Genomic DNA, 69292 nt, shown 5'->3' with positions numbered 1-69292 from the left:
TTAAACAGCTTGAAGGCGATGGACTTCTTAGTCTCAAAGGCGAGAAATGGGCTCACCACCGAAAGATAATCACCCCAACATTCCACATGGAAAATCTCAAAGTAAAGTCACTAAATTTCAGTTTCTCGATCGTAATTTCGAAATGGGTTTTGCTGAAAATCCCAAATTTCGTCAAATCCGTTACTCAAATTCCCATTTCCTTCTCTTTCTTTCTTCTGGGTACGTAGCTGCTGATCCCCGTGGTGGTGAAGAGCGTGACGGATATGCTCGACGAGCTGTCGGGGAACTTGTCGGAATCCGGAGAGATCGAGATCGATGTCTACGAGTGGTTTCAGATTCTGACTGAAGACGTGATAACAAGAACAGCTTTCGGAAGTAGCTACGAAGATGGACGGGCGATTTTCAGGTTACAATCTCAACAGATGCTTCTTTGTGCAGAAGCTTTCCAGAAAGTGTTCATCCCTGGCTTCAGGTAAACCCCAAATTCTCACATTTAAAAGACAAATCCCACGAGAATCGGAACACAACTGATTTTTGCTGTGGGTAGGTTTTTTCCGACGAAGAGGAACATAAAATCGTGGAAGATAGACAAGGAGATAAAGAAGTCGCTGGTGAAACTGATAGAGCGGCGGAGGGCGAGCTCCTCCTGCTCCGGCGGCGGAGATGCGGCGGCGAAGGATTTGTTGGGTTTGATGATAGAGGCGTCGAAGTCGTCGGCGAACGTGACGGTGAAGGACATAGTGGAGGAGTGCAAGAGCTTCTTCTTCGCCGGAAAACAGACAACGTCGAACTTGCTGACGTGGACGACCATCCTGCTGGCGATGCACCCAGAGTGGCAAGCCAAGGCACGTGACGAGGTCCTCAGGGTGTGCGGCTCACGTGATATCCCCACCAAAGACGACGTCGTTAAGCTCAAGACGGTGCGTTTTTTTCCCTTCTCCCTCCCTCTACTTTTTTTCCCTTTTTTATATCCTTTTTAAAAAATACGTTTTACGAATAAATTAAAAAAAATCCTAAAACATACGCATTTAAAATAACTTTCTTTGGTTGATATGGTAAACCCGAAGGGCAAAACGGTAAATTCACAATTGAAAAATGTTCCCAAACTCTTGTAGCTAAGCATGATCATCAACGAGTCGCTACGGCTATATCCACCGATAGTGGCAACGATCAGAAGGGCGAGAGCTGACGTGGAACTCGGAGGGTATAAGATCCCCAGCGGCACGGAACTCCTAGTTCCGATCCTAGCCGTCCATCACGATCAAGCCATCTGGGGCAACGATGCCAACGAATTCAATCCGGCTCGGTTCACGGATGGCGTGGTCCGGGCCGCTAAGCACCCGGTAGGGTTCATACCGTTCGGACTCGGGGTCCGAACTTGTATCGGACAAAACCTAGCTCTACTTCAGACGAAGCTTATGCTCGCGATCATGATCCAACGGTTCACATTTCATCTTTCCCCGAATTACCAACACGCACCAACGGTCCTGATGTTGCTATACCCTCAACATGGCGCACCGATTATATTCCGTAGATTGGACGGTCAAGATTAACGGCTGTGATTTCAAACAACGTGTTCCGACGCTCTAGATTATCGTGAAAAAAATCAACGGCCCTGATTTCGTCATGCGGGTCCAAGATTTGTAAAGGGGGCGGCCAAGAAATTCCCTTTGAGGCGTTGCAAAAAAAAAAAAAAGAGTTGAAAAGAGTATGCTAACAAGTTAATTAGGTTAAATTTTTACTGTTTTGGTTTCCACTTTGTGTGTATGTAACGTATATGTGCATAATTTTCACACCATTCTGCAAATGTTTTTACCTTAAAGAGTATTCGATCAATTTTTGTGCTAATCATTTGGAAGAATGAGTGTCAAATATCAAATAATGGTGGGGAAATTGAAATAGTAATTCGAAAATTCACATATTTTTGGTCCAACTATATTTTCCAAAACTACTGAGAAAACTCGAAAAAACTCGGATGAATATTTTTTTCCAAATAGAGATCCAGACCTAGATTAAGAAGCAATTTTGCTTCTTTATTTACAAATTCGAGCCAATAAATCTTGGATGAAATTTGTGTTTCAAATTATTTCTGTTTTTTTTTTCATATTGGCTTTAATATGTGTTATGCACGACCAATTCGCAGTGATACCGGTGGTTAGGGTTTTACCGGTAAGCTGAGATAGAAAACCCGGACGGTTAGGGTGATTAAGTATGATTCACTCGTTTAGTTTTCTTTATAATCCCGAAATTCACCAGATCATCGGACTAATCACATCTCCCAAAAAAACGGAAAAATACGTATAGATCTCACTCTCCAAATAGAGATTGAAACCTAGATTGGAAAAGAGCTTTTCTCGACCCATTACCGGTTGAACCATATCTGATATTGAGTTACGATACGGGAGAGTAAAATACATTATAATTCTCTTTAACAAAAAAAAATTACATTACGAGTCTTCTAATAGTTACATATAACAATATTTATATTTTTGTATTATATATGCACATATTTGTGTATACTATGTGATGTGTATGTATGTATATAACAATGTATAGCTCAACCTTGTGAGAAAGACGTTAAAAAACATGGGAAATGAGGGAAGTGGGTGTCTTTCAAGGTGCAAGAAAAAGCTAAAAACATCCATCAAACATGCACGGATTAATTAACTATAACTCTTAGCCTTTATTATTATTTTGTACTATTTAATTATGAAGTGTTTTTCATCGGTAATTCGTATGGGTTTCATAGTAACAATAATTAATAAAAACAAAAATATTAATAATAATATTAATAATGTGAACCAGTTCATGTTGTGAAGCTCGATGGAGCTTTTTCTGTTAGGTTTCTAAGTAACTTCGTGCCAAAGTTCTTTGCATAATCTCAAGACATTGTTTTGTGGATCATTTCCACTGCTGTCTGTCTAATCACCCACTTCTCTAATTTCTTTTTTTTTTTTAATTAAAAATTAATTACATAATATTAGAGTAAATTAGTTATTTTGTAAGTATATATATATGTGTGTGTATGTATATGCTAAGGAATTGAATCAATTCAATCGAGAATCTATAGTGGTTGGAACGATTTTGTGTGAGTTAATTTAGCCTTAGGGTTTGGAAAAATTGATTTAACTAATAAAAGATTTTTTAAATGTGTAAATTTATATCTCCGATAAAATAAAATGTGAACAATGACACTGATAATTAACCAGAAAAAAAAAAGAGAGTAAAAGAATTGGCAAAATAGTTGAATCGGCTTCATTCCTACTAGAGCTCCAAATTTAGCAATTACCCATAAAATTAAATTGTGCATGATTCGTTTTCCATATACTTTTTGTAAGAGATAAAAAATTAGATGAATAAAAAATATTGAGAATTAGTAAAAAAAAACAAAAAGTAATTGGTTAAATTATTTTAAGAGATAAAAAAATACCCATAAAGTTTTATTTTTATATTTTATATTAAATTATTATGAATTTTTCTTCGTTTATTTATATTGTAATATGAACTTTCAAAATTTTCGATGATTTTTTTTCAATCTCTATCAACACATAATAAATAATCAAAAAAAAAAAGAGAACGATGGAAACTAAAATTCGGTAGTAAATTTAATATATTTATATTGATGGGGACTTCATAACGAAAAATATGATTTTGGGTGGACCATATTACAAATTATATAATATGATAGAATCAGAAGCTTCAAGAAGGCAACATCATTAATTGTACGCGATATGGGAGCTTGGGACGAGAAGCTTCATGCGAAGAGCAAATTTATTGTCCATTACGAATTTAAAATAGAAACAGCTGTGAGATTAATGCAAGCCTGTAATTCAACTTTTATTTTTATTTTTTTATGAAATGTGAATAATCTGTAATTCAACTTCTTAAATAAAAAGCGGTCCACTACGAATTGGAAATATTTTATGCTCGGCAATTGGGAAGGAAATTTTCTGTATTTGCTGGTAGAAAAAATTAGATTCAACTTAAAACCGAGGAATGTTCGGTTTATTTTTTTTAATTTAATTTTTTAATCAGTTTAATTATTTTAAAATCGGAGTTTAGTTTATTTTTCTGGAGAAATTTTGTTTTATTTTTTAGTATGGATTGGATTTTAGTTAATTCATTTCAGATTTCTAATATGTGATCATAAAAAAGGTTGCTGCAGCTATTTAATTTGGTAGAGAATTATATAGTTTTATATTGATCTGGATCATGTTTATTTATAATTGAAACAATTGAAAAAACATGTATTCTGTGAAAAACTACTTAAAATTTTCATTGGTGCATTTTAAATCGTATTATATCAAAAATATCATCAATTTGCTATTTTTACTTCAAGATATACCATTCTCCAATTGTGACCATGTGACTAGAAATTTAATTTTGGTCACATTGGTCATAACATTAAATTTATAATTTTTTTATCAAATGATTAATGAGATATATAACATATGAACATAATGAATGGGTGTGATCATCATAAATTTAATATTGTGATCAAAATGACCAAGATTAAATTTTTGATCATATAGATCAAAAGATCACAGTTGGAGAATGGTATATCTTGAAGTCAAAATAGTAAAGGAAGGATATTTTTGATAATGCCCCCTTTGTATATATAAAAACTAGATGATGAATACTCTTACAAAGAGGAGTGCACATTGTAAAATATAAAGAAATAAATGAAAGATGATTTAGAAAATTTAAAGGATAATTTATTGGTTAATATTTAGTTTTTTTTATTCTTAGATAAAAACCAAGTTTATTTCTCAACGTATTGTATAGGGAATATTTCGTTCGGATTTTTTTATTTTCTTTATTTGACTTAAATCAGTCAGATGTTAAATAATATTATATTCCAATTTCGATTTTTCAAAATTCCATTTATCTGTTCCAAATATTATGACACTAGAGTTAAAATTCAATATTCTACAATTTTATGAATATTCTTAAGACATTAGATATTATTTGTCTTCTATTGCATTTGTCAATTATATTCTATTAATTATTATTTAATGGGTGCCTTAACTCTCTCTCTCTCTCTCTCTCTCTCTGTGGTTGCCTTAAGTCTTTAATATATTTTTGTTTCCGAATTTTAGAAATTGAATCCCAAACATTCTTTAGAGATAAAAGGATGCAATATCTCATAGGAAAATGGAATAAATAGATAAAAAAAAAAGAGAGAGCTTTGGTAATTTAAATTTATTTATTGGGGTTTTCAAGAAATCAAAACCCAAGAAGAAGTTTCCTTTGTAATAAGGAGAGATCAACAGCCTCCCAAAACAACATGTATGAAAGAAAATGACAAAAATGGACTCAAATTAGATAATTTTATATAATCAATATATAATATGTAATTAAAATATAATCAATTATAATACACATATATATTGTTGTTATTATTTATTTCGTTGCTAAAACAGAAAAGTGAAGAAAACAGTTTGCAGACACCAAAGATAAATTGTTCTTTTAAGGCAAAGTTGCACTGTAACCCAGAATGCAAAATGCCTCTTTAATCAAAAGCTAATAATACTTTTACAATATAAATCTTCATGGGAATTATATATATATATATATATAAATATGCTAATTACCCTTCAAATGTAAATTTTGGAGAATGCTTCCAATCGTTTTAATATCAAATACAGTTTAAGATAAAATGTTATTCTCAGATTTTAGAGAATTGTTCCAACCACAGACAGTCGATTATATTTACATTTAATGTAAATATGTTTCGATAAGTATATGTCACATTGTTATTTATAATGAAATTTTGTTTGAAATGTTAACAAATTCCATTGTACTCAATTCATATGCTTTTCTCAAATTTTTTCTATATCAACTTGTTCGAAAGATATTTATAGGCAAAGTTATTGGGTTGCAATAAATTTATTATTTAGGAAAATCTTCTTTGTCGTCTTCCAAAAAAAAATAAATCAAGACGAGGGGAAGAAAACATTTATTTTTTCTTTTTTTCGGTTTTAACTTTTTGGGATCTTCTCATGCACAGTCGAAAACACAACTTTCTATGGTCCCCATGCTCCATTATACGCACACATACATTTATATATGCGATAATATATATCTATATATATATGTGTGTGTGTGTGTGTGTGGTTTATACAAATTTAAGTGTGTAGCTTTTCTATTTAAATAAAATATCAAAGCATGCCATGAAGGCATGTGAGCTCCCATCCTATTAGATAGCAAACTTAATTTAAATATACTTAATTACCTTTTTGTTACCAATAAAGAATTTTCTAATTTTTTTTTGTAGTTATTTGCTTTAACGATTTGTAAGAGTAATCTAAGGGTTTCGTTTTTCTTAGTAGGATGTTAGTATGGGAATTGTTAGTTGCCGACGGCCATAGAATTAAAAAATTGGCCTAATTCTACATATAAGAGAGTAAATTCTGATATTTGAAAAATAATAATTAAGATGTGAATACAAATTTACAGGGAATCTCATTTTTTTGTGTGATGATATTCTTGCTCATGGTTATAACTAAAATATTATTGATCTACAATCTTTTTTTTCTTATCTTTCGGGTGCATACCGGATAAATTTTCACTCTCGTACAATAGTCTGCAAACTATACGATAGATTTAAATCATTACAAGTTATTTATAACTAACAGAGTCGCATATGAGAAGATAAGAGGATTCGAACCCCTAACTTTTTTTTTTGATAATCCAGAAGTTCACCGGGCCTTTGGCCCAACTACATCTTCCAGAGGATCGGGGTAGTCCATGTGAAAACCCGTCCTCAACCAGGAATCGAACCGCCAATCTCTGAGTGCCTAGGTGTTGACCACTCGCCCACAAACTGTTGGGTCGAACCCCTAACTTTGAAGTTAAACGATCTAATACTCAACTAATTCATTTGGAATTTACCCTCCCTTGTGAACTAACTTGTTATGTGCTTCACATTGGTTGTGAGATATAAGATATGGTTTAAAGGAGGAGATTATTACAATCTTAATTTGTTTGTTCAGGTAATTTTGGCAAGAAATAAATATGTTCCATTATGTATATTTAATATTATCTTCTTCCTTTTTTTTTTTATGGTAGAGCGCTAATATTGTATTGATTCTGATATCGTCATTCCATATACTTTTCTGTTCTTTATAATTGTTGTAAAAAAACACATTACAAAACCACCATACATATATATATATATATATATATTGTTTTTTTTTTGGGTATGATATTATGATATTGTTATATGTAATTGCGTGATGAAGCATTGGTATTTTCATCGAGTGTGTATTGATTGTATATTAATAAAGATGCCGACATGACATTTAACGTAACACGGACATGCTTATTTTTTAAAATTCTCATTAGTAGTTTAATTATCTAACAGTTAATATATTTAAAAAACAATCTGTAATTTGGGTGAACCAGTTCAGCTTTAATTGGGGCCTAATTATATAACTACGACCTAATCTAATCACATGCATGAATGCAAAACACGAAACAATAATTAATGTGACCAAAGTTGATATAAAAGAAGAGAAAAACAATTAAAAATTAAAATAAAACAAATTTGGCAATAATTAAGAGACATGTATGATAACGTAGGGTTGTCTCCTTCACTTCGCTACACAGTAAACCCTAAAATTCTATGTGGACCTAAAAACCTTTATAAAGGACTACATGCTTAGCTCTTGTACTCTCTTAATTCGCTTTTTTTTTTTTAAATGCAAACACTCCACCACACACAACTATTTTTCTTAATTACATAAATTTTATGTTTTTTATAATACGAAAATTCATATCTTTATCCCAATTATATCTCCCAAAGAATCGGAGATGTCCGATTGAATGACTCTCTCCACAGTTGAATTTAAACTTATGATAAAGTACTTCCTCAAAAGTATAAATAATGTTTTAGATTTTTGTTATGTTCTAAATATCGGGATTAGAACCCAATTCGGCTATATTTTAGATTTGAATTTGGTTATTGTTACATTTTTTTCTACAAACTATATTAATTTTATTTTTATGTTTGTTTTCGACGTGGTTCGGATTTTGTTCAGATTCACATCGGGTTTGCGTATCAACTAAAAACCTAATTTTTATAGAAACTTTCGTTCGTTTTTCGCGGTTATATTTGGGTTTGGTTTATATTTGATTCATTTGAATTTAAAATATCCATACTCAAATCGGTTTTTAAAAATTAGATTGGTTAGGGTATAGTTCCATATTATTCGGTTTAGTTCGATTTTTTTCAAACTCCTACTCCTACTTCCTCCAATTCATGTCGATAGTGTTATTTTAGGTTTTGAATTCGTTTGGAAATTTTCTTTCCATAAATCTAATGGTAAATTCTAAATCTGTCCTATCGATTGGTATCGTTTTCTAAATATCAAATGATAACATTCTAAGAAAAGAATATATATAATTGGAATGTTTACAGTATTGATCTCACACTCTAACACATTATATGCCAGATGGAAATGGTGAAACTTTCATTTTAGAGAAACGCAAATCAACCCCTTACAGACAGAAATCAAACTATTACAACAAACCGGACCAAACCGTTCTAAACCGGTCTCACGCACTCAAAGATGCAACACGATAACACATTTATGCAAACTTGTTATAACACACTAGTTTGCCCTAACTTCTGTATTTTGTTTTTTGTGAAGCTAACCTCTGTATTTTGGCAAACTCTTCTATATCAAAATTCGTCGACGACAATCTTCTTACCCCTTCTTCTTCCTAGTAGCGGACCTAGAAAAAATTCGTAATTAGGGGCAAACTTAATTTTACTATATAAAAAAACATAATTTTATTGTGGGACATGTAACGATTTTATCAAAAATCTTATAAATTTTATTAAGAAATCAAAGTTATGGGGGCATATCAAAATTGGGTATCATCTTCTGATTTCCTTCGGTCAAACTTCCCCCAAAAAAAAAAAAAAAAAAAAAAGATGTGCAATCGAAAGGATTCTATCAAACCCTTAATTACAGAGACATGATGCAATCCATTCAAATAGAATCTCCGTGACTTGCAGGTACACTCGTGGCATTAACACATAGACGGCAATCTCACCAAGAAAGTTTTCAGAATTTGTACATGTGTATACATATTGGTCTGGAATTTTAATGAATTTAAAGTAATAACTTAGGTGTAATTACGTTTTGCATGTATGTGCCTAGCCGCTTCTAGCTTCACAATACAATAACAATTTCGAAACTCTTAATAATTCGACGATTATTGCTGAAGAGATGCCGAGCCAATCATGTGCACGTATACGATAGATTTTGTTTGTTACTCTTTAAGATACAAATCAATGGTATTTTATAATTTCTTTACTTTCTTAATGTGAGTGAAATCTTTATGTTATGATATAATATAAATGTTTCGGAAATTATATTAATATAAATAGCTCAATATATCATGGTGCACTGTTAAATTTTTTTTTTTTTTTAAAAAAGGTCATGATAGATTTTTATAAGCTCCAAAAAGCTTATTATCGGGCTTATAAATTGTTGAAAGCAAATTATATATAAAATCGACAAAAATAGAATTTGGACAGAAATAAAAAGTACTCTGAAATTCTCTCTTTTGTTACAGTTGCAGAAACACAAAACAAAATACAGACAGAAGACAAAGTTGCAGAATCATAACCCCTTTTGGTAAAGAACTTGTGACTGAATATTTGATTATGCGACTGAAATCACTCTATGAAGTACTTCTTCCTGAAGGATGAAACCTGGTTCCCAGAAGGCGGTTTAATTTCGCAGCCGAGCTCTACCTCCATTAACCGATGATTTTCCTTTGAGCGTGTCATTATCAACGATACACTCAGACCATCGCCTTCCCCAACGTTAACTGTCGGATTCAAGACAAAAACCTGCGAAAAACGGGGATCGGAATTGAAACTCATCCCATACCGCAAATGTAATTGAAAGTTGAAACTGAATCAATCGTGTATCACACCTGTTGTCCCCAGTGAGTGCAATAATCATCGCTAGGAGCTGTGGTTAACTCGACTTCTCGCAATGCTGGATCCTCCTTCCTTCCCTACATTCTCAAAGTGACGAGATCAACCATTAGACTTTTGTTCGAGATGGCTTTTCGGGTTTCGGTTTGGTATTTGTCGGGTTCGGTTCGGTAAAATTGTACCAAACTAGAACTGAATGTTAATCTTTTCGGGTCAGAACTTTTTTTGTTATGTGAACACCAAACAAGATCCGAAGCTTGATATTCACACATACATTCTTACATAAGGGTACATTATTCAGGTTTCGGTTCGGTACTTCTCGGGTTTGGTTCGGCTCGGTATTTATCGAGTTTGGTTGAGGAACTGTTTACTCTGTTCTACAAAAATTATACCAAATTATATTCGGTTCAGTTCGATTTCGGTTCGGAACTAAATTCCTGAACTGAACCCCTAGTTTTCATGAGATTTTACAGGTGTGAGGATATCGTTTCAAAAGTTACCGTGAAAGTCTTACCCGAAAATGAACATCGAACCAACCACCAAAGCCGCAGAGCCTCGTATTCTGAACGCTAACGGTTGACAGGACGTTCGACCTGACTTCGGCAATATCACTAACCGTAGCTGTCAAACAGTCTATTTCCTTAACAATGGTAGGGGTCCCAATCAGTTGTTGTGGACTCAGGTTATTCCAGATAGCTGTCTGTGAGAAGAACAAAAAGGATATTCAACATGTTATATCAGTGCAAGGTTCTAAGTAATTTCATCAAACCGCAAAGCATACAAGATAATTTATAATAACGCAAAGATAATAGGGATGGTTTAGACGTTTTACTACAACGAACTATAACCTTGGTTGAAAAAAGCGCGAGGCGTACCGAGGCGCTAAAGGTCCAAAATCACGAGGCGCGAGGCGCGAGGCGAAGGCGCACGCCTCATGTATTTGAGGCGCTTCTATTTTTTATAACAATATATATATATATACTATATAAACATAGATTATATAGTTTAGTTAGTATAATATACATTTATATATATAAATATAATCTAAATTTATAATAACATAAATAAAATTTAAAAATAGAATGGTAGATAAATATTATTAACAAATAACAATAATATTGTTTGAATTTTATTTTTAAACTTTTTATAAATTTAGTTTTATATAATTTGTAAGAATATACATTTAAAATTATTAACTATTATAAATTTTAATTATAATTAATTTTATCAATCTATAATTAATAATTGATAATATAATAATAATAATATAGATAAAAATAAATAGATTGAAAATATTTAATATATCTCATATAATATTATTAATGTATAAGAAATATTAGGTATCCATCTTATCATTTGTCAGAGACAATCAAACAAATTGTCTCCCACTAATCTTCTTCTCTGTCCATCTCTCTCATTTTTTTTTTATATTTTTCTATCTTGTCTTCTAGTTCTTCACGTTTCCTCTGTCTCTCTCTATTCTCTATCTATCTCTGAACCTTGAGAAAGTTCACGAACCATTCGTGTAACAAGAGAGAGAGTGACCAGTTCTTTGTTTTTCTTCTATTTTTGTTGTTGTTCTTTTTCTATCGCCTGAATAGCAGGAGGCGCACGCCTCCGCCTCCGGCCGATGCACGCCGGAGGCGCGCCTCTGGCCGCCTCCTGCAAATCGCCTCGCCTTTGGGTACAGATGCGATTTTTCTGGCGCAACAGCGCCTCCAGCGCCTAGGCGCGCCCCAGGCGCGCTTTTTTAAACTAAGACTATAACGCTGCATCTCCTGAAGTTACAGCTCGTTGAGTAATACATTTCAGACGAAAACATAGTCCTTAGAAGTCTTTAGAGTATTATTTTTGTCACTTCAGGCAACTTATTACAAAGTACTTAATCAATCGCAGCACCAAAAATAGTCGAACATACCTGTAAGTAATACTTTTCTTGCTCATGAGAGTAGTGTTTTGTTAGTACACTCATATCAACACCATAGTAGTTCTTGATCTCATCCGAAAAGTTATGCCAATCATCCATCTCTGCATCATAATCACACTTTTTACGATCTGCCTGCGCAGATACAATCGGTGCCAACCACATGCGGGCATGACTAGGATACCTGTTGAATTCAAACAGCAAGATTGTATTTAACAGCCAAGGAGACAACATCATATTTTTATCGCTGCAGAACACGCAAGCATAAAGTCGAGGAATAAGGATATTCAGAATATTGTGTGCATTGTGCAATGAAGACGTTAAGAAAATAGCTAAAAGAGTAAATGCACCAAAGCACTTACATGACACCTGTTGGCTTGAGCCACCGGTCACGAGCACAGATCACGGAATCAAACATGGACTCTCGCAGAAGGAAGTATCCCATCCACTCCGAGATAATCACATCAACTGCACATCGAATTGATTACAGAGACATCAGTGTGAAACCCAAAATCAAAGTGCTAATCTTACAACTAATTGTAAGACTCTTACACAGAGCACATCAAGCTTAACTAAGCTGCTAAATATCCCAAGTTACAACCAATAAAAATGGCATTTCCATGTAAGCATGAAATACATTTTCATTCTCGTTTGCAAAGGAAATAAAACAAGAAACCGAATGCCCTGCACTAACCTTTCTCTGGCAATGTAATATCCTCCATTGATCCTTCTATAACTTCCACAACGTGGTCAAGATTGTTGGCTTTGACAAGGGCACGAGCATGATCAGCCATCTTAGTCGCTTCGACAGCATAAACCTTCCTTGCTCCAGCTTGGGCCGACCAAATCGCAAGAATTCCACTCCCTGTCCCCACATCCAAGACAGTCTTCAACGCAAACATACACGACAAGTCAGTCAAAACATCACCAAGGAACAATTCGATACGCATGCATAAGCTAGGCCAAAAGCAAAAACATATGGGTAAACGCCTAGGGTCGGCCAATTTGCTTAATCTGAATAGTCCCCAAGCAAATAATGATACACAAAATGTATTAACGGTAAAACTCGAATCACTCACTGATCATTGAGCTTCAACAAAATGGAAATCGATTTGTTACATTCACCCAAAACAAGCTTACACATCCTAATCTTCTCTAGTAGCAGCTACTAATTCGGTAGTATAACAAGTAAAACCCGAAACCAACACATTACATACATAGACACACCCAAACCCATGTATAAACACACGGGCACATTTATGTACAAGCATTTTGAACTTCACCTATATACACACAAATACAAAACATACACAAAACATGTATATGTAAGAATACTGTGAACTTTACCTTGCCGGAGAAGTGATGCTTGTTCTCGAAGACGGCGTTGTAGTATGCGTCCATGCGAACTCGATCGGAGAGCATGTCCTTCTGGTGGTAGAGAAACCCATAGGTGCAGAAGTATTGAGCGAAATCGACGTCCTTGTCCACCGCCGCCGAGGATCCTCCTCCTCCGCGTCTGGCCATGGCGCCGTCGTGGTCGGAGGTCCTCATGTTGCCTCAGATGGAGAGAGGGAGGTGTGTGTGAATATTAGGGCAAAAATGGCTTTAGAAGCGGCGGGGTTTGGGGTTTTGGCTTCCGCATGCCACGTCATCACTTGGAATTTCGAAAGCCACTGTTTGGTTTATTCCGGTCGGGTTAGGGAGACCGGTTCGTAGGCTCTCTTCCGTGGTATACTTCATGTATAAGTAAAAGCACAAATACTTGAAAACAATGAACAGTTTTTATAATTAGTTAAATAATTATATTTATGTATTTGTTTAAATGCTAATATGAATGACTAAATCTTGTTTCATATGGCTAAGAAAATTATGATCTAGGTTTATTCCGGTTTTGGAGATCGGTCCGGTCCATGTATTATCCAAAACTTGAATAATTTTATGATATATTCATATATTTGCGAGTAAATTGATTGAATAAAATTTTGCAATCCGAAAAGAAATCTCAAAGGTCTCGAAAATTCCCAAAACGGTAACCGTAACACAAATGCTACAAATTAGATAGTGCTATTTTTATTTTTACTTGTTATAAAACAATGAGTTTCCAGTTACATAAAAATATAATGATTGAACCATTATATGTAACAATGTTTTAAGATTTTTTTTAACTTCACTACTATGTCACTCTTCTTATTCTCATGTGTAAAATTAATTCATATAAATTTATTTTAGTTTTCTATTAATACACCACTATCTTAATAATTAAACAATTTACTTCATGTTTCATTTCTTATATTTTTTACAACAAAAATATCGCATTTAAAAAAACTAAATATTTTACATGTAAAAACGAATCTAAACTTGAAAGATTTTAAAATGAATTTCTAAATTGATATAAAAACTAAATGATTATAATTTTTATTTCACATACTGAAAAATAAATTGATATTTTGTATTAAATAGTTAAAAAAAATTACAAAATTTGATAGAAAGATATTCAAATATAGTCTATATGAAACATATTATTAAATATAATTTTATAACAATAAATTATGTCGCCATCTATATAAAAATATATATAATATAGCTGTTTTAATCTTTAATCGAATAAAAAAAAATGCATTTTTGTATCTAATTGACTAATAATTATCTTTCAGTATATTTTTAATCACATTACAAGTTTACATCATAATTCCAAGTCTGCAACTCGAAACAGTCATAATAATAAAAAAAAAACTTATTTTTTTACCCTTGAACAAACCTTCCATACATATATTTCTTAACAAAAATCACCTTTTTACATGGACGGAAAAAGTCATGTTTTGCCATCTAAGTTTATTAGAATATATGATTATGGTTAAATATTGGTTTAATTGATTTTGGTTTGGTTTAGTTGGTTAGGGTTTGTATGGTGTTTCTTTCTTCTCTCCCTTTGTATTTAAGGCACCATGTTTCCATTTTTTGTTTTTGTAATAAACATGGTGATTTAACAGCCAATACAAAATCTTGATTTTTTTTACCAAAAAAATTTAATTTTCAAATTAACAAAAAAAAAACAGAATTTGATTTATTTAGATATAATAATAAAAAATTAAAATTCCCTTAGAAACAACTTTAATGGAAAGCCTATCTATATACAAAATAAATATATGTTATTGGATAATCGGGAAATTATTTGGTTAATTGTATCGGGATTAATCTACATTTCTAGATCTTGGTAAACTAACACACGAATCTACACTGTCGAAGCCGACACGTGTCAGGATCTGAGAGAGGGACGCTGATGCACCCATGGTTTTGGGAGACAAAACCTTTGCACCGAGACACTGGATTTACACCGACCCACTCTGATTTTATTTTCTTTCCGATTTATTTTTAAAAAAAATGTAATTTATGTAATTTAATTAAAATATAAAACGGGGAATCGCACAAAATTTCATGGTTTTCGGGTGAGTGGTTAAGTTCGTGAAAAAAGTGAACGAGATTTTGGACAGATCTCAAGGCCCGTTGATTTTGTCCTGATATTACCAACTTGCCCTTTTAAAACTATGTTCACTTCAATATATTGCAAGTATTTTTTTTCTATTTTAGTTAAATTCGAAATGTAATTTTATGAGAAAATTAAAAATACTAAAGAATCTTTTCAATCCAATCTTAAGGTTTTTGGGAGCAGAAAACATTTTCTACACGTTTGAAAATTATGAATTATTTGTAAGTAATTTTATGTAAAATACCATTAATATTAACTATGAATCATTTATAAGTAATTTATGTTGAAACTATAATTAGAGACAGATCCACCATTAATAATATATTGGGGTATTTTTTTTAATCTTTTGAACATAATATATTTTATATTAATAAGTAATTTATATAAGGTACCATTAACAAAAGTAATTGGTATAATTTGGTAGATATACAAGGTTTTTTTTTAATTTAAATGGGGCTTCTATAAGCCTAATGAAATGTCTTAACAAATTAAATAAAAGGCTAAGGGGACAAAAGTGATGACCGTTTTTCTTGGTAGGAAATTAATGACTATTATTCGTATTGTGAATATTTATTTCTAGATTTCCTTGAACTTGTGAAACTCCCATAATTGTTGTAGTCTTTATCACTAATAAGTAATAACAAATATAATACAAACAATTGGTTGTAGTTGGGGCTGAAAATGTTTATAAAACAGTCGCTCTTAATTTAACTAGTTTTTCCACGTTTTGATCATGCATGAATTGAAACATTCATAGAGAATATATGTATATATCGTAACATCATTTTTATATTCAGTTTATCGATGTTTTGTCCTCATTCACAAATTGATCGAAAATAATGAATCGAAAATGTAGATATATTTTATTGATAGAAATAACTCAATCAATTTTATTAAATTATCGTTAATCATATTATATAACTTTCGAATCTTTCTCATTCTTTTATACGTTTATCTTATTTCGTGTCTCTCCCGTCTATCTGTCTCATTCTTTTTATATTTATTTATTTTATCATAAAACTTACACCAAATCAATTTCTATATTGAATTTGATTAGAACATTTTTATATGTTATAAGAAAACCCTCGAAAAAACCGTCATTTTTTCAAAAAGATTCAAATAAGTCTTTTAATTTAAAAAATATCCAAAAACTCTTAATTACTTCTAAATATCTATTTAAAACCACATCCTCAAAAAATAATATATCAAATATAATATAAATTTTTTATAAAAGATACATTAAAAACCTCAATTAAATAAATAAATAACAAGTTTAAACGTCCAAGCTTTTTCAACTAGGAAATGGCATAAATAAACAGAGGGGTAAAATAGGAAATAAAAAAAGGCAGGAGTGAAACAAGCGACTCTGACGTTAGAATTTCAAAGCAAAACCATCAACTCTTCACTCCCTTTTTATCTGTTTCCATTTCCCTATAAATGCAACCTCTCACGAGCAACAACAGCAGCAGCACCACCACCATCCGCAATCCGAAAGATTTCCGATAATTATAAAATTATAATATATTTTCTTCCGAATTAAAGAAAACAAAAAATGGAGAAAAATGTGTCTGCTCAATCCCCTTTGGAGAGGAACACCGTGGCTGCTCTTGACCATAACCTCGCCATCGCTAAACGTTGTGCTCAAGGTTCTTGTTTTTTTTCCTCCCTATGTAATATATAATTAATTATCTGTGTATACATATATATATATTTATATATATATATATATTACGATTTTATGTATTTATTTTTATTATGTGTTTGGTCCGAGCAGAGGGAGTTCTCGCTGGAGCAAAGGCAGCCATTGTGGCCGGCTTTGCCGCTGCTGTTCCTACCGTAAGTTTCTTTTTCTTTTTTTGTTTTAAAGTTTTTTTTTTTTGCATTTTCAAATGCTAATATTGTTATTATTGTTATAATAATAATAATAGTAGTAGTAGTAGTAGTAATAATAATAATAGATTTCTCATAAATAACCAACCGGTTCGGTATAAAACTAAATTTAAAATTTCGTTATTGTTTAAAATAAGATTAAAGTGAGATATTATAAAATGCAGATGGCTAGTGTGAGGATGCTACCATGGGCAAGAGCTAATCTCAATCACACTGCCCAGGCTCTCATCATCTCAACCGGTACACTCAAACCGAAAATAACCGGATTTGTTTTTTCTAAACCAGAACCGATTAACTTAAAACCAATTTCGATAATTATTAACATTCAATAATTATTTTTGCAGCTGCGGGAGCAGCATATTTCATTGTCGCGGACAAGACAGTGCTGAAGACGGCAAGGAAGAACTCGTTCAAGCAAGTCCAAGAAATGGATCACTTCTAAACTTTGTAATCTTGCTAATGATGGGTTTTGCTTTTAATTGTATGTCTTAATCTATAATTAATTACTATCTTAAGATGCAATTAAGATAATTCATAATCGTAAGATCGTGTAATGAATGACAATAGAATCCAGTGGGTTTTAATCTCGAAGTGATATATGTTAAAATTACAAATCAAATAGTAAAAGAATGATAAATGTTTGCTATAATATTTTCTGGGGAAAAAATTACTTTTCTTTTTTGTGTTTCAACTTTCTTTCTCTAATAAGGCATTTTATAATCACAACTAAAAATATTTTGGGAATCAGAAAATTTTATCAATGAAATAGCGATCAAAAATTGAAATAATAAAACAAGATTCAAGCTATATCCATCAAATTTTATTAGAACAGACTTCAAATGTTTTAAATTAATTATTGAATGCGAATATAAAAATCGAAACATAAAATATCATATGTTTTTTTAGTGGGTCAATGAATTTAAGTATATCACTTTTTTGACGGTTTGATTTGTAATTTTCCTGCAAATGGCGAACGTCTCTCTGTTGCTGCAGAATGGCAGCTTCTCTTCAATAGATATCATAGGAAGCCAAAAATTTAACCAACTTGGTTAACTTAACCGGTGAAAAGAGAACGTAAAGTTGGGAAACGGGCCAAGTTCGAGGTTAAAGTTGGGGAAGGGAGTATAACTACAATCACATGTTTTGTTCCCGACCATTGGATTATTCTAAGGCTCGGCCCACGACGCCCGATTATCCAAAAAAAAAAGAAGCCAAAAATTTGTGATTCGTCCAACTCTGTGATGAATCTAGGATGTAAAATGGGCCAACTCGACAAAGATCGGTCCAAAAAAACTTACCCGAATCGTGATCGTTTACAACCTCGGTTGAAATCGCATAATATCCTTCTTCGTTCAGTGATTGAAATCCGATTACGAGAATTGGAAACACAATTTCAGGATCCAAATACCCTCTCGAAGAATTTGGTAAATCTCTTGTTTCGACATATTTTCTCTCGTATATCCGTCACGTAATGAGAGAATTCTATTCCATAGAAGTATAGACGTTATATCAAAGGGTCACAACTAATCCCAATAGTCATGTACCGTACACAGCCATTTATAGAGCGTCATAATCATCAACGAGTCAGAAAAATCTTAACTCGTTCCACATCGCTTTACCTCGCGACCCAAATAAAAAAATAAAAAAAATATCCTTTTGAAATAAAACAAAAATTTTCCGACTCATGACGGACTGGTTCTAAAGACCGTTTTTTTCGGGTTCGAATTTTTTTGAGCCCAAATCGGTAAAATATGGGTTGATCGGTGAACTAGACTCATTTTGACATGCATTGTCCAGAATGGTACCCTTTGTGGTTGTGTCATCACCCAATTGGCAAGCATGATGGTCGGATTGTTGTTGTTGTCTGCATGGGGACAAAAGGATATTACTGCTATTCATTACAGTTGCGACGCCAACCTTGAAAACCGGCTTTTGTGACATTATCCTCTTGGGATGCTTTCTTCTCTCTGGTATGCAGGGCCATATAGTGGACATATACTTGATTCAATCTGTACTGTCATTGCTATATTATGTTGCTCTATCGGGGATGATGGTTCGGCATTTCTACGATGTACCCGTTATTCTGAATCCGATTCCACAATGCGACGCAGTAGCATGGAGTTCCTGCAAAGAGTAGATGATTCTACTGTGTCAATCTTTGGATCATGTTGTTCAGACAGATCTCTGGCTTTCGCCTGTCCGTTTCATCCTTTAGCCGACAACTCATTCCGTCAGTCTTCTATTTTCGTTAACCGGAATGTTATACAGGTTACCGTCCAGTTGGCATGCGTAGACGCAAATGAGAAAGCAGAAGCTCAAAGATACATTCCCAAACCCTCAGATCCTCGGGAAATAGCCGAGGTATGTTATACAATGTATAACTCGATTAGGGTTTCTCAGTTTCTGTTTTCGCTTGTAAAAGAACTGATATCAAATTAGCAAAACCTACCCGTGATCATGTAGGACCGTACGAGAAACCATGAGACGATAGTTTCCTCTTCACGTTTTCGTATCTCTCAGGCTTGCGCTCAGATTGGTTTACGGCGGAGTTTCACATTGCAGCAACAACAACAACTACAACTAAGCAGAGAGAGTGAGATAAATCTTAAAGATAGCTTACTAAATCAAAGAATTTCGGCTCTTCATTTGATCAAAACGAATAACAAAACTGTAGTAATTACCTTGTTCATCAAAAATTCGATGTGCACTCTGAGGGAGACTTCCAAACCATTATCCATCAGGTTCAAAGACAATGGCAAAAGAACATGAAATAAGATCTTTGAGAGAGCTACGGACCGATGTGACGGGATCAGTTCTCGACAGGTTTCGTTGGAGTTTGACCCACGGGAAGGTCGTCGATCCAATCAGCATAGATTCGGTTAATTTTCTTGGGATTGCTCCACTTGAACAGGCACTTCTTCCTCCGAGCTTCTTCGTTCGGGCTGGAAGAAGAAGCTGCTGTCACTTGTGCAGTTGCTTTCGCTGCCAATGCATTGTTACCCGTCATTGTATGTAGTTTACTCGCATACCTAACTTCGCCTTCCACCCTTCCGACCGTGGTATGAAGCTCTGTGAATCCATAACAGCAGATGTTACTTAAACAAACAAACCCGAAAAATCTCCTTTATAGATTAGACAATATCATTCTCAATATCCACATATCACTACTGAGTGATACATAAAACGAGATTCGACACTAATACCGAGGAAAACAAGATCATACCACAAGACTCATAGCTAGAGATTCAATCAATGAGACAGAGAACAACACAGGTTACCAAAGAGACTTGACAATTGGAGACCAAAACCAAGTTATGATCAAACAGCAAAAACCCACCTGCTTGACCATGAGCAAAGTGACATTTATCACCAAAAGGGCAGTGACCCGTCATCTCAAACTTCATACACAATCTCGTCTTCCAATACACAGTCTTCGAATTCGAATTTGAATTCGAATTTGCGTTGCTCGATGGAACGGGAGGCGGAACTGGTATCAGCATTGGTCCACCATGGATGAGGGCTTCAATTTGACTAGCAGAAGAACACACATTGCCCACTAATGCATCAGAACCGCCATTACCAATGCTTATGCTAATCGCAGAGCTCTCCCTCAACTTGGACGAATCGTCCCTATACTTAGCCAAATCCTCATGAAGAAAATTGCATCTATCTCCATATGGGCACTCCTCTCCACAACAAAAACTCCTACAAAGCTTCATTCTCTGGATGATCTTTTGATCCTCATCCCAAGAATTCGTGTCGCCGACAACAACAGACAAAGTGTGTCGCTCTCGATCGCGATCACGTTCTTCGATCGCTGTCGCTCCGACAAGTTCTTGCCAATTCGACGGAGGTTGTCTCAGGTCCTCGATTCCATGAGCGAAGTTGCAGCCTTCTCCATTTCTACAGGCGCCGAGTCTGAATCTGGCGCACATTCTCGTCTTGTAGAAGATGTTCGCAGTGCCTTTGTTCGCCGGCGGCGCCATCGCCATCGCCGTCGTTCTTGAATTCATTTGCCGGTAAAAATGGAGAAGTGTGTTTTCTTGCGGCGGGTTTAGGAACCCTGAAACCTAATTGTTCAGAAAATGACCCTTTTCTTTTCTGTATTCCTCCTCTCTTCACTAGTAATGGTAATAAGGGAGGTTATTTTGGTTGAGTTCGATTATTTTTTAGATCTCATAATTTAGTTTTTAAAAATCATAATTAATCCGTGGTTATATTCGAGTCCGTTTAATTCGATTTATTTTTTTTAATTCGATTCTATTTCAATATTTTTTAAAATGGTCATTTTCTACCTTTTTTAGTTTTTGAAATAAATAAACTTCATTTTTTTTATATTCAAACATTTTCCTAATAATTGATCTTTTATATTCAAGCATGTCTAAAATAAATAAACATTCATACCAAAAAAAATAATAATAAACATCCATATTTTATATCTATCTAAAGGTAAAAAAATAAACAAATGTCAATTTTTTTCCTGTGATTGATTTTTTATATTCCAACGTTTTCCCCCCTATGATTCATCTTTTATATTCAAACATGTTTAAAATAAAATAAACAAAAGTTCAGCTTCTTATATCTAGCTAAATGTTAATTTTTTTTTTCCTATGATTGGTCTTTTATATTCAAACAATTTTTTATCTTGTAATATTTTTCAATATCATCCATACTTAATATAAAATATGTTAGATTTTTTAATATTGTGTGAACTGATTAATTATTGTCATGTAAACTAAACATTTTTATTCTACGTAAACAAATTATTTGGGGAAACTGCTCATTATCTATACCACTTGTGACAACCCAGAGTACCGTAGGAGGGCGGGGAGTGATCGCCGGTGCAGAGGCACGGACAAGGGGCGGCTCCTGACGAACTTCTGGGTAGGGGGTACAGGGATGAATCGAACACATCGGAATGAGAGAGATCCGAGGGTTGTATAGGTATGGGACTATACGGTCTAAGATAACATAAAAGAATTAGTTGAGCTACTCATAGCAACAAGGTGCACCTACCTTTTTGGTTGACTATCCCGAGAGAACTCCAAAGTTAAACGTGCTGACTCTGGAGCAATTTCAGGATGGGTGACCTACTGGGAAGTGTCTCGGTATGCGTGCGAGTGAGGACAAAACACGCTGAAAGGTCTCGGGTTGCTGTGTGAGGGCAGTTTCGACAATTCGTAGCGGCCTCGGTCGTTATACCACTTATACAGACGATCACTTTCCAACCTCATCTATCTCGAGATGTCACAAATAATGTTTCCTAAAAAAAAATTATTCGATATTTGAAATTGTCGTTATAGCTTTCCAAAGGATAGGAAATATGAGTATTGAACAGACACAATCAATAGTTAGGGGGCAAAATTAGAAATTCCAAAACATTGAGGGGAGAACTTGAAAAATGCGAGGTGGCATACATACATACATACATACATACATGCCACTGCCAAATACTCGATAAAAATGAAAAGTTAGAAAGCTTATGGCTTATGGACAGCATGGCATCATAAAAGAGGCATCAGGTTCTCACCTCTATTATTATTTATAATGGTCCTTCCTTAGTATTATCTCTCATAAACTCTTTTTGTCTCTCGAAATTCTTTTAGATGAACTTTACACTACACGAAACACGATTGAATTGGTCCAAAGGGCTTAACATATTGTTCGTATTTATTTATTTATTTATTATGTCTTTTTTATAAAATATAAAATCGTATTAACCCAAAACTTAAAAAAAAAAAATAGTATGTATAGAAATCGGGGAAAAAAAAGGGTAATTGAATCCAATGGTGGTGTAACAAGTAACCAAAGTAACTATCATTATCACATATATCTATTTTCCCAAGTTTTCCATCAAGACAACAACAATTAGATGATTGGTAATAAATATATTCCGTTTTCTTGGATTTTTTCATTTTGAAATCATAGCTTGAGATTCGATGGACCACCCAAAGCCAAAAGGCAAATTCACTTGTCGTGGTTTCCACAAATGGAAATTTATTAACTAAAATCTTGAAATTATACGAAGATAGTATACTCTCGACCCTTTTCATATATAAAAATGTTTACAACTTAATATATACTTTATTTTGTCAACCATCTTTCTTTTTTTATTTTCATGTTTGCCATTCTCCAGGTTCTCATTCTTATAATGTTCATGTATACATACATTACATGATTCACATTCATTGACCTCGACAAATTGCCCTTATACCGAATGCTGTGATATTTTATTCATAACCTAATAATATATAAATAAATGACAGTCTCAAATTAGATTAAAAAAATATAAAGGTAACATCGAATATTCATAAATATTTTTAAATATATATTTTCTATATTTGATAAGATTTTCATGATACGATATATATCGTAATATGTTTTTCAAGATACAATATATTTCTAATGTCCAAAATATATATATATATTTCTAATGTGATTTTGCGTCATAGCAAAGCTAATTTCTTGCTTCCTTTTTCTCCTATATATACATAATGTGGTGGTTACGTATAATGTGAATAGCTTCTTTTTTTTTTTACGTGCTTAACCTAAATTGTCAACGTAAGAAGCCATGCACGTTGGAATGTGGCGACCCTTGTTGCCGCTGTTACATGGCGATGTTTCTTGAAAAACAAAAGGGGGAACAGCAAGAAGATCAAGAAGGATTCCCGTGACGAACCAAACGTGATTTTCTCATTCCCTTTGTTCATATTTGGTCGTAAAATTACAGATCGTTTTCGTCCGGTTCTTTCCCATATTTGTTGATTACAGTCTCGTCAATTAGGCACCGCCTAGAACAAAATATGAAATGAATGTCAATCCAACGTCTCATATCAAATCATACGTCGAAATATATGTATAGCTCATGCGAGGATGATGAATTCCGAGATTTGTCCTCACCGTAATCCCTCGGCGTCTTGCATTTGAAGCATTCCGCCCTACTAGCATAATTATGAACTCCGCACCCGACCCTGTCCATCAAAATTTCTTCGAGGTTAGTTCTATAAAATTTCTACTAGGGATTTACACATTGTCATTTGAAGAATTCAATAGATTATTTAAAACTTTGTTGCCATAATCTTGATTAGAAAATCTTGTAATAGGCACTTTGTGATCATAGAACTGATTCTCAGCCGAAAATGTTCCTTCATTCAAAAAGGGAATGGACGGTTTGATTAATCTCGAAATAATATGTACCTAGAACAAATCCAGTCGCCCGATTTCCAACCGGGAGGATACGCCCCTGCTTCATTTCCATAAGCAACCATTTGAGCTCCATAATATTCCGTGTAATCTGTTTTGAGCATTCCACAACGATAACAGCTTGTTCGGCTCGCGTAGTTATGGCTACCGCAGTTTAAGGCCGAGCAATACCAATCTCCGGCCAAGGTTTCAGTCCTGTTGTACAAGTATGTCGATACATCGGGACCCCCGAATTTCGGGTACCCGCATTTCTGACATATCTCTCTTTTCTTGAAGTTGGCGTGTTGACACGCCGCACACAGCCAGTCTCCTCCTGTCCAGCTCATCCTTCTGTCTTTATATATGTATTGCCTGAAAACGTTCAACGGCGCTAGAGGCTTAGAGAGCAGAACTGCCCGAAAATCTCGTTGCTTGACAAGGAAGTAAGAGAAATGGGTCGGATTTTAGATGGATTGTAAAGAAGAAATCTTACCCGAATTAGAAGAAGAAGAAGAGGAGAAGGTTAAAAGAACAAGAACAAGAGAGAACAAATGAAACGTAGAAGCAAGTGGTGAGCTTTGGTGGTTTTAGGAATAAGGCTTTATATAACCATTTTGAGATGCCCATTCCCATCGACTTTCTTGGGTTTCTTGGAGATAAAGTAAAAGAGAAATTGATAAATTAAAAAGGAAATTGAAACTGTGTTTCATGGGAAGGAGAAAGTGCCGTAAAACATCGGTGGGCGCGAAATTACGAGAATAACCTTCTTCTTTAAGCGGATTCCCGTTTGCATTATTGCGAGGAAAAGGGGGACACGATGAAGGGTATTATTCTCTCTTGCCCCCCATGGCCATTTTCGAAGCAAGGTGCTTTGAGGGGGAGACATTATTTGAGTTGGTGACTCACTAGGGTTTGTGCATTGAACCGTTTCTTCCCACAGTTTGATGCAAAAACACAATATACATATCTAGTTGAGGATTTTGTCAATATTTAAATATGAAATTAGTAACGAATCACGTAGAGATATTCAATTTGATAGCTTGGAAGTCAAAGTTGATGAGCCGAATCCATTCTTTTTGAACTAAATTTCAAAGGGTTCGATGAAGAATTATATAACTTTTCATGAAAGTTGATGATATTTTATACAAAACCACCTATAACTTCTATCACATGAAGAATTGTGTACATTTAAGTGGAAAATCCATCATAGATAACCATTCATAATCTTTAACATACGTTATCATGCATAAATGAGTTATTGTTTGTCTAAAATATCCAACAAGAAATTAAACTAGTGTTTCGTATAAACCTACGGCGCTTATGGTTGAAACCCTTGATTTGGTGAAGATGTTTAAATAGTGGACACCATTCACTTTGACGGTGTTTTATGTAGTGAATGTGACGCTTCACGAACGCTATAGATGTTGAAATTTGTCCCTATCGATCAACACATGACCTTTCACTGTATTTTGTATTCATTCGCATATTTACCGAGAAGTATTTTTCAGGATATCACTCATCCTAAAACTACTCCCAAACGAACGCTCTTAATTTTGAAGTTTTCTCGGATAAGTAACCGAAAAGGTAGATATATCTTGTTAATATGAGTAGTTCAATCAATTCTAAATATTATCGACCGTATAATCTTATACCTACATAATTATCTCTTCTCATTTCGATGCGTTCGATTCATTTCCATATCCCTCCTATCTGAAAGCATGTCAAGAACCACCCCTTTTCTGTATCATTTTGTAGTGGCGATCGTTCATTGCCCTCATCAATAACCGAGATGTCACATTGATCTTGTATAATACAATTTCATACTTGGTAAAAAAATGCTTTGCTTGGACTGCGTTCTACATTGCAAAAGCCCTAATCATTGAATCGTCTGTTGGATTTTTTCTCACATTGCGACTCTAAATCTCAAATTCCCCCGTCGATGTAAATGAAATTAATTACGTGGAATATTGTGGACCTGTAAGTTGTTTGCAAAATATTATTGGTACAACGTTATAATTAAAATTAGACAAATATTCTTATAAAATGCAAATCCTAAATGTATTTATCTTCTCATGTAAAATACAAGATATGCTGAATTTTAAAGAAAAAAAAAACCGGGAAAAAAATCACATAAATCCTAGTTTCTCTTCCTCGGTTGCCGATATGTGCTCTTGGACTATCGATGTATCAGTAACATCTCATGAATGTTATGGAGGTTGAAACTGTTTCTGCCGATCAACACAAAATCTTTAAACGTGTTTTTGTCATCACTCGCATCGTTCCTGATGCTATTCTCAAGTGAACATACTTAATTTTGGAATTATCTCAGAGACAACCGAAAAGATAGATAATTTTGTTGATACCATTAGTTTAATCAATTCTCTTAAATTATTATTGACTTTATAATTATTGACTTTATAATACCATATCTAAACAACAATCAAATCCTATTTATTTCGGTATGTTCTATTCATTCCTTATCCGTCCTATTTAGAAGTTTTCGGGAATCATTTTTTATCCCTATCTTTTTCATATCGGTAATCATTCTCGGTCATCATCGATAACCGGGATGTCAGAATTGAGTCACAGTCATCAATTATGTAATCATGCCATCAATTATGTAATAAATACTAATAAGGGACTAAAATGTCACTTCTATGAAAAAAATCATACACTAATTATGATTATATTCTTGTCTTGTTCTTTCTATTCCCAAAATGCAATGCATACGGTTTTAAAATGCATAATAAATAATTATGAAAATAGAATTTTATGAATAAGGAGTGGAAAAAAAAGGGAATAAAAGATATGGGATTTTGCCATTATCCAAAATCTCACAGATGAGACTCCCCCGGGTGAAGGCTGTGGTATGATTTGTCTTTTGGGGGGCCATGTGAGGATCTAATGTTAAAATTACGCAGACAATATTAAAGTGAAAAAGAAATATGAAATTCATTTAGAATTTATTCTTTTTTTATTTATTATTTTGCTTTTTTGAAGACATTCTTATTTCTTCCCCTCTTAATGTGTCTTATTATTCTTTTCGTTCAATAATTCAAAAAATGGCATCACTTCAAGATTCACTCACAGCGTTTCCCAATTAGAGCATGGTCTATGTTCATTCTCCCCAAACTGAACCGGTTTGATCAAACCAAACCGAAAATTTTCATTCGAATCGAATCCATGCCGAATTAAAATTGAATTAGACCTTTTTTGGCTGTGGATGCTAAGCTCAAAATTGAATTCTAATTTTAATGTTTTTGGGTGGTAAACAAACCGATTTTCTTGAAATATTTGTATCACCGGTTTTTCCCCATCGAACTAAACCGAATAAAAAAATGAATAAAACCAATGGATGATATGAATGTAAGGTGGTATAATTAGACCAAATTGTTATGGCCAACCAAGAAAATAAAAATCTAAAAACGATGTGATCTGCTTTTTATGAGGACACGAGGGAATGTTCTTGAGGAATGCGGCGAGACGACGCGGCAATGCATTATGCATCGACGATTTTCTGTATATGTTTCTCCTTTTTTTTTTTATAAAAAAATAATAATATTTTGATGTTGCATCTTCAACCATTTTCTGTATATGTTTCTTGAGACACAAGCAACATTGAATTGATAATATTTGACATGACTAACGAAGTGGAGTTCAATATCATGCGAGTATGACTCGTTTCTATTATATATATATTGATTCTCATCAATTTACATCAAGCATATTTGGAGGTGATGGTTTTTGTATGATGCTTGTATTGAGAGTAATGGTTTTTTTTCAAGTGCGTTAATATAACCTTTTTATATATAGAATGGGTATATAATTTTTTATTATGAAAATGAAATATATATGCGGTTTTATATGAAATGTCACGATTGAACTTTGAAAATAAACATTTTGGTGGCTATAAATCAGACGGATGTCACACATATATATAAGAAAAATATTATATGCTTTTTGAAAGTCCGGTGTTTTTTTATTTTTAAAAAATCAATATTTTTACATGGAGATTATCGGAAACTCGTTTTTTTCATATGGTTTGAAAGCTATCGCGTGGGACTGCAGATTCGAAGAGTCGTGGTGATTCCCTCCATTGCACAGAAAAAAACTCTACTCGTTGTGCCTTCTTCGCATCCTAAAGGTGTATTTCATAGATTATGGTGTTGACTGGTAGAATCGTAATCGCAGCGATTGCGGGCGTTTACGATGCGTTTGCTGGCGATTCTAAACGATTGGTACTGAATGGTAGAAAAACTGTTGTTGGTAGCGATTGCGAGTGATTGCAATTTAAAATGACTAGTTGACAGCGAATGAGACTGCGATTTGGTTTAAATTACAAAAAAAAAACATCATTTTATTATATACAATAATAACTATTTTTAAAATATTTTTAATTAGTTTTTTACTATTATTTAATATCAAATAATTATTAAATTTATAAATAATTAATTATAAATTTTAAAATATAATTTTATTATCAATTTAATTTATTTTCAAAAATAAATTCAACATTAAAAATATTTTAAAAATATTTATTGGTAAAACCAAACAATATCAAACATAATATATACCAAATAAAATTATTAATATATTTTTTAAATTTATGTATGTATATATATATTATGTATATAAATATATGTATGTATATATATATGTATATATGTATCTACGTATATGTATGTGTGTGTATGTATGTATATATATGTGTGTATGTATGTATGCATGTGTGTATATGTGTGTGTATATATGTATATATATGTTTATATATGCACGTGTGTGTATATGTATCTATGTGTATATGTATATGTATGTATGTGTACGTGTATATAGATGTGTGTATCTATATATGGTTATTTGTGTATATATATGTATGTGTGTATGTATATATGTGTATATGTGTGTGTATATGTATGTATATGTGTGTATATATATGTATGTATGCGTGTATATATATGTATGTATGCGTGTATATATATGTATGTATATGTTTACATATGTATGTATGTGTATATGTATATGTATGTATATATGTGTATATATGTATATACGTATGTGTATGTATATATATGTGTATTATATATGTATATATTTATATATTTCATATATATATATACACGTACGTAAATTCTTTATATATATAGTATGGTATGTATGTATATATATATTAATTAATATCAGGGGTATTTTGGTTATTTAATCAAAACGTTACAAAACGCTATCGTAACGCAATCTTTTAGCTGCGATTAGAATATTGATGTTTTGTTGTGATTGTGGGCGATTGCGTTACCATCAGTCACACCCTCAATCACCCGTAATCACCAGAAGTTGTAATCGCTATTATTGCGGACGATTGTGTTACCATCAGTCACACTCTATACCGATATGGAGTTAATGAAATAGCAATTTTCGAAAAGTGATTACACGCATGAAATGACATCCGAATCTTTGCTATTCTATGAGTTCCAACACATATTGACGGCTTAGCCACCACAAATGGGACTCGTGTGTATATATATATATTGTCTTAATACAATGTTTGGAGACCTCTTGTAGTATGAGACCAAGTTTCAATGGTTTTATCGTTATAAAACCGTTGATAATTGCAACAACGTTCAACGGTTTTCTCCACGGCATTTGCAACCAACGATCCTCGTTGTCGTTTTGTTCGAACTTTTTTTTTTTTTTAATCGGGTTTGCAACGAATTCATATTTGTCGCGAATTTGCCCATTGTTCTATAGTGTTTTTATATTAAATTATAACGGATTTTTTGTTTTTGGAACTAAGGGCTACAAAAGATACTATAAGAATATATGATTGGGTTAGACCGGTCCAACTTGATTTTGTATAAATAAAAATATGTTCTAGATGAATTATTGAAAAATATAGAGAAAAAAAAATCCTCGAATTTCATTGGAATCTCCGAAAATATATTACAGATACATTGTAATAGTTCTTTTTTTGAAAAAACGGGCAAGTAAATGAGAAGGATGCTTGCGTGTTGAAACCGAGGGGGATTCGATAAGGAAGAATCCTAATCAACAAAAAATAATAATAATTATTTGTTTTTTTGTGACAAAGGGATCTCATCACTTGAATATATTCTTGATGGACTGACCATTACTACATCTTTCAATATTCCATTGTCGTGGCGTTAATTCACTTAATTATTTGTATTTTTCGTTTTTTTTTCAGCAGTTATACACGAAAATTGACATTAATAAAAAAGAAGAAGAGAGAATCGATATCCTAGGCATAAGGTATAAAGGGTTACTTTCCAAGTTCAATTCCTCTGAATATTCCCATCCTGCCACGTCAGCTCTTGGGTTATAATCTTAAAATAATAAAAACATCTTGATATTTATACATCTATATATTAATTGTTTAAGATTGATACATTTTAGTGATTCAAATTTCAGCCTTTATACATATATACACACGTTTCCTTTCATTCCGACCAATTCGAATAAAATTATAGGTCCGGGTTGTTTTTCTTCATTGGAGATTTTTGTTCATGGTAATGATACTATTTATAATACGATACTGAACAGAAACATGGCATTGTCAATATTATGTATGAAATTCAACTCGATTTTATTGATTATTGTGAATAATAACTCAAGACCAACTTATAATAAAAGGACATCTAGTTCGTTACATAACATGTAACTACTTCACTGTTTTGTCGGAGGAGTGACTGTCCGAGAGCAACTATCTTTGAGAAGAGGAGCAATGAAGGGCGTTAGAGGGAACATCTGGGGCAAACAACTCTCGCTTACAGCCAAAAACTCTTTGCAACACGGGATGCCGATACTCCCAAACTGTCCCGAAAATATCGACGTCGATATTTGAAGCAGACATCCTGGAATGTTAATGAGGGTCGACCAACATTTTGATAGATCAATCGGAAAATCGGATGGGAAAAGTCCCGAAAACTGTTGTGGTTGTTGCACCTCAGCTAAACCTGGCTTTACAAAGTCACTGATGGATAAAGCCGTAACTAGGAACATCGCGAAAAGCACTCTTGATTTGTTTTCCATTTCGAAATTTTGGGGAAAAAGAGAAAATCTCACTTTATATTTTCGGAATGCAAAAAAAAAATGTTTGGATGATGTGAGTATGTGAAGAGCGCAAGATACTTATAGGGGTAGAAATTGAGAAGATATTTAATGAAAAAGAGTTATCACATACATACATTATAGAACGCTTAGTATAAACCCTAAATGAATATTCAATTCTTCAAAATAGTAACTCCCTTTGCTGTTTTTAAATTTGTAAATTTGTTTGAATGTGCTGTTGACTAAAAGCTGTAAACGTCAAGTGCCATCAATTATATGCTTAGGTGTCATAGTGACATGGACTTAAACGTCGAGTGCATAAGCGATTGTGCATGTATATATATATATATGTTGTTAAAATTTATATTTCAAAATCAAAGTTTACACAAAGAGTTCAAATTTCCTAATTATAGGAAAAGAACATTAGGACGTTTTCCTACAAATATAAAGACAAACACAAGTTTAACATGGATACATGAGAATGAAAAAATTCAACAATATTGATAATCCGAACCAAAAACAGTGCATTACAGTAGCAAAGCATATATATATATATATATATATATATATTATATATATATATTGGTTTTGTTCTTTAATATTTGAAAAGAAATATTATGTTATTATTAAAGTCTCGTTGACTTAGAGTTGACAGAATAAGAATCCGTAAACGTCGTTTAAAGTATTGTTCAAATGAATTGAAATGTAAAATGCTAATCATTTTTTGAAAAGTTTATTATTACATTGTACTTTTTTGGAAAAAAATTAAGAACTTATGCATTTTATTGGGAGTTTGGTAAAACCTAGGCTATGAATAAGGGTGTAAAACGAGTCCGGTTCGTGGACTAGTTCGCGAGCCACCCATATTTTTCCAAGTAAGACTCAAAATGTGTTAGTCCAGAAAAAAAATTGGATTGGTCCGTGAATCCAAAAAAATATTTTTTTAATTTTTCTTATTTTTTTATATATTTTTAAATATTTTTATATACAAATGGTTTTTCATTAGATATTTAATTTATTTTGTTTAAAATTTTAAAATTTTATTATATTTATAACAGTTATCATATTTTTAAATATTTTTAATATTTTTAATATTTAAATTTAATTTTTTAAAATTAAATATTTGACTCATGAACCGATTCGTTTAGATTGCAAGTTAAGACGATATGGGGTGGACTGGTCAATTTTCGCCGGAATAAAAAATGGATCAGGTTGGGTTGGGTTAAAATATTCATAGATCAGAATGAGATGAGTTAGACTGGATCAACCAACCCGTTTTACACCCCTAGCTATGAATGGTGATATTTTTTATTTTTAGTTTTTTGTTTTAGTTTTTAATTTGTAGTTTTTAGATTTTGGCTTTTGGTTTTTGTAGTTTTTAAAAACCTTGAATGGAAAAGTAATATTTTAGTTTCTAGATTTTAGGTTTTAAATATAAATTTAAAAAGCAATATTTATATATATATGTATAAAGTAAAATTTTCTTTAAAATTATGGGTATTTTTGATACAAGTGTTGATTATAGTTTTTTTTTTCCTTTGGGTTGATATACTAACCTGCCATTGTTTTCGGTAGCAGAGATCAGATACGCAATCTGTAAATCCTCCATCATCGTTGTTTATAAACAATATGACATACATGAGCTTGGCACTAGGAGAAATCCTTGAGCTTAATTTAATTTAAAAGGAACCACGTTTGATGCTCGAGGAACCAAGGCAAGAAGTCTGTATGCGACTTCAAACCAAGACAAAAACCTCCATTACTGTTCATCGTCCTCTTCATTCTTGTTCATGGTAATGATACTATTCGTAGTACGGTACTAAACACAAACATGGTATTGTAACTAATCCGAATGTAATTCAACTCGTATTTTATTGATTATAGTGAATAAAAACTTAAGACCACCAAAAGACATAATAAAGTTTTGTAATAAAAGGACACCTAGTTCTAAGGCTACATAACATGGTAGCATCACGTAACTACTTCACTGTTTTGCCGGAGGAGTGACTGCCCGAGAGCAACTATCTTTGAGAAGAGGAGCAATGAAGGGCGTTAGAGGGAACATCTGGGGCAGACAGCTCTCGCTTACAGCCAAAAACTCTTTGCAACACGGGATACCGATATTCCCAAACTGTCCCGAGAAAATCGACGTCGAGATTTGGAGTAGACATCCAGGAATGTTAATGAAGGTCGACCAGCATTTTGATAGATCAATCGGGAAATCGGATGGGAAAAGTCCCGGAAATTGTTGTGGTTGTTGCACCTCAGCTAAGTCTGGCTTTACAAAATGGCTCATGGATAAAACCATAACTAGAAACACTGCGAAAACTACTCTTGATTTGTTTTCCATTTCGAAAATTCTGGGGAAAAAGAGAAAATCTTACTTAGAAGGCAAAAATATGTTTGGATGATGGGAGTATGTGAAGAACGCAAGATATTTATAAAGATTGAAATTGAGAAGATATTTAATGAAAAAGAGTTATCACACATTATAGAACGGTTAGTATAAACCCAAATGAATATTCATCAATTCTTCAAAATAGTAACTCCCTTTGATAATTTTTGAAATTTATAAATTTGTTTGAATGTGCTGTTGACTAAAAACTGTAAACGCCAAGTTAATGTTGCCATCAATTCATGCCTAGGTGTCATAGCGATGGACTTAAACGTCGCGTGCATAAGCGATTATGCATATTATATATGTATGTATATATATTGGTTTCGTTCTTTGTTATTTAAAAAGAAAAAAAATATAATGTTATTATTAAACTCGGGTTGATACAATATTTTGATTTTGATGACACAATAACAATGTAAACGTCGTTAAAAGTATATATATATGTTTTTGTAACCGGATATCTTTGATCGAATTAAGGACTAATTCTGGGGTCGCGAACAAAAAATGTGATTGAAATTATACTCCCCTCCCCAACTGTACTTTTTGATATCAATCGAAATGTTAATAGCTCTCTCATTTCTTGAAAAATTTATTATAAAATTGCACTTTTTTTAACAAATATGAATTTATTTATTTAATTGGAAGTTATGCATATATAACGTATAGTATACGGGCATCCTAAGGAGGTTCCTCAACCTTAAAAGACAGATCATATTCGGTTCTATTCATATGTGCAGAACTTCAAATACCCTTCAGATAATTATATTCAAAGTCCTTATAACATCAATGGACAACATCGCTCGGAGTAAGATTGATGAAAATAATCAAGAAAGCTTATTTCAATTGTATATAATCATTTAATGACATAAATTTGATATTTTCTAATGTAAAACGATATCGATTTTCTTTTTTTGATTATCTGAAAGTTCACTTAATCTTTGATCCAACTACATCTCTCACAGTATTAGAAAAGCCCATATGAATGTGCTTCCGCAAGTGCAAACTCGAATCTAGGTTGGAAAGAAATTTTTGCTATCTTTTTACTAGTTGAGTCAACCAATTTTGGGTAAGACCATATCGTTTTGTTTTCATACCATTGATTAGATATATAAATAGCATGAAAATTCGCATTTCTTATGTTCATTTTCTATGCCAAGATTTGCTCGGCTAAACAACGGGATCATTTGAACTTGAGACGCTTGGTGTATTCCGCGAGTGCCCACAACGTAAAAGAGTTCCTGAAGTTCGGATAATGTAGCATCACATTCATCTTGAAAACTCCCATGATCCCCTGCATCAACCGTTCGTTCTATATAATTCGCTTCCTGAGTCGGAAAAAGGAGCTACGAAGAAAACAATATCACCTCTTGAGGAAAATCGCCATTTTCCAATTGCGAATTGATCACCATTTTCGCAGCACGGTGAACAGGGGCAGGCCCTCTCTCCATCTATGGTTCAAAACATGTATAATTAGACACAGGTTTTACCATTGAAACAAATGTCTGCATATATTCAGCATCTTCACTAACCTGTCCGGCCAGTATCAAACCCATCATGGCTTCAGCGGTATGCACAACATCGGACTTGTTTCCTTGTAGAGGAGTGTATTTCTACGGAAGATGAATGAGTAGTTTCTATAAGCATTTGATTCTTTAATAACATAGAATCTTCTAAAAAATCAAGTTTTTTTAAAATGTTTCATATAAAATCACAAATTTTGTACATTCTATATAAAACCATGAATCTTTTTTAATCTTGTTATATTCTCACATACTCAACAGCTTTATGAATTTTGTAACTTCCATATAAAATGATGAACTTACGAGTTTTGCGAGAACATGACAAGATTTATGAAGTTACTAATTTTAGGGCAATTGGAAAATTATGACAAATATGTCACATCATTATAAATCTATACTTTTTTTAGTTCCTTTACAAATTATATCTTTTTATAAATTTTTGACAAAAATGTCATTACTTTATTGTATAATTTCAATATTGTCATTATGAAAAGCGCATATTTTTTTAGAAAATTATGTTATTTGGAAAAATATTTCTTTTATTCGGAACAATTATTTTTTATCCGAAAGAATTTGTTTTCATACAAAAAAATTATTTTTTTATACAAAGAACAATTTTTTTATTCGGGAGAACAGTATCTCATCCGGAAGAATTGTTTTTATCCAAAAAAGATTGTTTTTTGTCCGGCCAAAATGTTTTTTGTCCGAAAAAATCTATTTTTGTCCGGAAAAACAGTTTTTTTATCCAGTATAATTATTTGTCGTTCGAAAAAATCTGTTTTCTTCCAAAAGAACTGTTTTTTATAAAAAAAATAATTTTTTTTATCCGGGAGAACTGTTTCTCACCGTAAGAATTGGTTTTCATCCGGGAAAGACTGTTTTTTGCTGACCAAACTGTTTTTTGTCCGAAAAAATCTATTTTCGTCCGAAAAAACTGTTTTTTCATCTAGGATAATTATTTGTCGTCCGTGAGAATCTGTTTACGTCCAAAGAACTATTTTTTTATACGAAAAAATAATTTTTTTATCTGGGAGAACTGTTCCTCGTCCGGAAGAAATGTTTTTTCATCCAGGGAAGAATTTTTTTTGTCCGGCCAAATTGTTTTTTATCTGAAAAAATCTATTTTCGTCAGGAAATTTTTTTTTTTCTATCTTGAATAATTGTTTGTCGTCCGGAAGAATCTGTTTTCATCCAAAAGAACTGTTTTTTATACGAAAAATATTTTTTTTATCCGGAAGAACTGTTTCTCATCCGGAAGAATTATCTTTTATCCGGGGAAGATTGTTTTTTTGTCCAAACAAACTGTTTTTTGTCCGAGAAGGATAATCTTTCCCGTATAAAAAAAGTTCTCCCGATGAAAATATACTTTTTCAGAGAAAAAAATTCTTTCGGATAAAAAACATTCTTTCCGAGATGAAAACAATTCTCTCGGAAAAAAAATTATTCTCTTGGATAAAAATTTTCGGATAAAAAACAGTTCTTTCGGATAAAAAAAAAAGTCTTTTCCGGATGAAAAAATAATTCTTTCGGATGAGAAAGAGTTCTTCTTGATAAAAAATTATTTTTTCGTATACAAAAACAGTACTTCCAAATGAAAACAGATTCTTCCGGATGAAAATAATTGTGCCGAATAAAAAAATAGGTTTTCCAGATAACACATTTTTCCAAAAAAAATTGTTTTTTATGCTGCAAATTTTTTGAAATAATTTTTAATGGTAATGTTGAAATTATACAATAAAGTAAAGGTATTTTTGTCAAAAAATTATAAAAAAAATATAGTTTGTAAAGGAAGAAAAAAACTATAGATTTCTAATGATGTGGCATATTTGGATACTGATGTCCATTTTTCCATGGTTTTATATAAAAATTATAAAGTTCCTGATTTTATATGAAGCTTTTTAAAGTTCGTATTTTTAAAACGATTGTACTTTGATAATATAAAAGTTATGTGTTTTTTCAAGGAAAAAAGGATGAAATCATGCAAGACAAATACATTTTGAGGCATTACCTTATTAGGGCAAGACAAGTAGCTTTCACCCCACCCACCATCGATGTTTTGGGTCCGAAGAAGAAACTCGACCGCTCCACGAACGGCTGCACAGTTTGCATAATCCTTCCCGGCAGCCACAAGACCTCGTAGCGCAAAGAACGTACCATAGAAGAAGCACACGCCCCAGTTACCATACCTGCATATGTGTTCCATGGAAGTTCCAATTAATTTTTTTTCCTTAAAACTGATTTCGTTTAGCTGAATAATGTCGAAGGTCATACCAAGAACCATCCCCCGTTTGCTTTTTCTCGATATAATCTACGGCTTTCGTGATGAAACTTTCGATCTCTTTCTTCCGGTGATCTGGAAAAACATTTCTAAAGGACACCAGTGCCACTACCGCTGAAGCTGTGCACTCCACATACCTACCGTTCCAATTTTTACTAAATCATAGTGTATATACGACATATCTCAACATAAATTCGTGTCCATATGTTAGTAACCATGGCGACTTACTCATGTTCCACAACCATATCTTCCATGAACTCCACGGGACTAAACCACTAGACAAAATTTCGGAACACGTGATTCATTGTTAGCTAGCGAGGTTTTTTTCGCCATTGTCGATTAATTTTAATGAAAACGTTAAGGCGATATAATAAGCTAATACCTCCATCCAATGCTTCCCAACCGCGGGCTCCCATGCAGATACACCTCCGTTTTTGCTCTATTTAGTTTCACAATATATGGGCAAATTGTTACTATCATACTTATGAAGTCAAGCCATTTGAACTCTTAAAACCACAAGACAAGTGTTACCTGTAGAGAGAGAAGGAAGTTAACTGCATCTTGTAACCTCTCTGGTTCAATTTTCTCTCCAATAAACTCCGGTGACATGGTTGAAAAGACTAGGCAACACTGATACACACACACACACACATATATATATATAAGTTAATATAGTGATAACATAAAGCTTTCCCTTAAAATAATTCTTAAGAGAGAAAAAAATGTCGACCTCTAAACTTTCAGCAGTGCAGTCTAAAACTCCCCATCCTTGATCTTGGTCTGTGAATGTCCATGATCCTTTTGAGATGTGTCTAAACATTTTTTTGTGATTATCGGGCGGATCCTTTGCTACCTGTAGAAAAGCAAAGGGAAAAGAGAACTGACTTACCAAAACAATGGTGGGTACAACACATTGAACTCAATCTACTGTGATATCTTTCTCTTTGGTACACAAACCTGAGATTTCTTCAAGTAGTCATATCCCTTGATGAGTGTTGATCTTATTTCATTTCCAAACTCGGTTGCTAGCAGGGCTTGAAGTGAAAACGTTGTATCCCACAATTGGCTGCCGAAAGACTGCACACAAAGAACATGTAGTGTTGTTGTCACTCAAGAATCAAGCAGTCATTTCAAACAAAATGAAAACAGGCATCAGAAGATGACAGAAATGGAAGACAGAGAAGCAAGAAGAGAAGTTAGAGAACTTATGCAATGACCAACAGTTGTTTCAATTTGTTAGACAAACCTGGATTTTCATACCATCCTCCCCCACCCATATGAAATCCTTGACTCGAGCGAGATGCTTCTTGAAGTAATCGCTTTCAGGGTCTTCAACCCAACAAGCAAGCATAAAAAACGGCTATCAAAGCGAAAAACCACGATAAGAAAACTGTATTATAGAAACAAGAAAGGTATTTTAAGGTTGGCATATGTGAGGAAGGGAGTGTGTAGATGAAGGAAAAGAGCGTACATTTCAAGCATATTACCTTTTCGACGCATCCACCTGTAATGTATCGACTTGCTTCGTCGTAATAGTGGATGAGTTCCATTGTCGTTTTAAGAGCCTTTTGTCTTATCAACTTGTTGAAAGGCCAGCGGTTTAGAAAAGGTTCAGAGAACGTATGAACAATATCCCAAAACAAATTATGTGCAAGGGTCTGAGTGTAGTAGAGATCTTCCTGCATACAAACAGACGATTCTCGATGTATAAACATAGATGTTGCGTGTGTGTATGTTTGTCATTAGAAGTCCATTATACTGTATTGGATATCCATACCTTTGCACATTGGTGTCGCGCTCTCTTCCAATCAATCGTATGGTAAGGTTGAGTGTAGAGTTCTTTTCGAAGCTCTAAAATTAGAGGCGTTGGGGAAGCAACGAACTTTTTACCATACAAATACGACAATCCCATGAAAACATCACGACAGTAAATCCAAATTGTACCTGTACATGTTTTCAGACAATAAGATTAGGCAAATGAGAAACATAAGAACAGATGTCACATTAAGTTGTCGGACCTCCATTCACAGGAGAAGAAGAAGGAAGCATCCAAAACTCGGGTGGTATGGGTATGCAACCAGACCAATCATACACTCCAAGAACCTATGGGAGAGTGGACGATAAATCGAAACCAAAGTTAGTTTCAACATTAGTTTTATAACATGTGAGATTACTTCACAAATCTTTTTCGGCCCATATATATACCGAAAGCCAAGCCTTTCCGAGCAGTGGCGTACATGTGGCACCGCCGTGGTCGAGAATCCACTTTCGGGCCCTTGTACATGCTTTTGTTTGACCACCATTAGATCCGACTCCAAGGATTCGTAGGCATATATAGTTGATAACCGTACAGAACATAACGCTATGGCCTTCTATATGCAACCCCCAACCACCATCTTCGTTCTAACGTCAGACCATATATACACATGTTACTAACCACAAAGTTTATAATCACTTTGAAAATGCAAATATCATTGCAGATACAGTACCTGATGATTGTACAAATAACGTAGGGTCTCTTTGCAATGTTCAGGAGTGAAGATCATATCCAGATGCCTAGTTACGTAAAGACATATAACCTGAAATCATCATCCATCAATACTTAAGATTTCATCATTTCATGAAAATCTATTAAGTATTATTTACTCACGAAAGGAGCCTCGAAAAATAAAGAGCCGGAGTTTTCAGCAGGCCAGTGCCCATCATCGGCCTGTAAGGCGGCGTAATAGTGAACTCCTCTTCTAAGCGCGGTCCTTGCCACTTCATATGTGATTTCCTCCGCATCCTCAATTTCCACTCGAGGGATCTTTTGCTCGAAGTTTCTCTCCCTCAGAAACTGTCCGAATATTACGTTGTAGTAAGAGTCGATACAAAATGTAAATAAATATATATATATATATATATATATATATATTATATTTATAAGCAAACTCTGCCTATTACATATACATTCACATGATGAATGGAAAATTCATCAAATCTTATGTAAATCTCGTCAATACATTAGTCTTTATTTTTTTCTAAACCCTAAATTTTGTAATTGCTACCGTTTCTCTCTCTTCGTGGGCTCTCAGAATTGGTCATTCTATATTATTCTCTTCAGCTGACACACGATAATTTGATCGTTTGCTTAACACTTGGATATTTTTTCCCAGCGTCACAGAGATTTTACACTGATCATTTATTTCTCTACCAATGCAGTAGTCGATCGTTACTAGAGTCTTCGCTTGCCACTTATTTCTTTGGCAGCGTGGTTATTGAAAAATAAAATGCAGAATAAAAAATCTAGGTATTTCTGTGGCACGGGAAGGGAATTTTTTTTGCTTGTTATTTTGGATTTGTTTTCACGACTCCCGCATTTTTGAAAAGTTAAGATATTTATATAAAAATTTTATAGTTTAGATATTTATATATTTGTAAAATTTTAGATATTTGTATGCGATTTTTTCTATTGCGCAATTTTGCATTGCAAATTTGGCAAAAAAAAAGTTTAGTTTTTGGTTTCTGGCGAGATAAATAATAATATACATTTGATTACAAAAATCAAGTTGGGTATTCTCGATCTACACCTCTTACGACCGGATATTCGAAAAGATTACATACATATAAACGACTTAGTAATCATGCAACATCAGGCGGGTTTTTGAAGAATCCGAAGATATGGAATCCTTATCTTTTGGTTAATATTATGTAGGCTGTTTAAACGTTGTTTGAATGCTCGATTATGAGAGTTTGTAAAATATTTATTTATTTATATGATTCACCTTTGATCCCAAAAAAAAATCATGTGGTTACTTACGTTCACGTTATGAACGAAAAAAAAAACCAGGAGATGATTATTACGCAAAAAAAAATGCATGGCATAGGCATGAAAATACATGAACCTGCATGCGCCAGAGAAGATCGGCGGAGGCTTTGACACGTGTCCTGTTGTCGTGGAAGTTCCGTCGAGCTCGGTCGGCCTCTTCTAACTCCTCGGCAGTGCCTGCGTCTCGATCGAACTCCCAAACCTGCCTGCCGACGTATCCATTTGTGCTGAACAAATACGGCCCCTCGTCTCTTCCTTTTCCGATCCTTAGCCTCCACATTCTCTTCCTCGGATTTTTTGTTGAAATGAATTTCCGTGTAGGGTTTAAATAAACATACAAATCATTTTATAAACAAACGTTCTCACCAAACTTTCTTTCAACTGCCAAATATTACTTCTGAAAACTTCAGACACACTCATATATACATATATATACACGTATGCATATATGTAATGTGGGTGGGCGTTAATGACGCTCCAAATCAACGACATGCAAATCCGTTTGATAAATGAAATAGTAGAATTGAATTATATAACCAACGTGGGTCGGCGAAACTCGGGATTTCAAGTTAAGGTTACGTGTGTGTATGTATACAGAAAGTTTGAGATAGAAGGTAATTCCACCTTGAGGTTGAGGTTGAGGTTGAGGTTGAGTGTTCGATTCTTGTCTGGTGGAGAGGGAGGTAATTTCTGGGTTTATATGATCTATATACAAAAGTTGTTCCCGGACCGAAGATTTATCTAATCAGCGTATCCGAAAAATAGCAGTTAGGGATCCTCCGTTATAAAAAAAAATCTATTACCAGAAAGCACATTAGTATAAAAACCAACTTTCAGAAATGATTTTTATGACTCCTCTTGTCTCGTGTTGAAGAAATATATATATATATATATATATATGCCCATATCGAAATCACAATGCGTAGGATATATACCAAAATAATTTTGTTATTATTGTGTAATGCAGTGGACTGTTTCAAACTTTATACAAAGAGATAAGTGTCGACATGCATCTTACCAAGAAAGAGTTTTGAGTAAATCTTGAGTCCTCGATGTGGGCGCACAAGATAAGGGAAACTTTGTCTCAAGCGCCTAAAGAACCCTCGATTTAAATAGTTGTAACAATGGGGATTTTAAAATTCATGGAATTTTATAATAATGGAGTCAGAAAGTGGGACCAAGTGACAACAAAACCAATAAATTATTAGAATCATTTGTGACACGTGGACCGTTTAAAGAATACGGCTCACACATTATCACATCAACCTATGCGCCCATTTTTGCCCCTTTTGGACGTTGTCTTTTAGAGATTTTTAGCCATTTTTAGGAATTTTATGTATTTTAGTTCTATAAAAATAAATTTTAATGTTTATTAAAATTGATTTTTTGTCATAATTATTTGGAAAAATCACTGAGAAAATATTAAATAATATACTTTGAATTCTCACAAAATAATTTGAAATTCTAGTCGATTTTCAGATTAAACATAAATTTCTCATGTGTCATATATACGCCAAGCTAACAAATATTTTACAAATAAAAAATAAATTTATAAAAACACAAATATATATATACACGCACATATATATACACATGGTAATTTATAGAATAATACGTACATTCATTAGAGAAAAATACAATGTAATTTATAGAGCATATACAATGAAAACCTTCAATTAATCACAACACGTCAATCTAAATTAATTAAAGTTTGATACACCCGCAAAACAGGGACGTTATTGAAAATAGACACATCTACTGCCTGTGTTACAGTCATAATTAATTATTGGTTGTTCAATGACAAATGTCTCATTTGTCAGTTTATTTAAGTTTCATTTTATTTTATTTTTATGGAAAAAAACCCTAAAAATTCCTGAACTTGTATTTTGGAGTAATATTAATTCCTAAACTTGTAGAGGTACCTATTAATTCCCAAACTTGTAAAATTGAACACGTTAAATCCTGAACTTGTTAAACGGTTCCATATTCGTCCATAGCATTATTTGGTCAAAAAACGAGTTGACCGATCCGACGTGGATCGTCACGTCATGCGCCACGTCGGAACGATCAACTCGTTTTTTTGACCAAATAACGTTATGGACGAATATGGAACCGTTTAACAAGTTCAGGATTTAATGTGTTCAATTTTGCAAGTTTGGGAATTAATAGGCACCTCTACAAGTTTAGGAATTAATATTACTTCAAATTATAAATTTAGGAATTTTTAGATTTTTTTATTGTTTTTTCTTGCCTTTGATTATCTTTATTATTTTAAAATTTCAAACTTTCTTTTTGTAATTTAATGTTTGGGCTAATCTGAGGAGCAGACAAATTATATTAATATATTATTTAAATTTCTGTAAGAAAATTTCGGAAAAAATGAAAGGGGGTAAATAACGTGGACCCACCAAACTTATATGCTTACTTGAGACATACATTTTTTAAAAATATTTTTCCACTAGAAACTAATAACATTGCCCAAAAAAAGTCTCAACATTCAAATGAATATTTTTTCCACTTGTATTTCTTTTTTCTCAGTTTGTGGATGAAAATAAAATTGTGAACTATTCTTTTAAATAAATATTCATTTATCGTAGAAATTATATGAGATTTAATATGATTTTCATTCTCGTTAGGAAGAGTAGAAAGAACAAAGAAAATTATTTGAGTACAATTTAGCATTGACCCGGAAATGAAAACCACTAATTTGTCAAAACAAAACAAGATAAATAATAATTAAATAAAAGCTTTGTATGAATAAAAACAAAGTAAATAAATAAATAAATAGGTTTTTGGATAAGAAGGAATCGTTGATTAAATGTTTTGTTAATTCAATTGGTTTAACTTAATTTAGGGTCATTAGAATAATCTACTTAAATAAATAAATTATAATGATGTGCTCGATGTGCATTTCTTCCACAACTTTATTTTATTTTTAGTTTTCACAGTTTGATTACATATTCATAACTATTAAAAAATATATTTATTTTAAAAATATTCTTTTTAATATAATTTTTTCTAAAACAATTCATAAACAATTTAGAAATTAAAAGATACTCATATTTTATTCACAAAAACCCTAAAAAAATTTGAAGTTGTATTTTGGAGTAATATTAATTCCTAAACTTGTAGAGGTGTCTATTAATTCCCAAACTTGAAAAATTGAACACGTTAAATCCTGAACTTGTTAAACGGTTTCATATTCGTCCATAGCGTTATTTGGTCAAAAAAACGAGTTGACCGATCTGACATGGCTCGCCACGTCACGCACCACGTCGGATCGGTCAACTCGTTTTTTTGACCAAATAACGCTATGGATGAATATGGAACCGTTTAACAAGTTCAGGATTTAACGTGTTCAGTTTTGCAAGTTTGGGAATTAATAGACACCTCTACAAGTTTAGGAATTAATATTACTCCAAAATACAAATTCAGAAATTTTTAGGGTTTTTTCTCTATTTTTAATGTGTATTTATTTGTCAGGCAATTGGTGCAGTGTGCCAAAACAGTATACTAGTATAGAACAATTATAAAGTATACCAAAAAAAATTTGAAAAAAATCTAAAAATTTCTCGACTTATAATTTGGAGTAATATTAATTCATAAACTTGTAGAGGTATTTATTAATTTCTAAACATATAAAATTGAACACGTTAAATCCTAAACTTGTTAAACGGTTCTATATCATCCATAGCGTTATTTGGTAAAAAAACAAATTGACCGATCCGACGTGACGCATGACATGGTGGTAATTTTCTGAGTTGGTTCGCCATATCACGCACCACGTCGGATCGGTTAATTCATTTTTTTTTACTAAATAACGCTATGGACGATTATGAAACCGTTTAACAAGTTTAGAATTTAACGTATTCAAATTTGTAAGTTTGAGAATTAATAGGTATCTCTACAAGTTTAGAAATTAATATTACTCTAAATTACAAATTCATAAATATTTAAGATTTTTTCTCAAAAAATTTCGGTGTATAAATAATATGTTTTATTTTAATTAATATAAAAAATATTCTTATATATCTTTCATATTTGCAAAATACATTTTTTTTTTCCGAGGAGACTTCAGAACGAAATATGTATACCCAAACAAATGGAAAATCTCAAAGATAAAAATAAACTTCGTAGGACGAAACATTTTCATTTTAAAAAGCTATCGATTGAAAATAGTTTTTCCGAACGATCCTGAAGAGTTTTTAGACAAAAACAGACGTTTTCATAAGAAACAGTTTCATCCAGAAATCCAGAAGAGTTTTTGGACACGAAACAGTTTCAATACTCATAAATAAAAACAGATTCTTACGAACGAAACAATTTTATCTTGCATAACTTGTTTCGTTCTTTAAATTATTTTCATCCTTCATATATTTTAGGACGATAAATTGTAATATATAGTTGAGGGTATTTTTTGTAAAATTTTATACAAAGTTATAGTTTACGAAATACAGGGGAAAAAAAATCTTTCAACCTCTCTCAAAAAATTGACATATTTACGTCAATTGCCTCAATTATAATAATCTATAATACATATTATATACATATAAGAATGAATTGTTTTGGGAGTGTCACACATGGATGACACTATTGTCCCTTAGCTGGTCCCCTGCAATCGCTATAAATGTCATCCATCAACCGACTACGCTTAGATTTTATGAATTAATTGAGACTTTATTTTTTTGGTCAAAATAAAATTCTTAAATCTTTACTGAAGATTTTTTTTGTAATAAAAAGAAAGTTCTCCACAAGTTTTTTATCCATTACAAGAAGACTTACAAAAATAATTTTATACCTTAATTTTTAACCATTAAAGAATCGAAATTAGTATTAAAATCCGAAAATCTAATTACACGGGTCCCAAAATTATATACTATATGTACCGTCCCATTGTTATTGTTGGTAAACTTTATAGTGTCATCACCACTGGTCCACTGATTTACTTTTGTTGGGGGAACCTCTAGTTTCGTGTGCTTTAGCCCTTCTTGTCTAATTGCATTGCATTCTCGTAGAACCTCTAGATTCATGTGTCGTAGTATTTGGTATTAGTGATAGCTAAACCGGTGAAACGGGACACAAAACGTTTGTTCTGTCCTGAATTCGAGTATCAAGTTTGACAGATAAATATAATTCCAATCACATGGCTTACTTTCGATTTTAGGATTAGCATGGGTCTCGGTCCAAAACATCCGGTTACAAAAAAAAAACGATTCTACGACGTTAGAAAAAAAAATAACAAAAGAAACAAAAAGAACCAGTAGATAATTTGCTAAAAAAACGTATTTTTACCAAAGGATCAGTCAGTCAACTAAACTAAACTAGAATGATATCATATGCTTTCAAGGGATTCAGGACAAGTAAGATGTAGCAAGGGAAAAAGACTCGGACCTCTGCTTCTTGTATTCGTTGTACCTCAGGAAGAAGTAACCCAAATAATCGAATTCGATGGGCGACATCCTTGCCTGCTCCATAACACATTTCAACGTTTAAGAGATCTCGAGACAATGACTTCGACACGATAAGCTTTTCTAGTCTAGAGAGTACCTGTATGATTGCCCATACTGCCCAGTACAAATGGGATGCTAGTTTGTACACATCTGCCTCGACGTAAAGAGAATCCAATTCCGCTTCCGATACCTGTAGATGAAAATCTTCAGATTCTAGAAATACGAAATGGTTCCCAACACGAAGTACGTTTGACAATTTCGGTTGCTAATGTTTAATTGGCTGTTACCTCGTGTGGTTTGTTTGGCCGTAGATAATGCCTGAGGAAATGGTATTGTTCTTCTTTACTCGGGTATCTGTGTACCAACCATGACCAAGTATCAGTATACCGCATATTCATTGAAGTGGAAAACTACTCGAAATGGGAAACTCGGATGAAGAAGCTGAACGTACAAACTGTAGTCACAGTCGTATCCCGCATATTCGTTGAAGTGGTTCCCGATGTCGAAGCCTCTATAGTTGTACGACCCATACTCAAAATCGATCAGATATAGTTTCTCTAATTGCGGGTAAAAAAACAAAGCCAGTTAGAGAACAAATGTCAGCAAAACATCTGATATAAAAGAAACAAGGTAAGCAGAATCAAATCAACAATCATGGTTTTTAATTGTCATTGTTCCCCATGGCTAACTCCATCACCATATATATATTACTCGTTCCAACAAAATACAAAATACAAAATAGGACACAATATGAAAGTCTGGGTTTCTAAAAGCTAAATTGTTCACATTATAGAATGCATGAGTTCGTAAGCACAATCTGATATAAAAGAGACAAGGTAAGCAGAATCAAAGCAACGATCATGGCTTTTTAAATGTCATTGTGCCTCATATTATAGAAGTAAGTGTTCATAGATGAGAAATGCATGCGTTCGAAAAATCTAACTCCATCACCATTTTCTTTTTCCTTGCATGCATTCAGATGGGCAGATACCCAGACGGGCAATACAACTAAAAACAGCATTGTGCAATTTCTTACCTTCTTCCTCGTTCAACATCAGGTTTCCAGAAAGTAGATCATTATGAGCAAACACCACAGGTGCATTAAGACGACCCGTGAAATCCTGTTCAATCATTGGAATATAATGCTTTTAGCAGATACCCGATTATGTCGTCGCACAGGATAATCCTACATTAATTCGTCATTGATTCCATGGCCTTTTGAGCAAATTGGAAAGTTTTGTCTGAAACAAAGAAGATTTTTGAATACTTCAACATTGAAAGACTGCTGTTCACTGCATTGCTCATGGTGTGGTCAATCGAATGGCTCATTTTTTCAAAAATATTCCAGGAAGAATTTCAAAAGCAATGGTTTCTAAAAGTAGAAACAAAAAATTTGTATCACCTTAAGAACACACAACAGGAAGCACATATATATTTAATGGATGAGGAGGATTACCCTTAGCTCAACAATTTCTTTACGCAATTCCTCAAACGAAATCGTCTCATAGAGCTTCTGCTTATCAGAGTCATCGAAGCTAAGAGTAGATGCTGCAGCAGACATGTGACAGAGTTAACAGGATAGAAAGAATAGAAGTTTGGCATTTAGGTAAGGATACTTGGTTATGACCAACAGAAGTAGTTAGAAAAAGAACAACAAAAAATTTCGAAAAGAAAAGCAAATGGCAAGAAACCTTTCTCAAAGAACTTGAAGATGTCAATCCACAGCTGAGGTTCCTTGGAACCTGGTATATCCACTTCATGAAACTTCCGTAGCTGTTTGGCAATTTCAGCAGCAATCATTGGTTTTCTGATGTCTGCCCACACCAGAAGAGGAAATGAGATCTATTGGAATGCATGAAACTTACTACTGGCTTCGCCATTATCATTTGCTTTAAAAGATAAAAACAAAAGGTTAGAGGGTCCTAATATTATAGATATTGTCCAACTGCTTTGTCGAACTAAAGATAACATATCACCAAATCTTGAAAAGAGTACGGCCTATACATTTTCCATCGTTTAGATGTATGGCAACCCAGATCAGCCGAGAGGAAATATTTCCTAAAAGAGATAATTATCCCTCACTCCAAAATTCTGCTTACCTGAAGGTTCTAGGGTACGGGCATTAATGAAAGATTGCACCATGCCATTTTCAAATCCACCAAGCAACTTGGCACCAAAGCCTGCAGCCGAGAGATACTTGATAGCCTAATGAAAATGGGGGAAAAAAAGTAAGATACAGAGAGAGAGAGGGGCAAATTCAAATGATGTAAAAGTAGAATTAGAAAGACCTACAGGGAAAACCTTAGTTATTTCAGGAAAATAAGAACAGAAACAAACAGTGCTGTTACTCTTTAAGGTAATGCTGTGTATTGATGCAAATTTTAAGCAGCTTAACACAAGAAGTCCTGCTTTAAGAAATGGTGGAAATAGAACCATACAAAATGATATGGCCCAACGATGCAAATACAAACAAGGTAGCGAAGCTATTATACAGTTGAATAAAGAGAAGATGTAATCACCTGCACCTCCCTCTCCCGATTAATAACGTACTCTGTGTTAGGTCCATACAATCTCACTGTTACAGATACTTCTTTCCCAGTTTCTTCCATCACAGAAACCTTTAACACTACCATCATTAAAAGACAAACTTAAAACAAGATCATAGCTATTTAATTCAAGGCTCCATTATATGTTTCTATTCAAATGATAAAAAAAAATGAGACATTTTAATACTCTGACTTTGTCAGGTCAAATTATACAGTTACCAAGAAGAGAAACTTAATGAAACAAAGTAACTCACGTAGATTTGTGATGCCACCAGAAACTCTCTCGACAGAGAAGAGAGAATCATCAAGTGCTTTCCACTTCTTGAATATATCTTTGCATAAGGCTCTATTAAATGTCACAAAGACAACGCAGAACAAATCAATCAGAACAGCAAGAGAATAAATCCTCCCCAGTTTGAAGCACAGAAATTCGCTCCCTTTCATGCCATGCAAATTAATTTGGGAGCAGGACAAACTATCCAAGGGTACTAAGCAAAGAGTATATCATGCTAAATATGTCAAAAACCATACACCACATAGTGTGGAATGGTTTTGAACTCCCTTATTTTTCTTAGAGCTTTTGCTCTTAGGAGGCTCTATTAAAAGAATGATGCATTGTATTGTTCATGATGTATCTCAAAAGACGTCAAAATGGAAACACCAGAGAACAAACATCTAGCTTCTGCAGATATGTAAAACTTTTCCCTCATTTCCACAATCTTCTTGGCAGCCATAAACAGTTCCACTTTTCCGAAAATCAGAACAAAACTGGTGCAGAGAAGAGCAAGAAACGGACATCTATGTAAAACTTTCGCTCTTATCCAAAAATTTCTCAGAAGCCAAACAACAAACATCATACAAACATAATCGTCCATTTACATAATCAAAGTTGGTACAATGAAGGGCAAGAAACCGAAAATCTTCGTCAAATTCCGAATATAAAATACGAGCTAGATTTTTCTACTCCCACGATCCGAAAGAAGAAGCAATCAAAACAAAGCTGGCGCAAAGAGCCAGAGAACGAATATCTCAGTAAAAGTTTTCCCCTTTTTTCCGCATTTTCCCCGAAGCTAGACATCAAAAACTATCCGAACATCAAAACAAAGGGAGAAATTTTCATTTCCACAGTCCGTAAGAACAAGCAATCAAATCAAAGCCGCTGCATAGTGGAGCATCTCAGTAAAATTTTCCGGTCTTTCCCGCAATTTCTCGGAAGCCGAACATCAAACAACAATACGAACATAAAAAAAAATAGCTAGATTCTTCCACCGCCACAATCCGAAAGCACAAGCAATCAAATCAAAGCAGGTGATAACCAAAGAAGAAGAGATACGAACATGATATGAGGAGTCATGACGGAGAGAGATAAAGAAGTGTCGACGGCGCGCGAAGAAGACGGAAAATCGGGGCCGTGATCGCCATTAGCTCCGTCTCCGGCAACCATTTTCGCCCAAAGATTCTTCACAGCTCCCATTTCTTTTTTTTTGTTATTCAGATTCTTTTTTTTCTTTCGTGAAATCAGTTTTCTGTTTTCAGATCTTTTTCTCCTATTTGTACGCGCATCTTATATCGTGTGTCTCGTCGTCTATTTCTTTTTTCCTTTTTTTTTAAACAAATCTTCGTCTAATCAAATTGCGTTTCATCGTCACATCACAGCCGTCTATATTACACATTATAATTTATTATTAGTTCTTTTTAGAATGAAGAATATGTATAAATATAAAATATAAAATAAGCTGTTAAAAAATATTTTTTTTAAAAATATATAATTGTTTTTGAAATTATCGAATAAAATTTTCAAAATTTTGTGATTAGTAGCAGAATCCGAGCGACGAACAAAATGCGACGTAATCAATTGACAAAATTAGTATCAATGCTATATCCCTTACTAGAAAAAAAATATCAAAGCTATATCACGTCACGTCAAAATCACATGAGAAACAAATGTCTGAATCGTCCAAACCATAAAGGAATGATTTTTTTTAGAGTCCTTTTATACATGTTATTGGTGCTGCACATTACATTGGCTTGGTCCAAAATTGTTAGAAAGAATATATACAATATAAGAAAATTGAGAGAAAATTAAATAGATAAGTGTAAAAATGTTGAGAAAATTAAATTTTTGATGGAAACCCCTACAGAAGTTTCTGCATTGAAAGGGTATCAGAAGAATAGGTGGTCGTATGATTATTTCTCTTTATTATATAGGACACAAGTCGAATTCTGGACAATATTCCATCGACGTAGTCTATCCGTGTTGGCACCGCTTGCTTAAACCATACCATCTTAGCCCATTCCACTTCCGGTGATTCTTTACGGAACAATTTCCATGTGCTTGACGCCAAGAACTTCTTAATGTACTCGTTATCTGCCAACTTCCACTCATATGTGTCTTCTCCCAAAACTTGGTTCAATGGTGGTAATGATAGAAGCCGAATGTGAAGGTCATGGATTCTTTGAGATCATGCACCCGGTAGCGACCAACTCTGCCCCAAGACAACATCACTAACCTTTCCATTAAGAGGAATTTGTAGCACTCTAGAGCCGTCAATGCCAATATAATCAATATATCAAAGGCCTTAAATTTGTCCAGATATCCAACAAGAAATACGGCGTTTTCCCATTCTCAATTCTGCACCTGATAAACTTTTCTGCTAGGTCTTTCATCCATAAGAGTTTCCTTACATTCCACGATTGTCTAGTTGTAGGCACCATATCCTAAAATGGTCATCTCTTCAACACATTCCTCCTTAGCCACGCAATTCAAAGTGAATTTGCATCCTTAAAAATCCTCCAAATCATCTTCGGCCTGGAAACTTTGTTCAACTCTTCAAGTTTCTTGATGTTCAACCCTCCTTCCCTCCAAGGTCTACAGATATTGGCTCCATGCGACTCTCGCTCTACCCGTACTCGGTTGAGAGTTTTTCCAATGGAATTTGGAACATATTCCATCGAACTGGCTTATTACCATAACCATTTTATATGTGAATCGTACAAATTAAGCAACAAATAATTAGTTTTCAAAGTTAGTCTTGTAATCGAAGTCTATTTTGCTACAATATAGGATATTAGAGTTAGATAATGATTGTGGTGAGGAATTATATATTGGACTAATATTGGGTAATGACGATGATATTAAAACTATAGTTTGTGAAAATGATGATGATGATCACGGTGATCATCATGGAGAATCAAGGATTATTGAAATATAGGGATGGATGTTTTGCGAAACGGTTCGGGTTCGGGACATGAATGAATCGGTTCGGTTTTTTCGGTTTTGCAAAAATAGGTACAAATCAGTTTTTATATTATGTTCGGTTCGGTATCGGTATCGGTTCAGTTCGGTTCGAGATTTTATCAAAAAAAAGAAGATAGATTTCCTTTAAAAATATTCGGTTTTTCGGGATTTTTTAAAGTTCGATTCGGTTCGGTTTCGGAAAAATTCGGTTTTCTAAAAATAATATCGTTCGGGAATTGAGAACGGTTTCAGATCGGGAAAAGTACCGTTTTTTTCGGTTCGGTTCGGTTCGGTCCGATTCCGAAGAATCGAACCGAAACGCCCACCTCTGCGGAAATAGATGATTGATTATATGCACAATGTCATGGTAGAAAGGAGCCTTTTCATGGGACAAAGCTCCACTGCGTAGGTTAATTTGATTTTCTTTTTTCGTGTACTTAAAATTTACGCCAAAGTCCACCACATTGACTGGAAAAATGTTACCTTTATGAATACTATTTTATATGAACACGTCAAACTTGGAAATGAAATGCTTGTCCAAGTCAAGGGTCAAACCGTAAGAGTGAAAATAGACCCAACGCGTTTTGCGCCTTCCGTCACCGATTTAACGTCGACAAAATCACAACCAACGGGAGAGGTACAGAAACATAACAATGGCTTCCCTTCCTCTGTCCTCTTCAGCCTGTCTCCGTCTCTTCTCCGTTTTGGTTCTCGTCTCGCTACAGTTCCTCGCCGTCAGATCTCAGCAGTATCATTTCTGCTCGAACGACAGAGGAAACTACACCGTAAACTCCACCTTCGCCACAAATCTGAATAGTCTCGTCTCGTCTTTGTCCTCTCTCCAGCGGAACCCAGACGGGTTTTACAACGTTTCTGTCGGAGAAACCACGAACATGGTGAACTCTGTTTCTCTCTGCAGAGGAGAGGTCGCCCCAGTCGATTGCCTCGCCTGCGTCTCGGCCGCCGGCGAAGAGATTACGAGGCGTTGCCCTAATCAGAAAGAGGCGATTATATGGTACGATTCCTGTATGGTGCGCTACACGAACCGAACGATCTTGAACGTGATGGAGATGAGACCTGCATTCTACATGGCGAATGGAAATAACTTCACAGGAGACTTGGAGGGGATTGAGATGGCTCTAAGGGGTTTGCTGGAAGGTCTGAGGGACAGAGCTGGAGAAGGAGGGGTGAGGAAGAAGTTTGCAGCCGACAGGTTCAACGCGCCGTCTTTGCCGACGTTGTACGGTATGGTCCAGTGTTCGCCTGACTTGTCGGAGCAAGACTGCTCCAGTTGTCTTACCCGGAGTTTCGGGGATATTCCGGCTTGTTGTGACCGGAGGATCGGTTGCCGGCTGCATACTCCGACCTGTTTTTTCAGGTACGAGACCTATCGGTTCTACGACGCGACAGCTGCTGAGGAGACGGTTCCTCCACCGCCGCCGCCGCCGCCGGCCAATGAAACGAGCACAGACGGAGAAGGTATTATTACTTTCTGGTTTCAGATTCATTTGATAACTCAGATATGAATTCAGATTTCTTCTTCGTCTTCTTCAGGGAAGAAAAATGGCTATGGAGAAAAAGTAGTGATCTTTGTATTTGTTCCTGTTGCCATCATCGCTGCCCTTCTGATCACATCGTTTATTGTTTTCTTGACGCCGAGGAAGAAGAATCCGACGACAAGAAAACACGAAAGTGAGTTTTGTCGAAAGCTCGAATGCTATGGAAAGAAAGCATTGTTTGTTCGAAATCATCAGCTTGTGATAACCACTAAAACCTGTTCTTTTCTGGTTGTGAACAGCAAGCGAGGTTACCGAAGAAATCATCAGTGCAGATTCGTTGTTGTTCGATTTCAGAACGATACGGGAGGCGACGGATAATTTCTCGCCCGAAAAGAAACTTGGACAAGGAGGTTTCGGTACAGTTTATAAGGTAATCTTACAAAACCAGGGTGGCTAATTCATCGTCTGATTCGTTCTAAGATTTGTTTCTACGAATACTCGTAGGGTATGTTACGTGATGGACAAGAAATAGCGGTGAAAAGGTTGTCGAGAGACACGGGACAAGGGGAAACAGAGTTCAAGAACGAGGTCTTGCTGGTTGCGAAGCTTCAGCATCGGAATCTGGTCAGGCTTTTGGGCTTTTCCACCAAAGGAAACGAAAGGCTTCTCGTTTATGAGTTTGTCAAAAACGCGAGTCTCGACAATTTCCTTTTCGGTACGAGATTCTTCCTTTGTCAGAATCTTGGAACTTGCGGCTTCCTTGGCACAAAGTATGAAACCTTCGACCATTTCTTACAGATGCTGTCAAGAAAAGGTATCTAGATTGGGGAAAACGCTACGAGATCATAGGAGGAATTGCACGAGGGCTCCTTTATCTTCATGAAGATTCCCGTCTTCGGATAATTCATCGTGATCTTAAAGCTAGTAACGTCTTACTTGACGAGGAAATGAACGCAAAGATTGCAGATTTTGGTGTGGCTAGGTTGTTCGATATTGACCAAACAACACAACGCTTCACAAGCAAGATCGTCGGAACATTGTAAGCACCAGATCCATTCCACATATATAAACGTATATATACACACGTAACCGTCGGATTGAAACCCTGAGATTCATGATTCACAGAGGATACATGCCTCCAGAGTACGCAATGCATGGACAGTTTTCGTTTAAGACAGATGTTTACAGTTTCGGGGTGTTGGTGCTCGAGATCGTTAGTGGCAAGAGAAACAACTGGTCCAGAGATGGCGAAGATGCGGAAGATCTCGTTTCCCTCGTAAGTGTGTGTATGTGTATATATATATATTTCAAAGAGTTCATCGACATTGTGAAAGTGATGTAAAGTGGTACAATGTGCAGGCATGGAGAAACTGGAGAGAAGGGACACTGTTGAATCTGATCGATCCGAGTTTGAGATATGGTTCGAGGAATGAAATGTTGAGATGCATAAGCATCGGTCTTTTATGCGTGCAAGAGAAGGTAGCAAACAGACCGAGCATGGCTTTGGTTGTTATGATGCTAAGTAGCCATAGTCTTGCCCTCCCTGTTCCCACTCCGCCCGCCTTTTCCATGCGTCATGTCTCGAGATTCGACCTGCCCTCTTCAGACAACCTTAACTCAAGGGCCACAGATTCGAGAGAACGCTAGAAAACCGCTGTCTTATAGGATCGTCGTCGGGACATCACTGACTCCATTACAGAGTTATATCCGAGGTAGTTCTGAAAGGGTTTTTTTTTTTGTACAGACATCTTCAGATCTTTGTATTCTTGTCGCGAAGATGATTCGACAGTTTCAAATATCTTGGAAAGTTAGAATACGAGAATCATCGGTTAGTCAAAGATCTTCGATCCATTTTATTGTAGCTGTTTTCATGGATGTAACTTCTCTTCTCCAAGGAAGACAAACACAGAGAAGAAGAAACATGAATAGCTTGTTCTTTTCCTCAATGTACATGTTCCAAACCAGAAGAAGCCCTGCATATGCTTTTTGTTCATCAAACTCCAAAAAAAAAAAAAATACAAAGCTCAGTTCACTTAGGTTCTAAGAAGCAGATTTCCAAAACGAGAACAGCAAATGAGAAAGAGTTCAGCTAATGGTGAGATTTACCAGAAGCCTTCTCCATCATCATCATCATCATCATTTACTTCTTCTTCTTCTACACTTTGCTTCTCAACCTCGAAGATGATGAATGGGAAGCAGACTCGGAACATATACAGTGGCGGGGATACAAGGAGTCGCGAGCCACTCACCTATCTCAATGTCTTTGATCCCATCCTCTCCCCTAATAAAGTCTCTTCTTTTTTGTCCCCCCGACAATAAACGAGCTGATCATTCTCGACGAAGAAGCATGGATTGAATTCATTATAAAGACATAACAAAGGGATATTTTCTGATTCGACGGTCATGAACATGATGCACACCTCCTTTTCAGCCGATCCAATCTGGCTAGAGACCCATAGCTTGATGTTTCCACTTCTCGGACATTGTTCTAACACACACAACCTATCTCCTCTGTAAGCCGCAAAGGTCACATCCCACCAATATCCAGAGGTAATAAAAGATGAATAAACATTGAATGGATGAACATTACATCGGGAGATGAATGAACATTTAGGAATCATGGCAGTGGGTTTAATACTCTTAGGAATTTCAATTTATTAAGAATCGAGAGAACGGTAGATTGAATTCTTAGGAAGTGATGTGAGGTTCGAGAGAGTAGTCTTCGATAGAAAGAATTTGAATTTCTTAAATCAAAACCTTAGTTAGGAGATACATCCGTAGGAACGATCCTTACACAATCCGAAAATCTCGACACCTATAATGTTTTGTTGAATTGTATTAAATGTTTGCTTGTATTCGTTTTGATTCTATTTACGTTTAGTTACCACCATCATCCAAATTATCGCTTTCGATCGAAAACGAATAGAAATCGAGGTTATCATCGCTAATCCACAAGTGTTTTTGTGTTCGACTCTAGAATACTACGATTTGATCTGTACATTTGCGATAATTATTTATAGGAAATAATGTCTAGATCGACATCAAAGTTATCTTCTGTTTGTTTCGACTTGACCCATTCACAATTTTCATAAAATAACACCCATTGTTATTCTTGGAACCGAACCGAATAAAATCAAACCAAAATTTGTGATTGGTTTCTTTAAAACCGGTTCAGTCCGGTTCTCTCCGTTTTCGCTTAATACCGTACCGACGTATAGATGGAACGTCGAACTGAGGTTCCCTCAAAACCTTCCCATTGCCACCGCGAGACCTTCATTCCCGACTTCACGAAGGAATCATCGTCTCGCTCCAGGTACTCTCTCTCTCTGTCTCTCTCTGATGAATATGCTTCCGTTAGTCAGAGAATCTGTCCTGTCTCGTCGGATTTCTCTATTTTCATCATCGTTTCGAGTTTGTTACGCTGTTCGAAGCGATTGCCAGTTATCTATCTGTGCGCGTTCATACTTGTGACTTACGCATTTCAGATCGAATCGTTGTCGTTGTTGTTTGATTTTATTGCACAGAATTCAGAATCTCCCGTTGAGTCTGGATTTTTTTTTTCGGAATCCGAATTGGGAAGTAGATTTGATTGGATTGGAATGATTAGCTAAGATTGTACATTGGGTATACTTGCATGTTTTGCAACTTGTATTCCTCGTCATCCTTTGTTTTCCCTTTCATCTTGCAGACGTCGCGATGCTTCGGCATCTCATCCTCCGGTCGTCGGCAGCCGCAGAATCGAATGTAAATTATCTTATCCGATTTGATCAACAGGTAACTTTTTTTTTCGCTGGATTTTCTCTGTGAATCACCCTTGTGTGGTTCGTAATTTACATGTTGGGTATTTTGTGATTCGTCAGAGAGGACTACACAGCAGGAACAAGAAAGCTATGGAGTTCATAGCCAAAGGATGGAGCGCGCTGAAGGAAGTTGATAGAGTCATTGATTATTGTGAACTCAAGGATAGCCGTCTCATCCCTCTTCTTAGGGTACTATAAGCTCATCTATGTATGTCTGCACACAGACATATTAAGTGTATTACTTGTGTTACATGTTTTCACAATTATCTGCTGCTTACACTCATCTTCGCAAGGTTAACAATTCATTGTGGCTCAAACGATTAGTTTGAGTTATGAAGCTGGGTTCTGGTGTGTTCTAGATTAGATGGCTCATCCTTTTTGTCTGAGTTAATTGTACAAGTAGGTGCTCAATGGGTTATAGATTTGTAATATTGACTTAAGTTAGCCATGGTGACATCTGAAATGGCTATAGCCAAATGTAGAAGTGTAGATATCGTCTCTGGGTCACATCTCGTAAATTTGACTTGTTGAATGCTTGGAGAAAATAAATATGCCTTTTGAGTCACTTTGGTTGTGGTTTTGTTATGTTTCTGACTATGATTTTTTTGGTCAGGCAGCTAAAGAGAACTTTGAATTGGCTCTGGAGGCTGATAATTCGAACACGCATGCTAGATATTGGCTCTCCAAGTTGCATCTGAAGTACCATGTTCCTGGGGCATGTAAAGCCGTGTGAGTAAAGAATATTTAACCAATTCTTCTTCACTTCGTTCCGGCAGGGTCTAAAACCTGCTGGGTCAATTAGTGGATTCCTTTAAGATAATGTTTATTTCGATATTTTTGACAATTTTGATACTCCAATTGAAGTAATATTTTGAAAATTGTGGAGTTCGCACTATAATGGATGACATTAATGTTGGTTTTGTCCCGTTGTTAAGTATTTCACTTAAATTTAGAAGACATTATGATTCATGTCTCATCTTGGAATTGTTTATTGTAGTTGGGGAAGTTGCTTACTGGTGCTTTGTTGAACAACTTTGTGGTGCAAGGCATTCTTTTTCATCTTTACCCATCTTCTATTCTCTTTTACTGTGACAGTGGGGCTGCTTTGCTTGTAGAGGCTGCTGACATGGGTGATGCAGATGCTCAGTATGAACTAGGTTGTCGTTTAAGAGTTGAGGTTTGGCTTCCTTCCTCTTCTTTGTGGTTAATACCCATTTGAGATATGTTGATTGATTGAAGCTGAATTTCCTTCCTGATTGATACCTATCGTATATGATGCCATTGTGGTTATGGTCATGTTTCCGTCAAAGTGTTCTCCAAATTATCTCAAAATTACTCGGAAACTTATATTAAAATCTCTATAAAAATATTATGTAGTTTTAATGGCCTTCAATCTAGGCATTTTGCAAGCTTCATGTTTGTGTCAATGTCTTTTATTTGTTGCTTTAGTGGGTACCTTGGTTAAGGAAAGTTAATGTTTCTGGAGCAGTCTTTTGTTGTCTTTGATGGGGGAATGGTTCTTTGTTATTATCCATTCTCTAACTCCTCTTTTCCCTTGCCATAAAATTCATACCAATTAGAACATTTGTTTTTTTTCCCAATTTTATGTTGGAACAGAATGATTACGTTCAGTCAGATCAACAGGCGTTCTACTATATAGAGAAGGCTGTTGACCAGGTATGAATCTATTTTCCAGTCCATATATATAATCATAAAAACTTGGTTCTTGAGAATTTTCTGAAAAACTGACCTGATGTTTGTAACTTGTAGCTGCATCCAGGTGCTCTCTACCTTCTAGGAATTGTGTACTTGACTGGAGAATGTGTGAAGCAAGATCTTGCTTCAGCTATGTGGTGTTTCCATAGGGCTTCCGAGAAGGTAACAGACATTACTTATTAAATTTTTTTTCCAGAACTCACGTAACGTAACCTAAAGGCATTTCGAATAGTTGTTTGGCATAGATGAAACAAATGTGATATGGTGACAAATTCGTTTTTTTAAATCCCGAAAGGCAAATATGGCCCTCAAAAAAAAAAAAGTCCTCGAAAGGAAATGTGTACGATACGAGTATTAAGCCCTACAGTGATCGTTTTGTTTTGCCTTTCGACTATCTTGTGATGAAAATATGTATGCTTCGGAATGATAATTAGCACATCCATATAACTTTCAGGGACATGCTGGTGCTGCTATAGCATATGGATCCCTCCTACTTAGAGGTCAGTTGTTTACACCACAAAAATCATGCAACTTTTCATTTATCGAATGCATGAGATTCTTCAATTTTCGTTAGATTAGGCACTGATGGTGGTTAAAGATGAACAGGTAAATGCTGTTCGGATCAATATAATCCCCCGGCCCACCCTGAATATTAGATTTTGCACGTTTCTTGCTTACGAGTATAGTTGCTCGCAAAGACTGATGAGATGTTTGCCTCTACAGGCGTTCAAGTTCCAGAATCTCTAACAAAATTAGATTCAATGAGAGTTCCACCGCCCAAACGAGCAAAGAAGAATCCAGAAATCCCTGAGGTGGACCCACTGGAGGCAGCAAAGGAAAAATTCCGAATTGCGGCAAGAGAAGGGTGTGACTTGGGGCTAAAATGGCTGGAGAGGCTAGAGGAGGAAGAGAAGCATCTCTCAATTGAAGAAGGTAGCTCCAATGAACGGTAAATACTAATACCATTCCCCAGAGATAAGAATCATCCATGTCCTTATAATGCAGGTCCTGTTTCATATATATATATATAATCGTACGGACATTTCTTGGAGTGAGAATCATTAGGTTCCGTTTCTTTGTTTCTTGGTTCACACTTGAACCCTTCTCAGAAAATCAAGGTCGGTCCGGACAAACCCTAGGGGCCCTCGGTCACTTGTTACCATAACCTCGACTCGAATAAAAATCCAATAACCAATAAAACCGAAAGATCCAAACCTACCAACCCCTCGGCCTAGGTTGGTCTTCGACCCATTTCGGCTACCTCAGCCTCCTCAACTGATGTACGTGAAATCGTAGGGGAGGTCTCTATCTTGGTTTAAGCCTGTGACTAGGAATGTAACGCACATGGAAATACCAAAACTTAGGGTATGTTCCAATGTATGGATCAAACCCTATGTTCTTGGAACTATATATTCGGGCGATTTAATTCATCAAAAACCTGCTCTTGTGTCTGACATTTCCTCAAGCATCGAATTTCCAGTTAAATCCACTCTCGATGCAAAATCCCATTGGTTCTCGATGAGCATCTTCAAAGAAAACATCAGGATTAACTAGATTCTCAAATATACGCAGATTCTAATAGGTTTAGATTAATGATTCATGTTTTTTACAACAGTAGGATATTTATACAAGTGATTAACCCTAATTACAATATGTATAAATACACATATATCCTTCTATATGTCTCGGGTCATGAAACGGAAAACGCGGTAGTGGTTTGGTGAGAGCATCAATGAGTTGATCGGTGGACCGTGAGAAAGAGTAACCTCTTCAACGTTACCGAACAAAACCCCGTTGAAAACCCTTCTTCGAGATTCCAAGGGCCTTTTTTGGCAGGTTTCTTCGCAAGGATTCAACCATTGAATGGGTAATGGAAGCTCTGAAGCTTTCATCCAACAGCTTGTGGGCATTTCCTTTAAGATGAAATAAATTTTCGACAAAATACTCATCTTTTAAGATTAGATTTACGCCCATGAGAGTGTTTAAGCTCAACCTTGGAACGACAATGGAAGTATTGAACCGAGGAAATAAAAAAAGAGCGAGCAAACGACATCGTTTAAAAGCCAAGACACGGCGTCGTTTTGGTATACTTAAAATGACGTAAGAAGTTAAGAACGGCGCAAAGCGGCACACGTCTCGTAAATATAAAGATAAAAGTAATAAATGAGTTAAAATTCTAAGGGCCATTAGCGATATTTTATTTTCTACGTTGTCCTTTAGGTCTTTTGGAAATCCCAAATCCCACCCAGATGAATTCCGATCAGAGTGAGAAACCCTAATTTTTCCGAGATTTTTCGATCTCCCGGTAATCGAATCGGGGTTTCGTGTTCGGATTCGGAAAACTCTCAATTGATTGTTTTCCAGGGGGGATTTTCCTTCGTCTTTGTCGTTTGATTTCGTTGCCAAACATGGATGGAAACAAAGACGACGCGTTGAAGTGCCTGAAAATTGGCAAGGATGCGATGGAGGCCGGAGATCGAGCTCGAGCTTTGAAATTCTTAACGAAAGCTTGTCGCCTTGATCCGAGTCTCCCGATCGATAATCTCGTGTCGGAGCTGGAGAAGCAATCTGACGATCCAACGGCTGAGGGTTCGCCTGGATCCGCAGCCAAGGAGTCGCCAAAGGCGTCGGGTCGGCCTTCTCTGCGACAACGTGGACCATCGGCTTCGGCGGCTGCAGGGTCATCATCATCGGGATCGGCTTCGTACACCGAAGAACAGATCGCGATCGTGAGACAGATAAAGTCGAAGAAGGATTATTACGAGATTCTAGGGTTAGAAAAGAGCTGTTCAGTGGAAGATTTGAGGAAGGCATATCGGAAACTCTCCTTAAAAGTTCATCCCGACAAGAACAAAGCCCCTGGTTCAGAAGAAGCGTTCAAATTCGTGTCAAAGGCGTTTCAGTGCCTAAGCAATGAGGAGACTCGGAGAAAGTACGATATCAGTGGTTCGGATGAACCCGTTTACCAACCTCGGCGAGCCGCGAGGAGAAACGGGTTCAATGGCTATTATGACGATGAATTCGACGCCGACGAGATTTTCCGGAGCTTCTTTTTCGGTGGAATGCCTCCTGCGACTGCCCAATTCCGCACATTCAATTTCGGCGGCGGAATGGGCGGTCAACGAACCGCCAATCAAGCATCTGATGCAGGGTTCAACGTCCGTGTTCTTCTTCAGCTTCTCCCCGTTCTGCTTATACTGTTGCTCAATTTCCTGCCTTCTTCACAGCCAGTTTATTCCCTGTCTGCATCGTATCCTTATGAGTACAAATTCACTACGAATAGGGGTGTCAATTACTTTGTGAGATCATCCAAGTTCGAGCAGGAGTACCCACTTAACAGCCTTGAGCGACAGAGGACAGAAGCGCAAGTCGAGAGAGATTATTACTCCGTAGTGTCTCAAAATTGTCGGTACGAGCTGCAGAGGCAACAATGGGGTTTTATCCGCGAAACCCCACACTGTGACATGCTGCGGAAGTTTGAGTCTGCTGCTTAGCACTTAAACCAAGGTCCAATCCACATTCATTACTTCATCTTGAACGTACATTAACTTCTTTTGCAGAGTTCCGGCTATATTAAAGTCTCTCTTCTAATCATAGTTTAAGTGGTTAGTTGTGTCACGGCTAGTAAGCTCGGTTGCTGATGTTTTTGTCAAAATCTATGTCAACTAATGTGTTGTCATGACATCTGTGTGTTATTTCTATAGGATTATAGAATCGTGTTGGTGTTGTTCTTATATGACGTGATTTCTTGAGAGAGTATGTAAAAAAACATTATGTTTGTATTTGTAGTGAGTATCATATATCTCATATCGCAAGTTCGTCCCTATATCACGAAAATATTATATGGTGTGTTGGATATCTCATCTTTTTAACAGTCTTGTGTTGTTCTTATAACAGTTGTTTCGGAGTATGCTTCCTCGCATACTAAACTCGGAGGAACATGGTTGAATCGATGACGAGACACAGACATGGAGGATAACGGATGTTTAGGAGTCTTTCGGTAATATGGTTCCTGCTTTTTGCTGACGCCCTTTGTTAAAAATTTGAAGATCCGAAAATGCTATATAATATACAGCCCATGTGAAGTCTTCTTGATATTTGTTATTGTTTTCCTATGTTTATTAATGTTTAGTATACAAAATAACACAGCCGGATGGTGTTTTGTGTGATGCATCTCTACTTCTCGGACTTGAGAATTTGATTGGGTGTAAAGATATATCGTATGATGGAAATTTACAGATTCCAAGCAAATCCCTTTGGAAAGTAGTCATCTTTGGATGCTATCACCAGCAACCCTGAATGCATTGTCACAACTGTTCCGAGGCAAGGCAAGAAGATAAGGTGAATGCGGGTTCGGTCACGTACGAATTCTAGCATCGCTTCCTTGGCTCGTCCCTTGGCCTTTTGCCCGTTAGCTTTTGTATCTTCCGTGTACCGAGCATTTGGATACCACAAGGTATACGAAGCTTGGGTACTCGGCTCACGCAATGCGCCGAGGTTATGTATTTCGGTCGAAAGATGCGAATGTGCATGCCGAAATTGAGTACAGTGGAAAACCCGAATATGCGATCGGTGCCCAAGCTTAATGGTGTTCCGTTCCTTAATTCAATGAGGCCGAATTTAGAACATGTCAGGACATCATATGTTGCGATCGCTCGACATAGGGATAGCCTAGGGGTGGGCGTTTCGATATTCGATTCGGGTTCGGTTCGTAAATTATTCGGTCTGTTTCTTTCGGTTCTATACAAATATGTACTATTCGGTTATTATTTCATATTCGGTGCGATGTGGATTCGGTTTCGGTTTTTGTTAATAATTTTTCGATTTTTCGAATTCGATTCAGTTCGGTTTTGCAAAAATCTGTTTTCTAAAAAAATTACTGTTCGAGAATTTGGGACGATTGAGTTCTTGATCAACACCGCATCTGGGTGTTTGGCAGTTGGAGGGGTTTTGCGAACCTGACCTTTGGAATCAGGTTAAGATTTTGGTCGGTAATTAATCGTATTCGTGGCGCGAGTAATCGAATCGAGCGGCGAAAAGACGAGCGCGAGGCGAGGGCGGGTGAATATCCGGCGCATGCACCAGGGGGCGAGAGGGCCACTTGGTTAACCTAAAGCTGATGAAGGTTGAAGTCCGTGCGGAAGTTAAGTTTAGGAAAATAATAATGCTGTTCTCTTAGTAAAATTGCATGGGACTGACGTATGCTTACATATGTACATACATATATACATACTATATGTGTGGACGGAACTTATGTTTGATCAAATGGGTGCATATTTTTGTAATTTTTTTCAATTAATTTATTCAAAGGTTTCAGTATCTTAGTACCCTCCATTGATGATAAGCAAATGCCTCAATAAGTTTTTTTTTATTTGTTCATGATTTTGTGTGAGTATTTTTTTTATTTTTTGTATAATCGGGTATCTTGGGTCGAGGTCCAGACTAATTTTGTGAGCGAGAACAAACTATGTGATTAGAATATACATTCTCCTTTTTAATTTAAAATTCGAATTCGAGACGAGATAAACGTTTTGCGTAACCGTTCCAATTCCAGGGTGGAGGTGGAATTACCCAAATTGGCTTGTGAGTACTTGTTTTGGGCAGCTGTGAGTTAATATATGCCAATATAAGTTATGTTAAATCCAAGAATCGAGAAAATGACATGTCACAATAAAAAAAAAGGAGCATAAATAGATTATAAAGTTGAGCCGACCAAATCCCAAATCCCATTAGAAATAAAAATAAGCAGAACTTTATTTATTTTTTTCATCATTTTCCTTTCAACTTCATAATAATTAGTCAAATTTCCCAAACAAAAAAAATAAATAATAATTAGTCAAACAAAAAGTTAGACGATATTTCCAATATTTCCGGGACCATTATAATTCTATGGCCACCTCTCTACTAAAAGACCTATGCTCTCACATTCACTGGAAAAAAGTAGGGATTCAAAGCTAAAGAACAAAATGTATGGCTTTGGTTCAAACCCTATTTTCAGCCCATATTTGCCACGAGTATTTTGAAAATTTATTCTACATAATATGTATATATATACACAAGTAGGGTCATAGGCCCCCATTTATGCAATTAGAAAATTATAATTTCTTTATTAGTTTTATAAAATTTTAAATAAAATTTTATAATGGCCTCACACAGTAAATACCTCGTAAAAAATTACTTGCCTCCACTTACAACCTTTCCTAGGTCCGCCACTATATATATATATATATATATGAAGTGTGTATTTTCAAAATTATTCGGATTGTGAACTTGTATGATCTGAATATTAAAATTTCATAAGAAAAACGAGTAGAGAAACAGTTAAAAACTCAAATTCTATTATATGAACGAGGTGGATTTAAGTTCAGATTTCTTGTTGAAATAAGCTGTACTTTAAAAGAATTCATATTATTATGTCAAACAAAATTTAAAATATATTTTAAGGATTCGTTTATATTTTTTTTGTTAAAGGACACTCTATTCCACATTGTATCATCTCTTACATTCTTCAAATTATATGCATATATCCTTAAAATTCGGAGTCGGACTTCATAATTCACGATTAGATATCTGCGAATACTCAGTACTATTACGCAAATACCCTTTATATTAATTTTAAAATTACAAAATTATTCTTTTTTTTTTTTTTACAAGATTGGGATTCGTATAGGGATGATACACGGATATGTTTTGGATACCTGAAATTCGATATCCGAAACTCATAGATACGAAATCATATTCTAAAATTTAATGACCAAAAATGTCGATGTTCAGTTCTTCAATTATGTCAACCCCACACCATATACTTAAAAATTATTGCACGAATCACAAATATGTACCCATAAAATGTTACCGGATATAATAATCATAGAATGTTGACGTAAATGTAACGAATTTTTAAAGTAAACGTTTCATTATTTTGAAACCTAATTTAGAAAATTTTAATTAATTAATTAATCCTAATCACTCCTCTAATAATTGAATAGAAATTGGTCAAGGAATTTGACTTGGGAACCTGCCATGTGTTACCACCACTTTGCTTTTTCCACTTAGATTTGATCAATCAATTGGAACAAAACATCGTGGACAAATATATGCAGATTATTTTTACTTATCAATACATTAAGGTAATGGAAGGATATTACATAATATCTCCAGCGATATTATTCTCAAATTACATCCCTAATTTTATATTTTATTGTTGCCTAGAATATTGGCTATTCATTACTTAATCGTTGATTATATATGCCTATATATTTATGTATTATTATTAATGAGAATACAAGAAAAATATTTCTCTTATATAAGGTATTATTAAATCAATTTTGTACTCAAAATTTTTCAATTACCACAACTGACTTTATTTGATATCCGAAAATCGAATTATATCTGAATATAAATATAAGTATTTTTTTTCAAGTTTTATGATGCAAATTTGAGTTTTTCTTGTCATACATTACCTTTATTTTACCTATTTTTGGTTTAAAACTCGACGGAATATTTAATATTTTCAACATAATTAAATAATCAAAAGAGTTATCGTTACAGTAAAATTAAACCGAAATCTTATCCATATTGGAAAAGATCAGTCCATTCATACGAATAAAGACCAAACACTCATAACCGAGATAGTGTAAAAAAGGAGAAAGGGAACAATTACAAAGATAAATATTATAGAGATAATAATATTTTTTTTTTTAAAATAGAGAACAGAAAAAAAAAATCACTTTTGTGCGGTGGACAGTAGCCTTCCGATTCTCCACTTCTCATTCCAAAAGTACATAAAAGCGATTCTAAATAATGTATTTTTCAATTATTCCAAATCAATTATATAATATGCCATTCTTTCGAAATTAATAAATAATAATACATGCATTTTTTTCTATTTTTGGTAAACCATCATTGATTAATTTACAACCAAAACATGCAGAAAGAGAACTAGGTTTTTTTTTACTATAAATACTATAAGATTCTTTTTTTTTATATAAAATGTGTTTGTTGTATTTCTATCGCAAAAAATTAAGAAGTCTATTACAAATAAGACTTTAATTTCAATACAAAATAACAATCAAACATTCACAACTCTCAAAAATAAAAATCAAAATCCAGCAACATAGAGAAACATGGAGAGAGACATTCCTGTCTTCTAGAAAACATGGTTGGACTAAAGGTCCGGTGAATTTCCGAATTATTAAAAAAATCATATAGAGATAATATATACCATTTTTTAAATACCGAATTGAAATGCATTTAGTAACAACAATGAAAGATATAATTGCTTTGATAACCACAGAGACAAAACCTTATCAATAATAAGATGGCAAGAAAGTAGCAAATAGTTTATTTTTAAATATCTAAAAGTTGGAAAGTCACTAATGTTATATTAGTTTCTTAGTGGTAGGACTTCCAATTCCTTATGAACATGTAGATTGACGAGTAGCAAATATATTCCTAGAACACCAAAAATTTATAAAATCCAAAATTACAAAAGAAAAATCAAAGAAATTAGAGTATTTGGGATTTATTTCTTTTTTTTTTCAAATCTTGAACCATTTATATCTTATAACACATTTTTTTTTTCGCATAACAATAGTTTTTTTTAGAAGATAAATTTTTTTCTGATAATACAGAAGTTTACCAAACCTTATGTAAAACTATATCTTTCAGAGGATTGGACAAGTTAAGGTGAATACCCCTTCCAATGTTTGGATTTGAATCCGGGATAAGAACATATTTTACATATTTTTTACTCTTAAACCAACCAAATTTGGGTATCAGAAAATAAAAAACCCGGAAAATATAGTTTGAAACTTTTTTGCGAAATGTAATATATTCCTACCCCATCGTGTGTATATAATGTCCCATATTTCCGGATTCAGAATTAGGATAACTATGGATTTTATCCATTTCGCATTAGAAAATGTGACATACAAATATAACTGTTCATTGTATTTATCATAACTAATTTATTTTACGAAAAAAAATAAATTAAATGATGATCTTTACATTACAGATGGTAGGGTTCACCCAAAATACGACAAGGTCGGCCACAAGACCCATATAATGTAAGATAAATTCCAAGGTCGGATAATGCGATTCATGTATCATGCATATATATATATATATATATATATATATATATACGTGACACGTGTGTAGATGCATGTGGAGGCTTGGGATGAAAATAAGTCGAAAGAGGAATTATTAGATAAGATCATTGCAAGGAGATAGTGGAGAACAGAGGATATGTATTGTACAAACACAGACATACTCACACGCAAACCCATATCATGAAATGTATGTATCCAATTAATTAAGCTCAATTCAGCAATATATTTTTTATCTTTTTTGTATTATTGCAAATTCATGAATATGGTGAAAGCGCCCTACAACCTTTTCATCTTCCATGTGTTAGTTATGCCCACTTCTCTCTCTCTATCTCTCCCTCTCTCCAAATAAATTATATTCTATGTGATTTTAGTGGACAATGATTTAATTGCATTTTTATTATTAAAATAATGTTTCATAAAAGTGTTTCA

General features: G+C 34.5%; 11 protein-coding genes across 13 annotated transcripts in view; 5 read left to right on the top strand and 6 right to left on the bottom strand.

Moving 5' to 3' along the window:
* LOC104809004 (cytochrome P450 734A1) overlaps positions 1-1696 on the top strand; it is a 15496-nt gene extending 13800 nt beyond the window's left edge. For both annotated transcript variants that reach the window (XM_010534878.2, XM_019202046.1), the window contains 4 exons: positions 1-101; positions 228-472; positions 548-920; positions 1116-1696. The exon at positions 1-101 is cut by the window's left edge and continues 120 nt beyond it. In XM_010534878.2, the coding sequence (XP_010533180.1) occupies positions 1-101; positions 228-472; positions 548-920; positions 1116-1553 (1157 nt within the window). In that variant the 3' untranslated portion in view covers positions 1554-1696. The remainder of the gene's footprint in view (positions 102-227; positions 473-547; positions 921-1115) is intronic.
* Positions 1697-9528: 7832 nt separating this feature from the next.
* On the bottom strand, positions 9529-13482 carry LOC104809006 (protein arginine N-methyltransferase PRMT10). The gene is made up of 7 exons (XM_010534879.2): positions 13230-13482; positions 12577-12769; positions 12245-12350; positions 11877-12066; positions 10473-10658; positions 9955-10038; positions 9529-9868 (listed from the first exon to the last, which is right to left on the bottom strand). The coding sequence occupies exons 1-7, from the start codon at positions 13431-13433 to the stop codon at positions 9692-9694; spliced, it is 1140 nt and encodes a 379-aa protein (XP_010533181.1). The 5' UTR covers positions 13434-13482; the 3' UTR covers positions 9529-9691.
* A 3347-nt stretch (positions 13483-16829) lies between these two features.
* Positions 16830-17850, top strand: LOC104809003 (early nodulin-93-like). The gene is made up of 4 exons (XM_010534877.1): positions 16830-17015; positions 17144-17205; positions 17424-17499; positions 17604-17850. Exons 1-4 carry the CDS (start codon positions 16922-16924, stop codon positions 17699-17701), a joined length of 330 nt encoding a protein of 109 aa, XP_010533179.1. The 5' UTR covers positions 16830-16921; the 3' UTR covers positions 17702-17850.
* An 892-nt stretch (positions 17851-18742) lies between these two features.
* Positions 18743-21356, bottom strand: LOC104809002 (zinc finger CCCH domain-containing protein 39-like). 2 transcript variants are annotated; one of them, XM_010534875.1, is made up of 4 exons: positions 20597-21356; positions 19941-20328; positions 19709-19839; positions 18743-19383 (listed from the first exon to the last, which is right to left on the bottom strand). In XM_010534875.1, exons 1-2 carry the CDS (start codon positions 21270-21272, stop codon positions 20069-20071), a joined length of 936 nt encoding a protein of 311 aa, XP_010533177.1. In that variant the 5' UTR covers positions 21273-21356; the 3' UTR covers positions 18743-19383; positions 19709-19839; positions 19941-20068. The 2 variants fall into 2 exon arrangements, with proteins under 2 accessions (XP_010533177.1, XP_010533178.1); XM_010534876.1 differs by having other exon boundaries at positions 19709-19833.
* Positions 21357-23833: 2477 nt separating this feature from the next.
* On the bottom strand, positions 23834-24978 carry LOC104809001 (zinc finger Ran-binding domain-containing protein 2). The gene is made up of 4 exons (XM_010534874.1): positions 24935-24978; positions 24457-24813; positions 24160-24230; positions 23834-24050 (listed from the first exon to the last, which is right to left on the bottom strand). Exons 2-4 carry the CDS (start codon positions 24786-24788, stop codon positions 24040-24042), a joined length of 414 nt encoding a protein of 137 aa, XP_010533176.1. The 5' UTR covers positions 24789-24813; positions 24935-24978; the 3' UTR covers positions 23834-24039.
* Positions 24979-31116: 6138 nt separating this feature from the next.
* Positions 31117-31482, bottom strand: LOC104809119. Its single transcript, XM_010535015.1, has one exon. It carries the CDS (start codon positions 31480-31482, stop codon positions 31117-31119), a length of 366 nt encoding a protein of 121 aa, XP_010533317.1.
* Positions 31483-34921: 3439 nt separating this feature from the next.
* Positions 34922-41906, bottom strand: LOC104809000 (seco-amyrin synthase-like). Its single transcript, XM_010534872.2, has 18 exons — positions 41581-41906; positions 40347-40532; positions 40186-40275; positions 39902-40099; positions 39715-39799; positions 39474-39640; positions 39184-39375; positions 38943-39056; positions 38654-38773; positions 38427-38549; positions 38228-38326; positions 38079-38135; positions 37925-37971; positions 37690-37833; positions 37427-37604; positions 35428-35508; positions 35263-35346; positions 34922-35189 (listed from the first exon to the last, which is right to left on the bottom strand). Exons 1-18 carry the CDS (start codon positions 41782-41784, stop codon positions 35079-35081), a joined length of 2280 nt encoding a protein of 759 aa, XP_010533174.1. The 5' UTR covers positions 41785-41906; the 3' UTR covers positions 34922-35078.
* A 4847-nt stretch (positions 41907-46753) lies between these two features.
* On the bottom strand, positions 46754-51029 carry LOC104808999 (probable ethanolamine kinase). The gene is made up of 11 exons (XM_010534870.1): positions 50838-51029; positions 49755-49846; positions 49474-49580; positions 49054-49159; positions 48646-48768; positions 48411-48502; positions 47991-48075; positions 47406-47511; positions 47242-47308; positions 47052-47144; positions 46754-46969 (listed from the first exon to the last, which is right to left on the bottom strand). Exons 1-11 carry the CDS (start codon positions 50972-50974, stop codon positions 46856-46858), a joined length of 1122 nt encoding a protein of 373 aa, XP_010533172.1. The 5' UTR covers positions 50975-51029; the 3' UTR covers positions 46754-46855.
* A 2282-nt stretch (positions 51030-53311) lies between these two features.
* LOC104808998 (cysteine-rich receptor-like protein kinase 26) lies at positions 53312-56207 on the top strand. The gene is made up of 7 exons (XM_010534869.1): positions 53312-54217; positions 54293-54430; positions 54537-54667; positions 54742-54952; positions 55036-55276; positions 55363-55513; positions 55597-56207. The coding sequence occupies exons 1-7, from the start codon at positions 53392-53394 to the stop codon at positions 55882-55884; spliced, it is 1986 nt and encodes a 661-aa protein (XP_010533171.1). The 5' UTR covers positions 53312-53391; the 3' UTR covers positions 55885-56207.
* A 1271-nt stretch (positions 56208-57478) lies between these two features.
* On the top strand, positions 57479-60834 carry LOC104808997. The gene is made up of 9 exons (XM_010534868.1): positions 57479-57550; positions 57926-58011; positions 58098-58226; positions 58651-58766; positions 59133-59214; positions 59655-59714; positions 59808-59915; positions 60208-60253; positions 60477-60834. Exons 2-9 carry the CDS (start codon positions 57934-57936, stop codon positions 60704-60706), a joined length of 849 nt encoding a protein of 282 aa, XP_010533170.1. The 5' UTR covers positions 57479-57550; positions 57926-57933; the 3' UTR covers positions 60707-60834.
* A 1102-nt stretch (positions 60835-61936) lies between these two features.
* LOC104808996 (chaperone protein dnaJ 49-like) lies at positions 61937-64381 on the top strand. Its single transcript, XM_019202057.1, has 2 exons — positions 61937-63260; positions 63651-64381. The coding sequence occupies exon 1, from the start codon at positions 62162-62164 to the stop codon at positions 63245-63247; it is 1086 nt and encodes a 361-aa protein (XP_019057602.1). The 5' UTR covers positions 61937-62161; the 3' UTR covers positions 63248-63260; positions 63651-64381.
* Positions 64382-69292: the final 4911 nt, after the last annotated feature.

The sequence above is a fragment of the Tarenaya hassleriana genome, unplaced genomic scaffold, assembly GCF_000463585.1.
Source record: "Tarenaya hassleriana unplaced genomic scaffold, ASM46358v1 Cleome15, whole genome shotgun sequence".
Lineage (NCBI taxonomy): Eukaryota > Viridiplantae > Streptophyta > Magnoliopsida > Brassicales > Cleomaceae > Tarenaya > Tarenaya hassleriana.
Note: the sequence above shows the minus strand (reverse complement) of the source record. Positions and strands in the feature narration are given on the sequence as shown.

What these genes read in the sequence shown, in the direction of transcription:
- LOC104809000 (XM_010534872.2), bottom strand. Translation starts at nt 41,784, where the DNA reads ATGTGGAGGCTAAGGATCGGAAAAGGAAGAGACGAGGGGCCGTATTTG. An exon ending in GCACTGCTGAAAGTTTAGAG is followed by an intron (nt 38,327 to 38,426) that starts GTCGACATTTTT and finishes TGTGTGTATCAG; the next exon opens with TGTTGCCTAGTCTTTTCAAC. An exon ending in CAAACGGGGGATGGTTCTTG is followed by an intron (nt 37,605 to 37,689) that starts GTATGACCTTCG and finishes ACACATATGCAG; the next exon opens with GTATGGTAACTGGGGCGTGT.
- LOC104808998 (XM_010534869.1), top strand. Translation starts at nt 53,392, where the DNA reads ATGGCTTCCCTTCCTCTGTCCTCTTCAGCCTGTCTCCGTCTCTTCTCC. An exon ending in AACGAGCACAGACGGAGAAG is followed by an intron (nt 54,218 to 54,292) that starts GTATTATTACTT and finishes CGTCTTCTTCAG; the next exon opens with GGAAGAAAAATGGCTATGGA. An exon ending in CGGAAGATCTCGTTTCCCTC is followed by an intron (nt 55,514 to 55,596) that starts GTAAGTGTGTGT and finishes TACAATGTGCAG; the next exon opens with GCATGGAGAAACTGGAGAGA.
- LOC104809119 (XM_010535015.1), bottom strand. Translation starts at nt 31,482, where the DNA reads ATGGAAAACAAATCAAGAGTGCTTTTCGCGATGTTCCTAGTTACGGCT.
- LOC104808996 (XM_019202057.1), top strand. Translation starts at nt 62,162, where the DNA reads ATGGATGGAAACAAAGACGACGCGTTGAAGTGCCTGAAAATTGGCAAG.
- LOC104808997 (XM_010534868.1), top strand. Translation starts at nt 57,934, where the DNA reads ATGCTTCGGCATCTCATCCTCCGGTCGTCGGCAGCCGCAGAATCGAAT. An exon ending in TTATCCGATTTGATCAACAG is followed by an intron (nt 58,012 to 58,097) that starts GTAACTTTTTTT and finishes GTGATTCGTCAG; the next exon opens with AGAGGACTACACAGCAGGAA. An exon ending in TGGATCCCTCCTACTTAGAG is followed by an intron (nt 60,254 to 60,476) that starts GTCAGTTGTTTA and finishes TTGCCTCTACAG; the next exon opens with GCGTTCAAGTTCCAGAATCT.
- LOC104809001 (XM_010534874.1), bottom strand. Translation starts at nt 24,788, where the DNA reads ATGAGCTGGACAGGAGGAGACTGGCTGTGTGCGGCGTGTCAACACGCC. An exon ending in GGCGACTGGATTTGTTCTAG is followed by an intron (nt 24,231 to 24,456) that starts GTACATATTATT and finishes TTTGATGGACAG; the next exon opens with GGTCGGGTGCGGAGTTCATA.
- LOC104809003 (XM_010534877.1), top strand. Translation starts at nt 16,922, where the DNA reads ATGGAGAAAAATGTGTCTGCTCAATCCCCTTTGGAGAGGAACACCGTG. An exon ending in CGCTAAACGTTGTGCTCAAG is followed by an intron (nt 17,016 to 17,143) that starts GTTCTTGTTTTT and finishes TGGTCCGAGCAG; the next exon opens with AGGGAGTTCTCGCTGGAGCA. An exon ending in TTGCCGCTGCTGTTCCTACC is followed by an intron (nt 17,206 to 17,423) that starts GTAAGTTTCTTT and finishes TATAAAATGCAG; the next exon opens with ATGGCTAGTGTGAGGATGCT.
- LOC104809002 (XM_010534875.1), bottom strand. Translation starts at nt 21,272, where the DNA reads ATGAATTCAAGAACGACGGCGATGGCGATGGCGCCGCCGGCGAACAAA. An exon ending in CTTTGCTCATGGTCAAGCAG is followed by an intron (nt 20,329 to 20,596) that starts GTGGGTTTTTGC and finishes ATGGATTCACAG; the next exon opens with AGCTTCATACCACGGTCGGA.
- LOC104808999 (XM_010534870.1), bottom strand. Translation starts at nt 50,974, where the DNA reads ATGGGAGCTGTGAAGAATCTTTGGGCGAAAATGGTTGCCGGAGACGGA. An exon ending in ATCGGGAGAGGGAGGTGCAG is followed by an intron (nt 49,160 to 49,473) that starts GTGATTACATCT and finishes CATTTTCATTAG; the next exon opens with GCTATCAAGTATCTCTCGGC. An exon ending in CAGTATGGGCAATCATACAG is followed by an intron (nt 46,970 to 47,051) that starts GTACTCTCTAGA and finishes GTTATGGAGCAG; the next exon opens with GCAAGGATGTCGCCCATCGA.
- LOC104809006 (XM_010534879.2), bottom strand. Translation starts at nt 13,433, where the DNA reads ATGAGGACCTCCGACCACGACGGCGCCATGGCCAGACGCGGAGGAGGA. An exon ending in TATTACATTGCCAGAGAAAG is followed by an intron (nt 12,351 to 12,576) that starts GTTAGTGCAGGG and finishes TTCGATGTGCAG; the next exon opens with TTGATGTGATTATCTCGGAG. An exon ending in AAGAAAAGTATTACTTACAG is followed by an intron (nt 10,659 to 11,876) that starts GTATGTTCGACT and finishes TTCTTCTCACAG; the next exon opens with ACAGCTATCTGGAATAACCT.